At 65.4% G+C, this 60,948-nt stretch overlaps 1 protein-coding gene across 1 annotated transcript; it reads left to right on the forward strand.

The window, feature by feature from the left end:
* The first annotated feature begins 34,806 nt into the window (after positions 1–34,806).
* KCP (kielin cysteine rich BMP regulator) lies at positions 34,807–56,190 on the forward strand. Its single transcript, XM_067534975.1, is given in 35 exon segments — positions 34,807–34,900; positions 36,098–36,654; positions 36,952–37,024; positions 39,045–39,277; positions 41,127–41,310; positions 42,147–42,223; positions 42,682–42,781; positions 43,098–43,180; positions 43,873–43,972; positions 44,396–44,481; positions 44,732–44,830; positions 45,076–45,367; positions 45,894–45,976; positions 46,498–46,591; positions 47,010–47,132; positions 47,360–47,401; positions 47,480–47,668; positions 47,793–47,969; positions 48,520–48,602; positions 49,047–49,121; positions 49,123–49,138; positions 49,478–49,645; positions 50,585–50,667; positions 50,923–51,043; positions 51,163–51,245; positions 51,744–51,843; positions 52,400–52,488; positions 52,848–52,950; positions 53,268–53,410; positions 53,675–53,847; positions 54,408–54,519; positions 54,614–54,715; positions 54,888–55,052; positions 55,245–55,551; positions 55,854–56,190. Coding segments are annotated over 35 exon segments (4,827 nt in total). The 3' UTR covers positions 56,072–56,190.
* Positions 56,191–60,948: the final 4,758 nt, after the last annotated feature.

The raw sequence follows: 60,948 nt of genomic DNA on the forward strand, positions 1-60,948 counted from the left end.
GAGATGCTGTGATATGGCCCCGAGCGACGAACAAGCGGCAGAGGGTGATACCCTAACCACAGCCGGCGCTGATGGGCTGGGTCTGTCGGCAGCTCGATCCGGGCAGGAGTTTCGAACAGCGAAGTGGTTGGAGGGGACGCGACCCCCCACGCACGAAAATGACCAGATCAAGCCCCCTGGTGACTGAAGCCAGATGACCGAGGAATTGCGGAGATCACGGACTCCCTTATTCTGGATCAGCTGTTGCGGGGTCTCCCCGACATCACAAGATTGGGGTGCAGCGGCACCTGCCTGCTGCTTTGGAAGCCCCCGTGAAACTCACGGAGGGGAGCGTGCAGGCGGCTGAACCCAGGACGACAACGCGGCCACTCAGAGGCCACGGCCCAGGGAGGAAAGGCGGGGACCCGGCGATTATACAGTGGCAGGAGAGGAAGGAGCCCCTGCCCCCGGACTGTCCAATTGCTTGTGATCAGTGGGGACCGCCCCAGAGATGGACTGGGCTCTTGACAAAATCTGTGCGTGGGGCGGAAACCTTTGGGAAGCAATTTGAGCGAAAGCCCACAGTCGAGTTGGGAGGAGACAAAGGAGGCTCGCTGGACCTGTGGCAGGGGGCTCGCTGGTTAGGGGGCAGAGGGGATGGGGTGTAAATTGCAACAGAGCAGAGGCTTTTCCTTCTGAGGAAGGGGAGAAACACCTGGAGAACCAAACGGCGGGAGAGCGAAGGACTGGAGCCGGCGAGTTGTCCAGAAATCGGTCTAGAGGAGGGTGAAACGGGGCAGCCTGAACCCCACAGTCCCGGGGGAGAACCCCGCGGTAGAGAGGAATGAAACGGAGGCCAAAGTAGAACCAGAGGGGACAGAGAAAGAGGGCGAAAGTGAAGGGAAAAACGCTGCGGGCTGGAGAGCCCCGGAGACGGCGACGCTGTGTAGACAAGCCGTGCGTGCGTCTCTCTCACACTCACACCCTCGCCCCGTCCGTCTCCCTCGGACAGACACGATTAGGCGATTTTACCGCTTGTTCCGCTGCGCAGCCGGGGGAAGCGAAAGGCGTTCGAGGTGGCAAAGCCTGGCTTCATCTGTCCCCTGCCCGTTTCCCACCCGTCTTGCTCTCCGCCCTGCAGGTCACTCGCCCCGCTTGCACCCTGGAGATATTTGCAGAGGGCCCATCCGCGGAGAGCTGCCCAGAGAGGGACTCCCGCCCCGTAGGAGGGCCGTGCAAAGAGACTGGGCTTGTTACCTGACAGCAGACGGGACGGAGGGGCTCGCAAGGAACAGGGCAGAGCCGGGAGCCAGGGAGCTGCTACCCATCCTCTCATGGTAATACAAGAGCACGAGGCCGGGCAATCCCACGGACGGAGGCAAATTTACCAGCAGTGGAAGGAAATGCCTTTTCACGCTCACATAGGCACCCCTCCCTGTTGGCCTGTGGAACTCACCGCCACAAGAGGTCACTGAGGCCAAAGGCTGAGCAGGATCACCAGGGACCGGCTGGCTGGAGGGATCATCTGAGCACCCAGAGTGGGGACAGCGAGGAGTTAAAGAGCTGTGGACGGGCCACAAGCCTGAAGCAGCTTCTCGCTGCTGGGGGAGCGAAGGGGGCATCCCCAGCGGGCAGGTTGCCCCATCACCGTCACTGCAGGGTCCCTGCACCTTCCTCGGGACCAGCTGCTCCCAGCCAGGCCGAGCCAGGAGACTGGATTCGACAGGCCCCCAGTCGGACCCTGTCTAGCAATTCCGATGTTCCCAAACCACCAGCTCATCTCGTCCAGTATCCCCACCTCCCTGGCACCGCTGCTCAGCCGGAAGGCCCATTGCGCCTGGCGTCTGGGCTTCAGCTCTGCGGGAGGGAAAACTCCCACCGTACCTGCAGGCAGCCAGCCGCACCATGCCCTGGGGAGGGAGAGATGGCCGGGAATTCCTTGTGGAGCCCTCGCCACGCCGCTGGCGTCCTGAAGCAAGAGTGCTGATTGCCCTGGTTGAAGGTGCACATCTAGAATGCTTTGGACACGGGCTTCCCCGGCCCTTGGTACAATCCACTGCAGCAGGGAGTTCCACAGGTGTGCCCCACAGCACTAGCTACGGAGACGCCAGCGTGGCCTCCGCCTGGGGACCCGGACCCGTCCACCCCTCCACAGCAGGACGCGGTGGCCACGGCGCCCCCCCTTACCACGGCATGGACCACGAACTCCAAGTGGCGCTTGGTCTCGAAGTCCAGCGCTTTGGCCAGCACGATCTTGCCGCTGTTGGGCAGGTCGATCCGGAAGTATTTGCCGTCGGCCTGGGGGGCAAAGGAGCGATGATGCTGCGTGCCCAGCCGGAGGAACGCAGCCCCGGGGAGAAGGCCAGGCAGCCGCACGGCATCGTGCAGGGATCCCTGGTGCTGCCCTCCCCGTAACCCCCTCCCCCGCCCGGCGCCTCCTCCCGCCGCGTGACACGTGCAGCCCTGATCCCGGCCCGCCCACGCCCCCAGCCTGGCGTCCTTGCGCCGCTGGATAATCCACGCCCACGCCAGGGTCTGCTCAGACCGGCTCAGCCCGGCCACGGGGCGGGGGGCAGAGCCGCCGCGTGACCCGCAGGAAGGGAGCCTCCCGGTACCCCCTGGGTGCTCAGCCCAGGCGCTTGCGGCTGTGGGGGACCAGTGCAGCCCCCTCAAGGGGCCACTGCTGGCCAGGGGCGGGGCCCTGGCTTGGCTGATCTAGCCCCGGCAGGGGCCAAGTCCCTGCCCCATCTGGGGGGCAGCAGAGGGGCTGCTTGGGGCAGGAAAGCTGCCCCACTGCCCCGCCCGGCTCCCCCTAGTGTTGGGCACTGGGTACTGCGCACGCTCCGCTCGGGGTGGGTTTGGCTCCCGCAGGGGAGGCGGGACTTACCGAGGCGCTGTCAATCACATACATGAGGGTGTCCCCGTCCTCGTCCTCCGCCCGCGTGGCGAACACCACCGAGTGCACCGCCGCCAGCTGTGGGGGGAGGAGCGCTGGCTTAGGGGGGCCCAGAGCGCTGGCCCATTGGGGCCCTGCCCCTGAGCCAAGCCCTGATCAGCCCCACGCCTGCCCCACCCCCCCAGGCTGCTCTCCCGGGGGCAACTCCACACCAGCCCTCACCCCAGCGCTCAGGGACCAGCCCAGGAAGGAAGGCCCCGCGGCTGCACCCGCCATATCTCTGGGCTGGAAAGCCTAGCTCCGCCCCAGGCTGGGCCGGGGGGGACCCCTGCCCCCACCCCGCACCTCACTGATGTTCTGGGCCAGGACCGAGTCCTCCAGGAACCGGGGCTTGTTGTCATTCTGGTTCAGCACCTGGACAATGATCCTGTACTCGACCTGGGGAGAGACGGCCCGGGGGCCCCATGGGTCAGAGGCCAGAGATGGATGGATCTCAGAGGGCAAAGCCCCACAGTCAGAACCTGCTGGAGGCGCGAGGGGAACCCCAGCCTGGGCTCCTGCCCCTTTCCCCACTGTAACCCCCCACCTGTGCTCCTGTCCCCCTGAGAACAGCGTCCCCTGCTCGGAGAGGCCAGGCCTGGAGAAGCCAGGAGCTCCCCCATCAATGCTCCCCCCGCTTCTCTTGCTGGCAGCATGGCCGGCCGGCCGCTCTGACCCCATCCCCATAGCCCAGCAGCCGCACACACCCCTGGGAGACAAGGCTGGGCTGTTATCCCCGTGGGGCAGAGGGGAACTGAGGCCGGGTGACTTGCCCTGGGGTCACCCATGGCATCTGTGGCAGAGCAAGGACTCGAACCCGGGTCTCCCAAGTTCTGGGCTAGTGCCCTAACCACTGCGCTACCCTACCTCCCCCGCCAGAGGGGAGGGTCCGTACCGGAGAGAAGCCGTCCTCCGTGCAGGTGAGGGCCACCATCAAGACGGGGGACTCCAGGGCCTGCAAGACACGGGAGGCGCAGGGCCCTTACAAATGACATGACACGCCAGCTGCCCGTGGCCCGCTGCCACGTCCCTGCCCACCCCGGGGCGCGGCTGGTGCTGGGCTGTGAGCACCCACGAGTTCACAAGCCCGGCGCAGCTGTTCTCGGATCAGGAGGAGGGACACCCTGCTGGGGTTGTCGCCATCCCGGGCACAGGCGGTAGGACACCGGGTGGGGGTGGCGCCACTCACCCCTTCCCCATTTCCGAGGCTGAGCCGTTCCGCTCCCATTCCCGGGCACGCCCCGGGGCCCCCTCCCTGGCACGCTGAGTGTCCCCCTGGCGGGGCCGGCGTCTCAGTGCCCCCCATGCCACTGCATGGGCCCTTTGGGAAGAGCTTCCGGGATCCCGGGCACCACCCGGGCAGCCATCCTGCCTGGCAGGGCCCATGCCATACAGAGGTCTGGGGCCCCCTGGGAGGAGGATGAGCCTGAAGGCATCTTGCCAGGGCCATGGAGGCAGAGGCTCTGGGGCTCCCTGGGCTAGGAAGGGTGACCTCTTTGGCGTCGGGGGTGGGGGGCAGATGGTGCTGGGCCAGCTGGGCACAGCTCCCTCCTCCCGCTGCCGGTCCCCCCCCCCCCCCCGGGGGCGGTAGCACCATTGGAGGGGGGCGCTGGCGGAGAGATGTCCTGAGCGAGGGTGAGGGGCCATGCGGCCCCAGGACTCGGATGATCGCTGGCCTTCAACGGCGGGTGGCCCAACGTGGAGCCGCCACTGGGGATGGGCACCCCCCGCGGCACCAGAGCATCCTCGCCACCGTACCTCCCTGTCCAGCGAGGCGCCGGGCGAGACGTTCAGCCGCAGGGTCTTTGCCTCCAGGTAGAACCAGCTGGCGTCAGGGCCGCTGAGGCCCAGCTGGAGGCTGCTGCCCGGCTCCCCGAAGAGCGTCAGGTTGGCCACGAAGGCGCCGTGGGGGCTGTTCTCCTGAAGCTCCGTGAAGATGTTACTGCCCCCGCTGCACTGGTCGGCCACAGCTGGGCACAGAGGAGAGCGAGGTCAGAGCCTGGGGCGCCCAGCCCAGCGTTTGGGGGGTTAGCGTAGGGCAGGGAGTGGGGGGGCCACAGAGAAAGGGGAAGCCTGCTGGGGCAGTGGGGCGGACTCCTGGTTGCGAGGGCAAATTCCAGCGTGGTTTCCGAGGCTGAGCAGGGCTGGGGCCGGGCCAGACGTGCCCGGCCCCGGCGAGGGGTCTGCCGCCCACCTAACGTCTGCGGCGTGCAGCTCCCGGGGCTCCCGGCAAACAGCACTCAGCCCTCGGCTCGGCCCCCAGCCCCCAGGACGGCCACATGGTGCCAATCCACAGCACCGCAGCGCGGAAAGCAGCACAGGCCGGACTCGGTGGAAGGCAGAAGGGAGCTCACCAGCGCTGGGTGTGCCAACCTGGTCCGGCTAAATGCTGCCACACTCCGCCCCGGTTCTCTTTCTGGGGGCCAGTGCCCCTCCCTCCCGAGGGGACAGAGACTTCTCTCCACATTAGCTGCATCCCAGGCCGTGCCCCAGCAGGCACCCGAGAGGCAGCCAGGAGGTGGGAGTGTAAGCAGGGGCTGAATGAGCTCTCCCCTGCCGAGCTGGCTGGGGCAGGGGAACGGACGTCAAGGCCAGCCTGTATTCGCATGCGCCCACCCAGCCGGCTCAGGTGCGCAGCGTGGTGGGGCGGCTTTGCCCAGACGCTCCCTTGGGCTGGTGCCGGGTTACAAATCCCGCTGGTGTTAAATGCAGGGGGATGTTAAATGCATTTTGTTCCTCTTATTGCACGAGCAAAGGACAGCCGGACTGGGCTTCGCCAGGTCTGATTGACGGGTCACTGTCACCCGAACCCGACTGGCTACGCAAGGGGCTGGGACCGGCTAACAGTGCAGGGGGAGGGCGTTCTCGTGGGGGGGGGGGTGGGCAGAGGGTAGCGGAAGGCGATGGTGCGTGGCTGGCGGAGCAGCCCGTGACACAATGAGCGGCCGGCGGGGTGGGAGGCGGCCGGCGGGGCAGCTGGAACGTAGCGACCGGACGGCGCAGCGAGCGAGGTGCTTTCCTTCCCCCTTCTCCCAACCAGGCGAACTCTGCAGCTGCACCTCTAGACTCTGGGTCGGCCCTGACTAGGGGCAGCACCTGTGAGTGGGGGGCTGTGAAGGGCGGGGTGCATTAAAGGAACTTCTTGTTGCTGGATTTAAGAACCTGGAGCAGAAGAAAGCTGCCCCGCAAACTCGGGGGCGGCTGTTTTGTTCCTGGTTTTCTGTGTGTGAATCCCGCGTGCGGCGTTTTCCCAGGTTAGTGCCAGGAGACGTTCCCCTTTTAGTGAAAGTCTCTTTTCTACACGCAGTCTCTGTGCTGGCGGGAGGGGCGGTGGAGCCCCTAGAGGCACCCAGCGACTGGTGGGTCGTTGTCCCAGGCGGCTGGGTGGGGGCTCGCGCCGGTTTTGTGTTGTATTGTTGAAAGGAACCCCTAGATCAGTGGTCCCCACGTTTTTACGCTGCACCTCCCCCATCCGAGGAGTGGGGTCCGCGGCTGGGCCAGGGGCCGCCGTGTGGGGCCAGGCTCCCAGGCATCCGACCGTCTGGAGCCAAGAGCGGGCCAGGGGCTGTGGTGGGGGGGGCAGCGGCCCAGACCAGGCGCCACGGCCGCAGCTGGGAGCAAGACCACGGCCATGGCTGGGGGGCCAGGAACCGAGGCCCAGCTGGCTGCCGGGGCCACAGCTGAGGGGCAGGACCGCCCAGAGCAGAGCTTGGTGCAGAGCGGGGCTGGGCAGCATTCCCTCCCCACCCCCACCCCTCCATGGGGGCTGACCCTGGCCCCGCTGCACCCCCTGAAGGTTGGGGGACCTGTGTCCTAGATCCTGAACCCGGCCCCTGTTGCTGGCAGACGGGTTACCCGTGTGCTGGCGATGAGCGAGCGGACGCGAGGCGGGTGGGCGGTGTAGAAAGCGGTGGATTCCTTAGCAGAAAACTGGGGGAGGGACGGACCTTGGCACGACTCCCTGGTGCCCCAGGAGCAGCCTGGCCCGGGGCTCTCTCCGTGCCCGCCCGCCACCCAGGATTGCTGCCCGTTGAGCTTCCGTGCCCGGGCCGGGCACAGCGGAGCAGCGGACGGGCTGGCTGGCGGGCTATCCCCTCCGGGACGCTTTCCCCCATGCTGGGATCTCTGGGAAGGGCACTGGGAATAGAGCGTGGTGTAGCCTGGAGGGGATGGGGGGAGACCTGGGGGTGGGACCTTCTGGTATCTGAGCCCGGCCCAGAGCCCTGCCTACCTGTGATGAGCTGGAAGGACATGCTGACGGCCAGGAAGAGAACTTCACAGGCGGGTGTCGGCATAGCTCCCCGCCCCGGAGCCCAGGTGCGCTGTCCTGCCGGGGGTGGGGGACAGCAGCTGGGGGCCAATCCCCTGGAGGGATAAAAAAGCAGAGACCCCGTCATCCCCAGCCCCACGGGCCCAGGCCAGGCTGATGCTCCTGTGACCCTCCCCACCTCTCACCCTAGCGTCTGGCTGACACGCAGCCAGCCCTGTCTGCCCAGGGTACCCAGCTGCCCCCGGGTGCTAGCCGGCTGCTTTCCAGGCGGATTCGAACTCCTGGCCCCAGCGCCCGGCCCATCCGCCAGGGGCACACGCGCGGCACAGGGACGCCGCGGCAGGGAAGTGAAGGGAGATTTTGTGGTTCTCTCCAGCGTCCGCCTGTGCGGCCCAGCGTGGGGCAGCCCCGCGTACTGGCCGGGATTCAGCCAGTGTGCACACACTGCACTCTCCCTTCTCCTCCCTCCACCTAGAGACCCACATACACCTCCCCCCAGCACGGCCCCTGTTGTAGGCCAGGGACCCGAACCCCCAGGCACCACCCTGGCACATGCCAACACCCCTCCAGCGTCCAGCGTCAGCAGGCAGATTAACCTCCCCGCCCACCCCCCACATCGGGGCCGGCTCGTCCCCCCAGCCTGGCCACAGGCTGAATACGTCTACACAGGCACATCACACAGCCAGCTCAGCATAGGGCCGGAAGCCTGGGCTCTGTTCCTGTCTCTGCCACTGACTCGCCGGACAGCCTGGAGCAAGCCCCTCGCTGTGCATCGGTTTCCCCGTCTGCAGACACGGGGCTAGCGCTACTGACCCACCTGGCAGGAGTTTTGCGAGTCTGATCTCTCAGGGGTGGTGAGGCGTTTGGGGATCCTTCCAAGCAAGGAGCTAGAGAAATGCAGAGAAAGGCTCATCACCTCGGGATAACGTCAGCTCCCGCACCACCCCCAGGCAGCCACCTCTGGAGAGGGAGAGGCAGCTGCTTGGCCGGGGACAGCACCACTTCAATCTGTCTGTGACAGGAGCTGGCCCCAGTGGAAGCTGCCGGGATTTTATCTGGGCAGAGTTTAATTAGCCGGGCTGGCATCTGGCTGGGACACGGGGGCTCTTGCGAAAAAAAAATGCCCCAGATCTTTATGCCCAGGAGTGCACAGGGCTGGGGGATCTCCTGCAGCAGAGCACCCCCTGCCGCCGTGCCGGGGTAACGGGGCCAGCCGTGTCATGCCCGCCGTGTCATGAGAACAGCGCCCGCGGGAGCCTTCTTGCCCTTGGGGGCTACCCAGCCAAGAACCCGGGCCTGCCTCGCTGCAGGAGAATGGACGAGACCCCAGCATAATGTGGGCTGCAAGTCCTGGGCACCCCACCTGTACCCCCACCTCTCAGTGACCGGGGGTCCCAGACCCACGCACCCCGAGCCCTTCCCGCGGGCTGCTGGCTCCTGCAGACTGATGTGTGCGACCCGTCCGTGCCCAGGGTAGCCAACTGATAATGCCAAGGGCAGGGCAGGCTGCAAACGGAGAGCAGACTCTCCCAGCGCTGGTGGGTAGCACTGAGGCCAGGCGTCCCAACCAGCCACAAACTGCGCTTCTGAATCCCCACAGAAGCCAGTCCACAAGTACACACAGCCCCCTTTACTGCATTTCAGCTCCTGGATCCCAAATCAGCACCAGTAAAGAGTCCAGTAAAGAGACCAGTTACTTAAACTCTCTGCTCTTTGCTAAAAAGGTTCCCTCTGACCCCAAGGGGTCAGTCACAGCACCAGAGCAATATAAGTTTGGACCTTACCTAAAATACCATGCTGCCAGCCAATCCTTTAGTATCTAAACTAAAGGTTTATTGTACAAAGAAAGAAATAAACCATGAGAGAAATGTTAAAGGGTCAAAGCAAATCAGATACATACAAATGATTGAAAGTCCAGATACATCCGGTTTCTAGAATTGTGGAGTTGCAGCTGGTACAGTTCCTCTGGTTCACATCCAGTACCTGGATGGGTCTAAGTCCTTCGGTTCAGTTGCAAGATGAATAGATCCAGAAGTGGGTGTGTGTCTGCAGCTGGACAGGAACATAGACAAAATGGTTTCTCTGGTTTGCTCGTATAAACCCTCTGTCCTGGCCATGCGGCCTTGTGGAATGTTACCAGAACTAAAATGGAGTCCAGAGTCACATGAGCAGGTTCCGGTGACTCAGTGGTGATGCTGGCTTCTCCCCCTTAACCCCTTGCACCTGGGAATTGTCTTAATGGCCCATTATGCAGGCCATTATTCTGCAATCATCCTATCTGGGGTGTTGCCCAGGCAGCACAATTTGAAACACAGATATCTCCAATACATCTATAACTTCCATGTCACATATCACACATGAACACAAGTATTATTATCTTACTTAGCACATTACAACCTTCCGAACAGTACCTGACATGGCCTATCCCACATGGATTATTATGATTCTGTCAAGCTGATGTCACCCAATATACTAAATGCCCCCCCACTCAAGCCAGCCCGCATGACACCGCCAACGTGAGACTGGTGTAGAAAGGAGTAATCGGAGCTCCTGAATACACCTCAGGGGCCCCCCCTATCCAGACAGCATGACAATGTGGTCCAAGGGGCTCCCCAAGTCCCCCCAGCCCCCGTGGTTCTTTTCTCTGCCTGCCGTGGGGCTGGGGGGTGGGGGGGGACGGCTGGCCCTGGGCGTCTTCCAGTAGCAGGGAGAGAGTTGTGCTTGCTCCGCCAGCCCCTGGCAGACACAGCAGCCTCTGCGGGCACCGATGGGCCCCGAGGCCCTTCATCTGCCAGGCTGGGGTGGGTGTGTTTATTCCCTGCCCGCTCCCCGTTTTGATCCTTCAGGGGTTTCCCGTCACGGTCTCAGACTGGGCCACGCCTGGTCACCCTTCCAAGTGCCTGGCCCACAGCCCGTGCCCCTGCCAGCTACACCTGTGTGCGTGTCACAGCACTGTCATCAGCCATGCCCTACACCATCCGCCCCCCGCCCCAGAGCCCTGGTCGTTCTGACCCCCCGTCCCCACAGGCCAAGGAATGCCCAGCGCCTAGCACCTGAGCAGCCGCCCCGGCCTGCAGAACGCTGGCTCCCTTCATACCCAGGGCAACCCCGGGCGACAAGCAGGGACACTGAGTCACGCAGAGCTCCCTCTCCCTTCCCCCGCCATTCTGGTGCACGAGCCTTGTTTGTGTGCATGCGTTCACCAGGCCTGGCATTTCCTGCAAAGTTCCCGTGGGCCGGACTAGTTCTGCCAGGCTGGCACTAGGCCCCTTCTTGTGCCCCAGCGCCGACACCCCTGCATGGCGGGCGTGATTGGCACAGCTGGGGAAACCGAGGCAGAGCGGGGGGAAATGACTTGCTGGAGGTCAGCCCGCTTCCCTGCCCTGCTTTAGCTGCAGGCGAGGTCCCTTCCGGCACCAGCATGGCGATTTCCCAGCTGTGGGCCCTTGCACACGGCGCCCAGCCTGGCACCTGGGGGCGGGGAGGGAACGTGGGGCGGGGGGGAGGGCTGTCTGGAGTCGTTCAGCACGGAGCTGGACGGGGCAGACAATACACAATGCAGCCATGGTTGTCAGCTGTGACCATCATTTATTCATCCCTTAATTGGATTTAGTCCGGCTAGTGCGTGTGTCACACATCCAGTGTGTGTCTAGCACAATGCACACAGCTAGCGTGTGTCACACATCCAGCCCGTATCTAGCACAATGCACACAGCTAGCGTGGGTCACACATCCAGTGTGTGTCTAGCACAATGCACACAGCTAGCGCGTGTGTCACACATCCAGCCCGTGTCTAGCACAATGCACACAGCTAGCGTGTCACACATCCAGTGTGTGTCTAGCACAATGCACACAGCTAGCGTGTCACACATCCAGTATGTGTCTAGCACAATGCACACAGCTAGTGCGTGTGTCACACATCCAGTGTGTGTCTAGCACAATGCACACAGCTAGCGTGTCACACATCCAGTGTGTGTCTAGCACAATGCACACAGCTAGCGTGTCACACATCCAGTGTGTGTCTAGCACAATGCACACAGCTAGCGCGTGTGTCACACATCCAGTGTGTGTCTAGCACAATGCACACAGCTAGTGCGTGTGTCACACATCCAGCCCGTGTCTAGCACAATACACACAGCTAGCATGTGTCACACATCCAGTGTGTGTCTAGCACAATGCACACAGCTAGCACGTGTGTCACACATCCAGTGTGTGTCTAGCACAATGCACACAGCTAGCACGTGTGTCACACATCCAGTGTGTGTCTAGCACAATGCACACAGCTAGTGCGTGTGTCACACATCCAGTGTGTGTCTAGCACAATGCACACAGCTAGTGCGTGTGTCACACATCCAGTGTGTGTCTAGCACAATGCACACAGCTAGTGCGTGTGTCACACATCCAGCCCGTGTCTAGCACAATGCACACAGCTAGTGCGTGTGTCACACATCCAGCCCGTGTCTAGCACAATGCACACAGCTAGCATGTGTCACACATCCAGTGTGTGTCTAGCACAATGCACACAGCTAGCACGTGTGTCACACATCCAGTGTGTGTCTAGCACAATGCACACAGCTAGTGCGTGTGTCACACATCCAGTGTGTGTCTAGCACAATGCACACAGCTAGCGTGTCACACATCCAGTGTGTGTCTAGCACAATGCACACAGCTAGCGCGTGTGTCACACATCCAGTGTGTGTCTAGCACAATGCACACAGCTAGCGCGTGTGTCACACATCCAGTGTGTGTCTAGCACAATGCACACAGCTGTCATGCTGGGTAGATGGGGGCAGAGCATTTGTTATATTGTTTGACATCAGTATGTCAAAATCCTATCGGTTCATGTGAGATACGCCATGTCAGGTACTGGTAGAAGGGGTGTAATGTGCTGTCAGATGATAATGTTTCTGTCCATGTGTGAGGTGTGCAATGGAAGTTATGGATATATTCGATGTATCTGTATTTCCAAGGGTGCTGTCCGAGGGGCATCTCAGACCGGATGGCTGCAGGACAGTAGGCTGCTCAATGGCCCATTAAGACATTCCCAGGTGCACGGGGCCCAGGGGGAGAAGCCAGCATCACCACTGAGTCACCAGAACCTGCCCATGTGACTCTGGACTCCATTTTAGTTCTTGTAAAACTCCACAGACGGCATGGCCAGGACAGAGGGTAGATAAGGCAGAGGCCTTGGGAATCCATTTTGTCGTCAGTCACCAACCTTCTATCCTGAGCTTCAGCCACCTGCCTACCTCTGGATCAACTCATCTGCAGCTGAAGCTGTGAAACAAAGGACTGAGACCCAGCCAGGTGTTGGGTGTGAACCAGAGGAACTGTACCAGCTGCAACTCCACAATTCTAGAAACCGGATGTATCTGGACTTTCAATCATTTGTGTGTATCTGATTTGCTTTGACCCTTTAACATTTCTCTCATGGTTTCTTTCTTTCTTTTTGCAATAAACCTTTAGTTCAGTTACTGCAGGATTGGCTGCCAGCGTGGGATTTTAGGTAAGATCCAGACTTACATTGCTCTGGTGCTGTGGCTGACTCCTTGGGGTCAGAGGGAACCTCTTTAGTAAAGAGCAGAGAGTTTAAATGACTGGTCTCTTTACTGGACCTGGTGCTGATTTGGGAGCCAGAGGCTGACATGCAGTGAAGGGGGCTGTGTGCATTTGTGGACTGGCTTCTGTGGGGATTCAGAAGTGCAGTTTGTGGCTGGTTGGGAAGTCTGGCTTTAATGCCCCCCACCAGTGCTGGGAGAATCTGCTCTGCTTTTACAGCCTGCCCTGACCTTGGCATTTTCAGGGGGCTGTCCCGGGCAAGGACGGGTCACACTTGCATTTCCCCAGCCCCAAGCCCTGGCTGCTTTAGACCTTCTGCGTGCTCACTTTGGCCCCTGGCCAGTCCCTTGCCCGGCTCACACCCTTTCCGGCCCAGACCAGCCCATCTGCTCTAAGCACCTGCACACGGCAGGCCGCGGCCCCCTCCTCACTCCCGCAGCCTGCCTGGAACCTCTGGCTGAGCGACCGAAGCCCTCCCAGCTGGAGTCAGCGACATCACTGTGTACTCCGGCTCAGCAAGCGGAGAAAATGCTGCCTGGCTCCATGACGTTTAAATAGACAGGCTGACTCCCCCGGGTTCCACCAGCAGAGGGTCTGGCCCAGAGACAGGGACCTCAAGCCCAAGTCATTTTTGGGGCCCTGGGGTCGGCGTGACCTTGAGTTTATGCCTAATTAGGAAAAATCCTGACATCCTAGCGCCACATCTGGCTTCAGTGTCACCCACCAATGCAGGGAGAATCTGCTCTCCTTCTGCAGCCTGCCCTGACCTTGGCATTTTCAGGTGGCTGCCCTGGGCACGGACGGGTCACAGTGGTATAGTCTTGGCAGGATCCACAGAACCAGAGCATTTGGGTTTTGGATCAGAACCTTGCACTCTTCCAAATGTTGATATCTGATATTGAGAGTGTTAGAGATGAAAGCTAGTCAGCATGAGTGATTCCCGATCAGAGAGAGCGATCAAGCTGCAAGCCTGTAGAGAGAGACAGCGTCTGCAGCAGGGGAAATAAAGAGAGGCTGAGGAGAGCGCCCAGGAGCTCAGAGGGCTGAGACGAGAAGCTGAGGCGAGAATTTCTAAGCTCAAACTAGAAGCTGAGGCTGAAGAGAGAGCTGAAGAAAAAGCTCATCGGAAACGAACGAAGGTGTATCAAAAACAGATGGAAGCAGCCAAAATCCAACTCCAGATCCTGGAAAAGCAGAGACTGTCCCCTTCTGGAAGCCCAGCTTCTCTTAACAGCGATTGGGAAAAAATCTCTGCAGTTTATAGCGGTTTTGATGTGTTTAATACTGATGTGGTAAATGCAAACAACCAGGTTAATGTCAGCCAGTCCCAGAAGGAGTATAAATGTACGTCTCCTGTGTTACCGGTAATCAATGGGGACATTTGTGAAGTGGGGGTGCATGAATGCAGCAACTGTCTGTATGTGGCCAGGTGTGCTGTGACAAGGCGGAGAGTGTCTTTAGCCTTGGGATGGTGGAGAGTAGCAGCTTGTATGTTCAGAAAAGCAGTTCATCTGCTGAAAGAAAAACTGTCTCCCGAGTTTGTCTGTAAGCAGCCAGCGGGGCTGGGAGAAAGGGGCGGAAAGTTCAAAGCATTTGGCTGGTAAGAGTAGCAGTTTATCTGAGAGGGTGAAAGTAATCCCCAGTGTACTGACTGTGGAGCTGACAGGAAGTACTGTTCAGCTTACGCTGGTGGAGGATCGGTCAGTTGGTATACCAGAAGTGGTTCTGGATTCAACTGAGACCCAGGAGGGAAAGGTTCCTAAGCCTGTGTCTGTCGGGGGTAATGACTTGCCATGGGGGAAGCTACCCCAGTCCCCAAAAGTTTGTCTGGATACAGCCAGATGGGCTGGGACAAAGGGGAGGAAATCTCAAATTGTTTGAGTGTTAAGACGAGCAGTTTATCTCCAAACGTCTGTCTAACGAGCAGACAGAGGGTGCCTCTCTGCTTATGCCGATTGAGGATGTGCCAGTTGGACCAGAGGTGGTCCTGGATTTAACAGAAACCCAGAAAGAGTCTGTTGGGGCTCAGGGAAATATTTCTTTAAAGCAACCTCGAGCTGAAGAGAGAAAGGAAATTTCTGTGGAAAGTGGTTTGTTGCCTAAAGCTGCTCCTGAAGGAATAAAACCTCCGGATAGCCCCTGCAAGCAGTTTTCTGGAGCTGAAGGGTGGGAAAGCGAATTGATTAAGTTGACTGTGGAATGAACTCCCCCAGGAACCAGGGACTGCCACAGCTCACTACTTTCTGCTCCAAGCGTAAGATGCCTTCTTTGACCTGCCTTCTCTAATATAAACACACAGCAACAGGCATCTTTAACAACAACCCTACCAAAACAAGACCCTCCGCGCACTTCTCCCGCTGGGGAGCGGATGTGAGACCAACCAACCCGTGATGCCACCTTGCCAAATGCTCTGCTGGCGGGTGCTCAGGCGAGCGCGGTACGAAAACCAACCCGGAGCAGAACGAAGCTAGGAATTATCTCCATTTAGTGCCCCCCAGCCCCAAAGTCCCGCCTCCCCCTTCCCCGGCCCTGGGCATGAGGGAGAGCTTTGCGTGCTCTGGGAAGCGACGGCATTTAGGGGCGCGCCACGGCTGAGGGCGCCGGCTCTCTCGGAGGCGCTCTGTCGGCCCAGAGCCGCTCGCCATTGGAAGCTGCCTTGGCAGCTTCCCCAATCATTTCCTTCCAGGAGCCGGCCCGGCGGGGAAGTTTGAGTGGCTGGATTGCCGGAGGGGCCGACGCACAGATGCAGCAGAAAGCTGTTAAACGTGGAGCCCGTCGTTCTTGGCCTGCGCTGTCGTCTTGGGAGAGCACACGGGGACAGGCTGTTAGCCGGGAGGGCCAGGGATGCAACGCCGTGCTCGGGGCGACCCGAAACCTCAGGGTGGATCTCTCAAAATTGCCCTGTTCTGCACACACCCCTGAAACTCTGGACTGGCCCCTGGCAGCCTTACAAATATTTGAAGACCGGGGCGTGCACGCTAGGCCTCTGTTAATGCAACTCAAAATAGCATTTGCTTTTTTTTTTTTTTTGCAACAGCATTGCATGGCTGACTCACGTCCAGGCTGTGATCCACCCCAGCGCCCAGATCCTTCTCAGCCGTGCTGCTGCCAAGCAGATGCCCCCCACTCTGCATGTGGTTATTTTTTCCTATGGGTAGCATCTAACCTTTGTCTCTGTTGAATTTCGTTTTGTTGTCCAGAGCCCGGTTCTCCAATTTCACAAGATCCTTCTGACGTTGTGTCTACACGGATGCTAAATCGATTTAACAAATTCGAATTAGGCGCTACACCACTTGCAGAGGTAGTCTTATTAAGTCGATTTTACAGGCACCTTAATTCGAATTAACAGTGGTGCCAGTGTAGACGTGGGTGTAATTAAATCGAATTAAGGGAGTTTAAGTCGACCTAAGTCGCCAGTGTAGACAGGCCTATATCTTAGCCCTGTCCTTCGAAGTGTCACAGCGCCTCTGGCTTTGTGTCATCTGCGGGTTGGATCGGTCTGCGGTCCCGTCCTCCATCCAGGTCACTAATGAAGCGGTTCAACAATGCCAGACCCAGAACAGATCCCTGGGGAACCCCCTGGAGACCTCCCGCCGGTCGGACATCAGTCCAGGAATAGCAGCTTTGTTTAACCCTTTCTGCTGTGAGCCACCCCCAGGAGCCGTGCAAACAAATCAGACGTAGACTCCTTGTTGTATTGTGTGCGTGAGACAGGGGTCGCTGTGTTCCCTCCGCTGTTCTGAGACTGGCACAGCACTGTCAGTGGGGCGGGGGGGACTCCATCTTGTCAGTTTTTTGCAGTGAGCTCTGTCCGCAAACGTGTACTATTGAACCTAACCAAACCTGGATGAATTCTGTGTGTGAGTGAGGAATGTATGTGCAGGGCGTAAAAAGACACCAACCGAAACTGCTGTAACAACAGAAAGGGGAGTGAAGACACCGACTGCCATCCTGACCCTGAAGGCGGAAGATACCTATCAACGACCCTAACGTGCAAATCAACAACCCTGAAGGACAGAAGGATCCACCCTAGGAACAAACAAAGCACAGAAAGTAGAGAAGATTCAGGCTTGTAATTAGCTGGTGATTAACAACGACACTGAACCCAGAGGCAGCTTGACACAGCCAGGCCATAGACTGACATGGGAGCAGCAAGTGTCAAAGCTGGGTAAGGACATGGGAACTTTGGGTCTCGTTCTGCAATTGTCATCTTGGAGCATCGGATTCACGACCGACAGAGCCCTGGCTCCCTCCTCCTGCCCAGCCTAGTTGGCCACCAGACTGGCTCGAGCAATGCATAGAAGGACTGACTGGTCGTTACATCACAGCAGCTTGCAGAACGTCTTGGGTGTGAGTGTGGGTGCATGTGACGGCTTTTTGCTATTCTTCCATTCACGATAAAGGCGCCGTGTTGCCTTGTCCCCCTGGATAAGATCCTGCTCCCCTTTCCTTCACAAGTATAACAACTGCATCCACTTAATGGCAGTTCCACCGAGCCCGCTCGGGGACCCCATGTTCGATGCACCCCCTCCTTGGTGCTGGGGACACTTCATCTTGTCCCTCCAGCACCAACTTCCCAAAGAGGCAGGCGGGGAAGGGGCAGAGCAGGATGCTGCGCTAGGCAGCCACCTTCCAGGGAACCCTCTCCCCAGCCGGGGCAGGGGTGGGCCTGGCATCTCACCCCACACGCCCCGCCGGGGTGCAGAGCAATGGACGAGGCTGGGGGGGATCTGCCCGGGCCCAGAGCTGCGGAGGAGATCACCAGGCAGTTTGGAGGTTGGATGCCCTTGCCATGCACCAGAGGCAGGGCCCGATCCTGCGAGAGGCCTGAACAGGCCAGGCCCAGACGGTGCCGGGTACGTGCCATGGATGAACCGTCCCTCAGCCCGCACACCTCACTCCCTCCGCCCCCAGCGTCTGACCGGACCGCGAGGGGGAACCCTGCCCGGGGGACAGCCACTGAGACAGCAGCAGGGCCAAAAGCCAGTCAGGAGGGAGAAGGGAGGGTCCTTCCCGTTTCACCCCCCAGCTCCTCTCTGCCCCCCGTCCCCATGCAGAGCAGGACTGCAGCGTGGTGAAGAGGGGAACAACACGGCAGGAGCTGTCAAGGGGCTTTGAACCTGGGCCATTCAACACCGGCTGCCACCACAGGAGCCCCAGGAGGAGCTCTGGAAAGTAGCAGCAGCAGTAGACCATTATCCTCAACATGCACCAGCCGTGAGCAGGGGCCGCGGCACTCACTCCGGGAGCATGTGGGGGCGGGGCTCGCTGAGGGGAAAGCTGGCTGCGTGGAACGTGTCCCCCCCCCCCACCACTGCACGCATTCAGCACTGGCGAAGGGCTGGGCAAGTGGAAGGGTCAGTGGGGGGGAAGAGGATGGCAGCCGTTTCACGTGGCTTCTCCCCTTCCCAGTGCCCTGTGCCTGGCAGGGGGCTGAGGAGCTGCCGGAGGCTTGGCCCCAAGGTGGTGGGGGCCAGCGGGTGGAGTGGGGCAGGAAGGAAGCGGCTCCGGGTCAGCAGTTAAGGGTTCACTTGAAATCCCAGCCGACGCCCCCGAGCCGCAGGCCATCCACTGACCGACACGCAGAGACCCGGGACCATGCGCCAGCAGGCACGGACCATGGGCCTGGTGGGCCGGGAGCTGCCCTCCGACCCCGGGAAGAACGCTGGGGCCGCTCTCAGCATCGGCTCGTACCGTGCCCCGCGGGCATGAGGGGCTTCCCATCCGCCCAGCGAGGCCCCGTCCCTGCCAGGCCGGTCCCTCGGGAGCCCCCGGCTTTCGCATGGCAGCTGCCGGTGCCAGAGCCGGGTGCTGTGCCCAGGGCAGGGACTGGCATGATTCGGTGCCTTGGGATCCGAGTTCCCCAGCACAGAACCACCGACCTCAGCCCGGGGTCACCCTCCCGGGCACCTGTCCCAGCTTGCCCCCGTCTGCTCTGCCCCACTCCTGAGGTGGGGGCACAGCCCCCCACCTCTTCGCGTTCCTGACCCAGAGGCCAGCTCCAGGCGGCTGTTCTGCCCCATGCCCCCTCACCCAACCAGCCAGCGTCCAGAGCGCAGCCATATAACGCCCGCCCGGCTGCCCGGCTCACCCCGCTAAGGCCTGGGACCCTGTTGCAGCAGCTTTGGTGTCTGTGGTTGAGCTGCGGGGTAGGAAGATCCTTCTCTGCTCCTGAAGTGTGGGCCCCGGACAGAACGGAGGAGGCAACCTAGCGACAGAGGATGTGGAGAAAGCTGAGGTACTCCATGCTTTTTTTGCCTCTGTCTTCACAGACAAGGTCGGCTCCCAGATTACTGCACTGGGCGGCACAGAAAGGGGAGGAGGTGAACATCCCTCAGTGCTGAAGGAACAGGCTCAGGACTTTTCAGAAAAGCGGGACATGCAGAAGTCCATGGGGCCAGATGCAATGCACCCGAGGGTGCTGAGGGAGTTGGCTGATGTGATTGCAGAGCCATTGGCCATTTATCACTGAAAACTCCTGACGATTGGGAGAAGTCCCTGATGACTGGAAAAAGGCAAATCTAGTGCCCATCTTCAAACAAAGGGAAGCAGGAGGATCCGGGGAACTACAGACCAGTCAGCCTCACCTCAGTCCCCAGAAAAATCATGGAGCAGGTCCTCAAGGAATCCATTTTGAAGCACTTTGAGGAGAGGAAAGTGATGAGGAACAGTCAGCATGGATTCTCCCAGGGCAAGACTTGCCTAACCAACCTGATTGCCTTCTGTGATCAGATGACTGGCTCTGGGGATGTAGGGAAGGTGGTGGATGTGATATACCTTGACTTTAGCAAAGCTTTTGATACGGTCTCTCACAGTATTCTTGCCAGCAAGTTACAGAAGTATGGGTTGGATGAATGGACTGTAAAATGGATAGAGAGCTGGCTAGATCATCGGGCTCAATGGGTCATGATCAATGGCTCCATGTCTAGCTGGCAGCCGGTCACAAGCGGAGTGCCCCGAGGGTTGGTCCTGGGGTGGGTTTTATTCAATATCTTCTTCATCAATGATCTGGAGGATGGGGTGGATTGCACCCTCAGCAAGTCTGCAGATGACACTAAGCTGAGGGGAGTGGTAGATACTCTGGAGGTCAGGGACAGGAGACAGAGTGACCTAGACAAATTGAAGGATTGGGCCAAAAGAAATCTGCTGAGGTTCAACAAGGACAAGTGCAGAGTCCTGCACTTAGGACGGAAGAATCCCATGCACAGCTACGGACTGGGGACCGACTGGCTAAGCAGCAGTTCTGCAGAAAAGGACCTGGGGGTTACAGTGGACAAGAAGCTGGATATGAGTCAACAGTGTGCCCTGGTTGCCAAGAAGGCTAATAGCATATTGGACTGCATTAGTAGGAGCATTGCCAGCAGATCGAGGCAAGTGATTATTCCTCTCTATTCGGCACTGGTGAGGCTGCATTTAGAATATTGTGTCCAGTTTTGGGCCCCCCACTACAAAAAGGATGTGGACAAGTTGGAGAGAGTCCAGCGGAGGGCAACAACAATGATCAGGAGGCTGGAGCACAAGATGTATGAGGAGAGGCTGAGGGAACTGGGCTTGTTTAGTCTGCAAAAGAAAAGAGTGAGGGGGGATTTGATAGCAGCCTTTAACTACCTGAAGGGGGGTTCCAGGGAGGATGGGGCTAGGCTGTTCTCGGTGGTGACAGATGACAGAACAAGGAGCAATGGTCTCAAGTTGCAGGGCGGGAGGTCTAGGTTGGACATTAGGAAAATGTTTTTCCCTAGGCGGGTGGTGAAGCACTGGAATGGGTTACCTAGAGAGGTGGTGGAATCTCCATCCTTAGATGTTTTTAAGGCCCGGCTTGACAAAGCCCTGGCTGGGATGATTTAGTTGGGGCTGGTCCTGCTTTGAGCAGGGGTTGGACTAGATACCTCCTGGGGTCCCTTCCAACCCTCATCTGCTCTGATCCAATGATTACAGGCCTGACACAAGAGCTGCCCTGACCCAAACCCAGGTCAGAGGCTAGACGAGAAATCAGTTCAACTTCTACTGGCCACAGCCAGGGGAGCTGGGGATGCTCCCCTGAAATAGACTGTAAAAGCTGCAGGGCCTCATGTTTGAATAGCCCCCGGCACCGTTATTGTTCGTTGCATTGCAAAGATGTGTCAGTTCCCATTTCCCGGTAGACAGAAACCTGGGCTCACCCCATGAAATGAAGGTTTAATACAAACCAGAGGAAACACTTGGTCCCACTAGGTGCAGTTAACCTGCGGAACTCATCGCCAGGGGATGTTGTGATGGCTGGACGTATAACTGGGTTCAAGGCAGAATTAGAGATGAGACCAGGTCCTGCAATGGCTGTTAGCCAAGAGGGCCAGGGACGCAACACCCCCCTGTGCCATTTGCGTCGCAGCGTCATGGCGCAGGAGAACCGGGGTCCAGCGTGCACGATGGGACCCGATGCACCCGGCGCAGCCGTTCACACCAGCGCGGTGTCACCCTGCCGACCTGGGGGCGCGTCACGCTCCCTTTGCACGGGTGCAAATGCCAGCACCAGGGGGAAGGCACAGATGAGGGCCGGTCTTGGAAGTGACAGGGACAAAGGTCCAGCTAGCTGCGTCTTATCCCTATTTCATGTGTTTGGGCAGCGCCCGTCACGACGGGGTCCCAATCCCGGACACCACCGCAGCCCAGCTGGGCATGGATCGACGGGGAAACTGAGGCACAGAGCCGTTAAGGTCAAAATGTTCAAACCCAGCTGCCCAGGGCTAGAGATTTAAATCCACATCCCCCTGCGAGGGGGGGACCGCGCGGGCGGCCCCGGGCTATGGCAGCAGGTGATGGACGGCCCCAGGCAGAGGGCGATGGCCCCCTGATGCCAGCGCCCACATGGCAGCGCCCACAGGGCAGCATTCCCACCAGCGGGAGGGGACAGTCCCCTCCGGTTGTCCCTCCTGGATTTAAAGGACTGGCTACCACACGCGCGACCTGGGGATGGCTCCGTGACGTGGCAGATCCGAGCCGGGGAGCTCAGTGCCAGCCGGGCAACCAGGGAGCAAGGAGATCAGAGGGGAAACGGGCCTGACCCCTCACCTGCCTGTGGAGCTGGAGGAAAGACACCCTGGGCTCCCCACGCTGGTCCTACTGCACTAGGCGTCTGAACCAGGCCAGGCCCATCCTGCTGAGACCGGAAATCCCCGGGGCCCTTTCGGAGGCCAGCAGCTCTCTTGGCTGGGGTTATCCCCGCGGCAGCACGCTGGCTGTTGCATGGCCTAGGAGAGGCCATATGGCCACAGGCTGGGGGTCCCCTAGCCCGGGGGCCTGTCTCTGACAGTGGCCGATGCTAGATGCCTTCCCCTCCCCCTGGGCGTTGGGTTTAACCATGTTAATCATGGGGAGGGGGGATCTCTCCCCCACCCCATCTGGCGATGAGCTTAATGCTCACGGAGCAGGAGCCCTTGTCACTTTCCTCCCAGCCAGGCTCAGTGGAGATGACATTGGGAGTCGTATCAATGGCTCCCCCCATACACTGAATCCTACTCGCCGCCACCCCGTCCTGCAGCGCTGAGTTCCACGAGTTAACGGGGCTTCACATGAGGAAAGGCTGCCTTTCCCATGGGGAAATAGGACCCTGATAACAGACGGCCTGGAACAACAGCCAGGATGGGCAGATCCTGAAGCAAAACTCCCTTTGAGTACCATAGCGCCAGGATTTGGCTTGGAGGTAGGAGCCGTAAAAGGATAAGAACCTACTACTGGGGCCTGCTAAGGGAGTGGCTTCTTTAGCCCCAGCGGGCAGCAGTCTGTGCTTCTGTGCCAGGTTTGCGGTGGGAGGCAGACACACAGGCCAGTCGCCTCTGTGCCCTAGGCTGGAGGGGCCCCATAGCTAGGTGCTGCTTGTCTCCTAGCTGGGAGGGGCAAGGGACTGCAGCAGCTTTTCCCACTTGTGGGGAGCTGGGCCGGGATCTCTGCATGAGGCTGGCGCCAGCCTCCCCTGCAAAGGGCAGGGTTGGATCCCCCACCCCCCAGTGCCTCTCAGTGGGTGGAGCCGGTGGGGGGGGGGGCAGCTCCCCACCTGCTGCCCCAGGGAGACTGGCTGCAGCCGGGAGAGAAGGGCGGTGTTCCCACAGCGAGCGGGGCTGGCCCTGCCACCAGTGGGGGGAGGAAGGAGAAAAGCCCCAGAACACAACCCTCCCCCTCCTGGCCAGGTCATTGCGTGCCGGGGGCGGGGGGTGCTGAGCTGTGATCCCCCCTGCAGAGGTTGGCACCGGATGTCCACACCCCCGGGGGGGGGGGGGGAGGAGCACAGCAGGGTCAAGGAGGTGACCCCTCTGCCCCATCCCCCTCCAGCATGCTGGGGGCTGGGCACGGTGGGTGCTGTGGGGCAGCGCAAGGGGGAGCCAGCAGCACGGAGGGGTGGGGGGGACACAGGCCTCCGCTCACACAGGGAACCCCTAACAGAGCTGGGAAGTCCTGACTGCTAGGCGGCCCGCTCCCCGCTCTAACCACTAGACCCCACTCCCCTCCCAAAACTGGGGATAGAACCCAGGAGTCCTGGCTCCCCATCTCCCCCCCTGCTCTAACCACTAGACCCCGCTCCCCTCCCAAAACTGGGGATAGAGCCCAGGCATCCTGGCTCCCACCGCTGTACACAGCCCCACCCGCGCTGGCCACGAACCTGGGCTAGACTCTCCCTAGGTAAGAGGTGGGGATGGACCCTTCCCCCATCAGCTTCCCAGCCTGCCTCAGTGGGCGGCGAGACGCCCCCAACTCCTGCTAGGGGGGGCTCTGTCTTCAGGCCTCTCCCCCGAAGGGAGCAGGACTCTGGGACCCCAGCCCTTCGCCCCTGACCTCAATCACCGGCTGCTCAGAGCAGCCCCCCCAGTCCGTGTTCACCAGTGCCCCACCCCACCCGTCACACGTGCGATCCTCCCCTGACAGCACCACGCTGTGCCCCAGAACCACCAGCCTGGGCACCCCCCTGGCCCCCCGGGATGGACCCTCCCTAGAGAAGCAGCTGGTAGTTTTTCACGCCGGTCAACCAGGGCAGATCCACCGGAGACCAGAGTCCTTCCCCCCCCACCCAGCCCGAGCCCGTCTGCCCCCTGGGAGGGGGGGCTGCCAAACCGGTAGCAACACAGGTTTAAAGATGCACGGGTGGAATGGGGGTGGGGGGCAGGAATAGAACCCAGGAGTCCTGCCTCCCCGTCCCTGATCTAACCCCCTGACAGAAGCGTGGGGCGTGGGTGAGAGCTGCGTCCTCCCCGCCCCCCAGATGCCCATTCCAGGGTCCCGGTGCCGGTGATCCCCGGCCAGGGTGGGTTGCTAGGCGGAGGAGCCCCAGCTGCTGGCGGGGGGCAGTGGGGGGCTGCAGGGTGGTGGGGGGAGAGGGACCAGCCCCCCCCCCGGTGCCCCTCCCTGCAGGCTGCCACCCGGCCCCAGGCGCCTTACCTGAGGGTCCTGAGCACCGCCTGCCAGCCGCTCCCGCCAGCCGCTGGGCCTCATGGCCCCATGGCCTGCCCCACCATCACTCCAGGCTGCAGCTGCCCCACGGCACGGGCGGGCGCTGGGCAGGGACAGGATCACGGCAGGCGCCAGCTGCTCGGAGGCTCAGTGTTAACCCTGTGAGGCCTGGCCGGGTGGGCGGCTAAAGCCCTTCCCGCAGGCCCCGTAATTGGATTCGGCTTGGCCCGACGCTAATGGGTTGATCCCCCGCCATGTGCCGGCCCGGCCCCCCCCCTCCCCGCGGCACGGCTGCCCGCAGCTCCAGGCCTCTGTTGGGGGCGCGGGGCACGGCACCCAGCCGCCTGTCTGCAGGGCCGGGAGCTCGGTGGGACCAAGAGGCAGTGGGGGCTAGTGGTGAGATCCGGGATTCCTGAGTTCTACCCCGGCTCCGGGAGTGGGGGTCTCGTAGTTAGAGTGGGGGAGCTGGGAGCCAGGACTCCTGGGTTCTATTCCAGGCTTCGCCACAAACACAGACGGGCAAATCTTCCCTGCCCCCTCCCACCCAATCCCCCCGTGCCTCGGTCCCCCTCTGTAAAACGGGGGCTGCGGGCTTCCTTCAGGTTTGTGAAGCGCTTCGGGATCTTCCCCTGGAACAGAAGGGCCGAGGTTACCGGGGAGGCCCCAGATGTGACCTGGACCCTGCCTCTTAAATCCTGAAATTTCCACCCCGCCACTGAGAGAGACGCAGAAGGAAAGAACTGGCAATTGTTTGTGTAGGTCCTACCAAAACCCCACCCATGAGCGCTCCCACCCAGCTTCACAAGGGCACCGACATGGCAGAGCCGTCCCCTGAGCAACGGCCGCCCTGGCACCTGGGGCCATTCCACTTGGTGATGCTAGGCAGCGGGGACTGGGGGAGCCTGGGAGCTCGAGGGAGCCCCAGGGCCGGTCCGTGCCCAGCAGCCGCAAGAGATATTCCCGGGGAGCAGGGAGGCGGCTCTGGACTCACGCGGATGCTGTCACGTGGGCCCCAGCCGAGAGCTAATCTGCGCGGAGCTGATTTGGCCGGGTGCATCGGCAGGGGAGAGCCAAACCGTCTCCAAATTCCCCTGGCTTCCTTGGGTGTGAGATGCGGCTCTTGTGTCCCCCTGCAGCCGGGGGGGGGCCTGCTCCCCTTTCCTCCCCCCTCACCCCCCGGGTTGAAGAATCCCGAGTGGAGTGAGAAAAACAAGTGCCGCGCGTGTGGCCATCCCACGGCACAGCCACGCACTTCAACGGCGAGCGCAGCCCGGGCTGGGGCCGTGCCACAAGCTGCCCAGCGGGACGGAGCGCGGCGCTGGCCGGGAGACACCGGGGCGCACCAGGCTCCGGGGCACCGCACCCGTAGCAGTGGCTCCTGCAGGCCACCGGCTCCCTGGCGGGACCGTTCCCACGGTGCCCCAGCGCAGGGACCTTGCCCGGCCAGAAGTGGGGGGCCGTTGGCCGCACTCTGGTGGGAGTGCACCCCCAAAACCCCCACAGCCCCACACGGCAGCGTCGCACAGCGCCCCGCGTCCGGCTGGGGAAACGGAGACGCCCGTGGAGTGGCAGGAAGGATGAGTTTGGCCAGACGAACCCAGAGCTTCGGGAATTTGGGCCGGGGGTGGGGGAGTCGGGACCCGGCCGCTGGGCTGTGTCTGGGCTGGTGGTCTTGTGTACGCTGTGGGCCCGATTCAGGAATGCCCCCCCCGGAGCCAGGGAGATCACCCGGGGGGGGGGGGGTCAGCCCGGGACTGGCGCAGGTTTCTCTGCATGGTGGGGGCTCGGCACCTCCGTGGCACTCTGGGGGCGTGGCGCTGGGCTGGATTTGGCCCGCCAGGCCCAGACGGTTTTGGAGCGTCTCAGATCTGAATGTCCTACGTCCTTCCACGCGCCCAGAGCTGGGGCCCTGTACCAAAGCCGAGCTGTGTCCGGGGTTCCGGGTGCGAGTCCCGCCCCCCTCCCCGGCCCAGCTGACCACGGGGCCAGGCTCCACCGTCATCGTCTGGGCTCTTTCCTCAGAGGTGGTGCTGGGAGGGTGTAGCCTGCCAGAGGCCTGCCCCCCCACCCCCGATCCAGCTCCGTGGGTTAGGGGAAGGAGGGAAGGTGCCGACTCGCAACATCCCAGTGTAACCAGTACCCCTTCATTTCTCCCCCATCACCCACCCTCCTGGCCCGGCCCTTGGTGCTTCCCCCAGAGTCAGCCGCCCCTCGCCCCTCACGCTGGCCCAAGCCCTGGCGCCGCCTGTCCAATTCCTTCCTGCCCCCATCACCTGGTGTGGTGGAAATCCCCCCCCCCACACCCCTGGATTTCCCTGCTCTCTTGGCTGGGGGGCGGCCGGGGGCCGGGGCAGGGCCGCTGGCCGATTGTGCTTGTAACAGCGGTGTGTGTGTGGGGGGGGGGGCGCAGCCGGCTTGACCCCGGGCGGCGGGCGGGGGGGGGAGGGTGGTTTGTGCAGTGGGTGAGGTGCGCTGAGCATTAGCGGCTGTGTCCATTCTGCCTCGCCCTGATCTCTCCGGGATAATGAGCTTGGAGGACAAAGAGGATTAGCAGGCCCGGCAGCTGGGGGCCGGCGGGGTTGGACGCCTCCCCGGGATAAAGGGGGCCAGCGGGGGGTTAGTGGGCGAGCCCGGCAGGGAGGTGACCAGGTGATCCAGGTAAGCTGGGAACGGAGCCGGGGCATGGGTCCAGGGGACGTGGGGGGGGGCTCCCTCCACGGGCCAGCCGCCGCAGGCCAGGCAGCAGTGCCCCCGTCCACAGAGGGGTGCCCCCCCGGGGAGAGCTGATCCCAGCCAGCACTGCTCCGATGGGGCCTGCAGCCCTCCCCCCTCGCCATCTCCCATGCCCTTGGCTCGGCCACGCCCCTTCTCTTCTCTGGCCCCGCCCTTCCAAACCGTGGCGGGGCCTAGCGCCCGTCTTGCCCCCGCCCCTGCTACCCGGGGTGAGTGGGAGCCCACGCCCCCCGCCGGCATGGAGCTGGGCACAAGTCGGCTGGGTTCGCTGCCCATCGGTGACCGATCCGGGGGCGAGCCGAGCTCCAGTCCCTGGGCTCCCTCCCCCTCGAGCTGCAGGAGACTCGCCGTTAGCTGGAGGGGGCCTAGGACACGCGGCCAGGCAATTCTGTGTAGCTGACCAGCACCGGGTTGCCAGCGGCCCCAGGCGTTCCCGGCAGTGCCCTGAACGGACCCCGGCGGGATCCCACATGCCCCTGATCTCCGGGAGATGGGAACCCGCGCTGTGTAACTGCCGGGCACGTTGTATCTCTGCAGGGCGGGCGGCACCGGGCAGGGGCGACGGGCTCCTCTGCTGCTCAGCTGCCCCCTCCAACACCCCCAATCCTGAGCTCCCCTCCCTCCCTCTGCAGCCTGGGGACGCTGGGGGCAGCGGAGAGAGACCCTGGCACAGGGGAACGGGGAGGAGAGAAATGTCCGTGCTCAATGCCGAGATGTCCTGATCGCCACCTCTCTGACGGCCCCCTCGATACCAGGGCCAGGGGAGTGACCGAGGACAGGGAGCGGCTCCCAGCACAACCCTGCAAGGACGCCCCTGGTCCCACGCACGGCGATCCCGCCCCCCATGACGTCCCTGGTCCCCACAGAGCGATCCAGGCCCCGGGACGCCCCTGGTCCCCACACAGCGATCCAGGCCCCGGGATGCCCCTGGTCCCACACACGGTGATCCAGGCCCCGGGACGCCCCCGGTCCCACACACAGCGATCCTGCCCCCCACGACACTCCTGTACTTCCCAAGCCCTGGAGACCCCACTCGCAGCTGGCAGACAGAGGGGCGCCCTGGGCCATAGCCTGGCAGGGGCATAGCCGGAGCGTCTCACTGCACGTAGGTGCAGAGCTGTGTAGGGAACAAGGGAAGGGGCTTTCCACAGATGGGCCGGGGGACAGATCCCTGCAGGTTGCATGAGCTGTGCCAGAGGCACCCCCAGCCTGATCCCCCTAGCACACCCCTGGGCACCGAGCCCAGGACCCCCAAGTGCCAGGCTGGAAGCAGTGGCAGACTCGTACGCTCCCACGCTTCTTTGTCTGGCGTGTGCAAGCCGGTCAAGCCACGCCGCGGCGTTCTTACCAGCCGGTTTCCAGGCACGAAGACCTCCAGGAAGTGGAGACCTTTTGCTGTCCTCAGCAGTGTGTGTGTCATGGTTTGCGGCTGCCCACATCGACACCGGGGACTGGCTCTAAAACGCCACCGAAACTCCACGGCAGCACCAATTCCAAGCCCGCTACAAAACCGGTCCAGAAGGCTCCACTGCCTTCCCGGTGAACCAAACCCGGGGAGACGTGGTGCGGGGTCCGAGACGATGATTATTTGTCACTTTCTCTGCAGACCGTGAAGCTCGCCACGCATCCTCTGCCGTAAATCCCTCACCCTGGGTCGTTCCGGCCAGTTTGCCGAGCAGGTTGTTGCGTGTGTAACCCTTCTGCCGGGTGGAGTCAGCAGCAAGGGCCGGGTTCAATATCTAGGGGTTCCTGTCAATGACACAACACCAAACCGGCTCGAGCCCCCACCCGGTCACCTGGAAATCACACGCTATCCCTTGGGCGCTCCCAAAAGGCAACACTTCCCCTCCCGCAAGCACAGAGCCTGAGCGTAGAAAAGACCCTTTTCACAAAAGGAAGGCGGTAACTCAGCCCGGGTTTGGGAAAACAGCGCAGACAGAACTCACGAACTCAAAACCATGAGCAGAACCCGCCCTGCCCCACCCCGGAGTCTGCGGGGCCGCGTCCGTCTCGCTTCCCCTGCCCTGCCGACCGTGTAGCTGCACTGTTTGCCTCCGTGTTACTCACCGGGCTCCACCAGCCCCCTCTGCTGGCTGTTGGGCACGCCAGGTTCCCCAGTTCCTTTAGCGAGACCAGCTCCTGGGAAAACCCTCTGCTGACACAGGAGCGGTGTCCCCAGGATGCGTCCCATTAACTCTGTCTTTGAACAGTGGGAAGGGATGATCAATCCGTGCCTGAAGGCAGCGCTGGCAGCCAAATGCCTCCTTTGTCGAGCTCTGTTCGGAGGAGAGCGAATCTTTCATCAGAACAGGGCTGAGCCCAGTTCTGCTGCCGTGTGTCCATACAATGAAGGGGGCAAGACGTCATCCCCCCTGGGATTCACACTGATGTGATTTGTAACCCAGTCCCAGCCAGCCTGCCCGTTTCCCATCACGCTGAGCAACCCAGGGGTGCTTTATGCAGACACAGTGCAATCACCCCAAGCGCGTGGTTGTACTCATGCAAATACAGAGTCCAGGCAAATAGAACCCCACTCCGCCCCCGTGACACACCGTACCCCATGTACACCCGTACGGTGTGATTCGTGTATCAGGCATGTTCATCCTTACAGCGGCACTGTGCATTGTCTGGCGCAGAGCGTGCTATGGAAGGTGTTTCTGGCATGCTCAGAGCACACACTGAACATCGCAGTGGTGGTAGCGTGTTTCCTGCAATGTCGTACGTATGTACAGATACGAAGCTCCGCTGCGTCCTGTCCCCAGATGTGTGTCCCGCCTGGCTGGAACAGAGGAACACACAGCTGTGTTCCCACACCCCGCAGAGACATGCACACAGGAACAATGCACTGGCCTGAGCACCTGTGAGTACTTCAGTTCAAGCGGGGGAAATCATGCCCATTGCCGGACAGGGCCGATCACCTGACCCTGGGGGCTTGGGGGAAACTGGTTAAAAGCTGAGGGGGTCTTTGTCTCGGGGCTCTCCCCTGGAATTCGTCTTCTAAGCAACACCAAAGACTGAGAATCTACCCACGGGGGTCGGAATGGGGCCAGGTTGCAAGAGGCATCACCACCAGCCTGTGTGGAAAGCTGAACACAGACTGACACATCAGTTTTAGGGTAAGATGCGAGTTATCTTTTAGTTCATTGTGATTAACTCCTGGACTTATTAATAATCTGACTTAGATTCACTTAAAATCTTGCTGTTGTCAATAAACGTGTTTGTTTGTTTTATCTAAAGCCGTGCACGTGGATTGAGTGTGTGCAGAGACCTCACTCAGAGCGACGGAGCTGGTGCATATCAATTTCTTTGGTAAATTGACAGACAAGTGAACATGAGCGTGCAGGGTGCAGTGTGCAGCACCGAACCCTGCAAGACGGCAGTTCCCGGGGTTGCCTCTGGGACTGGGGGTGTTTGCTGAGGGGTCTATCCCATGAGTGGCTGGTTAGCGCGCTCCTTCACTAGGGGAGGGACCGATTACTCGCAGGAGGCTGGGTGTGGGCCGACCCAGGAGTGGGTGGTTCACACAGCAAAGTGGGGTAAGTCGAGGCCCAAAAGTGAAGAATTGGGGTGACACAGCTACACACCAGTGCAGATTGCAGGGAGGGGAACGTCACAGATCCCCTTCCAGCTGGCTGAGACTTTGCTTACATGTGTTTTGACCTTAGTGGCCGTCTCTGTGTCATGGTCACATTATGCCAAGGCTTGTATCCAGTGCGACGCCTCGATAGACCGGGTGTGAATCAGGCTTTCTCCCCTGACCACTGAGAACCGTTGGGGAACAATGGATCCGCGTTCACGACGCTTCTATATTGCGGCAGTTGTCACCGGAGGGGGGCCGAGAGCCAGGCTGCATCGGCACCACTTCCGCGCACTGGGAGGCGGGAGAAGGCCGGCCTGTGCCCCCTTCCGGCTCCTCCGCTGTGGCCCTGGCTGCCCCAGGTCTGTGCCAGGCGTAGCGGCCGGGATGGTACCGAATTACTGCCTGACCATGAATCACGGTGGTTGACGTGCGTCTGGTAAAGCTCGGTAAATCTGAATGTGCTTGAGGATCCTGGGCGAGAATGAGATGGAAAAGGACCAGGAGTGCTAAGCTGCACTTGGAAGCTGGCATCAGCTACGCCCCATGGACGTTTGATCAGGGGCCCTGTGTGTATCTGGGCTGATCTGGAAGACCTGTGGTCACGGCCCGCCAATGGCCAGTTTGTCCAGTGTACACACAGTAGACGCATAAATGGTGGACTTGGAACCAACTGACCTGGGTCAACTGACCGGGAGCGAGGGCACATGGCCTCCCTCCCAGATTGACAAGGAGGGACAGCCACCACACACCTCCCCCCGGTGGGCGGAGCCAGGAAGGCCATGCCCACCATGCTGGAAGCAGAGGGGCGGGGCAGCGGCGGGAAGTATAAAGGGTGGGCCTGACACAGCTCCGGTAGTTGGGGAAGAGCTGCTGGAGGGGGAGGATGTCTCATGCTCGCTGCTGGAGTGGGAACCCGGCTGCGCCGAGGACTTGCCCGGCCCACCTGAGCGGTTCGACAGCCCAGATGCCGAGGAGCTGCCGGCTACAGGCGCTGCCGTACCCCGAGGAGGCTGACGAGAACCCTTGGAGGCAGATACGCTGTCCAGGGGTGGAGGAAGCAGCCCAGGGTAGCCGTTCACAGTCCAGCTGTGCAACCCAGGCTGGGGTGGTGCTCACCCCCCGCCTTGGGGCTCCTGGACTGCTGACTTGCCTCGCCCTGCCAGAGGGCTGGGCCCACGGACTGCTTGTGACCCACCCCCAGGAGCTGTGCAAACGAATCAGACGTCGACTCCTTGTTGTATTGTGTGCGTGAGATAGGGGGTCGCTGTGTTCCCTTCGCTGTTCTGAGATTGGCACAGCACTGTCAGTGGGGCGGGGGGGACTCCTTCTTGTCAGTGTATTGCAGTGAGCTCTGTCCTGAAACGTGTACTATTGAACCTAACCATCCCTGGATGAACTCTGTTTGTGTGAGTGAGGAATGTACGTGCAGGGCGTAAAAAGACACCAACGAAACTGCTCTAACAACAGAAAGGGGAGTGAAGACACCAACTGCCATCCTGACCTGAAGGTGGAAGATACCTATCAACGACCCTAACGTGCAAATCAACCAGCCTAAAGGACAGAAGGATCCACCCTGGCAACAAACAAAGCACAGAAAGTAGAGAAGAGTCAGGTGTGTAATTAGCTGGTGATTAACAACGACACTGAACCCAGAGGCAGCTTGACACAGCCAGGCCATAGACTGACATGGGAGCAGCAAGTGTCAAAGCTGGGTAAAGACACGGGAACTTTGGGTCTCATTCTGCAATTGTCATCTTGGAGCATCGGATTCGTGACCGACAGAGGCCCGGCTCCCTCCTCCTGCCCAGCCTAGTTGGCCACCAGGCTGGCTCGAGCAATGCATAGAAGGACTGGTCATTACATCACAGCAGCTTGCACAACTTCTTGGGTGTGGATGTGGGTGCGTGTGTGTGTGATGGCTTTTTGCTATTCTTCCATTCACAATAAACGCAGCATGTTGCCGTGTGCCCCTGGATAAGATCCTGCTCGTCTTTCCTTTTACAAGTATAACATGCTGTCGGGGGCCGGGGCCCTAGCGATCGCTACCTCCCTGCCGAAAGCTTGCCCACAGGGCAGCAGCAAGGGGACCTGGCCTCCCTCTGAGACAAACAAGGAGGGACAGCCACGCACGCCTACACAACTGTCAGGAACCCCAGTAAATAACTGATGAGACAGCAAGCGTCAGCCGGCCCTCCATCTAGCCTGTCGTCCCTCGCAAAAGTAATTAGGATACAAGTGGTGAAAGGCTAATGGGGCATATTTTGGGGATGTGTGACTCCTTTTTAAAAAGGGTAAAAGTACTGGGGACTATCGAATGTCACCCCCCCCCCCCAACTAACGTCTGAAGACTAAGAGGTGGGTGATGCTGTAAGAGGAAAAGCCGCAGGGCAGCCACCTCCCGGCCCCGAGGGACCATTGAACGGAGCAAGGGCTGGAGGAGAAGAAAAACTGCCTCCATCTAGAGGTGGGAGCTGTGCCTGCCATGTTTGCTAACCAGGATATTGCATGGGGCCAGCAGTTCCTGGGGGTTTATGCCTGGGAACTGAGGCTTATTAAGAAGAGGCATGGGAATTGTAGCGCTTTCCCCTGCCCCAAGCTGTGCACTGAAGAAAGCTGGATCCGAGTTTTCACTGGCATGAACCCTCTACGGTTTGCTCAGCTGCGGGCATATGAAAAGGTCCGGCTCTTCAATAGCGCCCCCCTGCTAGGGCAGAGTTAAGGGTACATCTGCCCCCTCCTGGCTGCAGAGTGAGGGAAGGGGGTATTAGCCACAGAGAACTGACCAGGGGTACAATGGTTACGCCCCCCCCCCGCCATCTATATCTATGCTGTTGCTCAGCTCCATACCAATGCTGAGGCTGGTGCAGATCTCCAGGAAGGGCGTGCCTGGCCGGGGGAGCTATTCCCCAGCAGTTAGTCCTTCCCGCCTCTTTTCTATGCAGGCAGTGCAGGTCTCCAGGGCCCCCCGCCCTATCCCCACCCCTCAGTCCCTTGCCGATGAGCAGGTGCCAGGGAGTCGCTCAGGCTGGGTTCGCGCCAGGCAGTCAGGGACAGACGGGGACCAGGCCTTGGCTCTGTTTTTGTTGACTTACAAGAGGAAAATGGGAGGGAAGGGAGGGGAGGGGTGGGGTGGGGGAGGGAAGTGTCTAAAGTCGGTGACTGACCGTTCTTGGGTCCCAGCCCAACGCGGGGGGAGAGGGGCTCCGGACAGAGCCGGGCTCTCAGAGATTGAGCTATTGGTGTCTGCTACCCCCACCTTGGGGGGCCCAGGTGAGATCAGGGCCCCATTGTGCCAGGTGCTGCAGAGACACACAGGTGAGAGATGACCCGAGCGCGCACAGTCTCAGCAGACAAGAGCGGAGGAGTTTCCTTCCCCCTCTCATCCCCCGCCCCGTGAAGGAGTGGGAACCTTCCCTAATGCTTGTATGAATAGTGCGTGTGCCTCAGTTTCCCCTATGCGCTGCATGGTGGCGGGAAAAGGTTGTTACGGGTGTGCTCTGGGCTGCTGGAAGGAAGGAAGAGGAGAGACGCTCCTGGACTGGGACGAAAGAGGGGCCAGGGCTTGGGTTGGGACTGACCCAGACAGACCGGGCTGTAACTTTCTAACCAAGGACTTTCTGGGGCCAGACGGGCTCCGAGCAAGGGGCCGCCCAGCCCAGCGTCCTCTCTGCCCCAGTGACTGGTGCCGGGGGCTTCAGAGGGAATGAGCAGGCCAGGCAACCATGTCCGGTCGCCCAGTCCCAGCATCATCCGGACATCACCTGGGCACCTCCTAGACCCTCTGCTTGTGCCAGGCTGGCTGAGAGCCCCGGGGGGGGCCGGATGCCGGGGGGGAGGGGCACCCTGCTCCCTTTGGGGGTACAAGTCACCCCTCCCCGTGCCAGCTCAGGCGGGGGCCGGGATGAAGCGGGGGCAGCGGGGAGATTCCCAGGTGGGGTCCCAGGAGGGGTGAAGCGGGGGGGGGGGGGGTTGTGACCCTGCGGGCTGTGACTGCCGGGCCGGGCCGGACCGCTCGGTTCTGGACCCTGCCTGTGCCGGGCTGAGCGGGCCCCCCCCTCCCCGCTGCCTCTCGCCCGGCTCCGCTCCGGGTTTTCGCTCCGGCCCGGCCCCAGAGGAGGGTCCCGGCCCCGGCGCCGCCCTCCCCTCCGCCCCCCGGGGGGTCCCGCCGCGGTGCCGAGCGAAGGGCGCCCGGGGTCCGGTCCGGTCCGGTCCGCAGCGCTCAGAGTCGGCCCGCAGCGGCTCAGGTCCCGCCCCGGGCCAAGGCAGAGCGAAGCTGCGCAGGACGGGACCCCCGGCCCGGCCCGGCCCGGTTCGGTTCGGTTCGGCCCAGCCCATGGCGCTGGCCCTTTGGGTCGGGCTGGCGGCGCTCGCCCTGCGGGCCGTGGCGCGGGGCGAGCCGGGCTCCGAGCAGCCCCGGCAGGACTACGGTGAGTGCGCCCCGCTCCGCCCAGGGGACCCACCTGCCCCCCCGGAATGGCCCCCCCGGGCTGCCCCAGCTGCTGGGACCCGCTGGGGGGGGGGGGCGCGGAGCCCCCTGCCTCATGGGACCCCTGGGCGCTCAGGGTGCCCCCGGGCCAGGCACTGCCTGGGTGGGGGGAGGGGTCACCTGGGGGGCTCGGGGCTGGGGTCCCGTTGGGGGCCATGGGGCTGGGCCGGGGTTGGCGCTGGCCAGGAAGGGGATGAGCTGCCCTGGGGCCCAGCGTGTTTCCCAGGGCGCCAGGCGGCCCATTGGGCCCGGTCCTGTTCCCTCTTCGCCTTGAGGTCCGGCTGCCCCGGCCCCCCCGTTCCCACCCGCTCCCACTGGGAGGTTTGGAGCAGCGGTAACATTCAGCAGCCAGGCTGAGACCTGCCGGACTCATTCCACAGGTGACCTAGGGCAGGGTTTGTCCCAGGGCCGCCAGAGGAGGGCGCAATGCCTGTGTGCCAGCGGGTGAACTCCTCTGCCCCGTATAGCACGCCTCTTCCGCCCTGGGCCCAGCCTCCTGGCCTGGAGAAGGGGGGATGAGCCTGCCCCACAGCTGCTGTTATGTGTCCCCTGCAGTGGGGCTGGGAGAAGCCGCCAGCCGGCCCGAGGGGTACAGACCTCGCTGGGCTTGGGCGGCTGAGCAAATCCCAGTGAACCCAGCAGCTGCAGACACCAGGTCACTGGTTCTCAGGCCTCTCCCCGTCTCCTCCCAGTGACCCCCAGGAAGCTCCCCTGCCCCCCATTTCCTCTGCCCCCTCCACCTCCCTGGGCAGGCTCTTGCAGGCTGCCTGTGAGTGTGACCCCTGGCCGGTCGGGGCCCTGGGGAATGTTTGGGGGGGCTCTTCCCTGGGGCCGGCTGGGGGCAGGTTCACAAGGGTTCCAGGTTCCCCTTTGCTCAGGGTCTGGGCTGGGCCCCTTGCCCCACTGATCCTTTGGGGTCCAGCGTCGGGGGGGCTGGGGGAGGGTCCCTACAGAGACCCCCAACCCACCGCCTGGGCGGCCGGCTCTGCAGAGGGAGGGGAAGTGGGGGCTGGGGAGGAATGGGGGGTGAGATCCCCATGGCTGTCACTCTCCCCCCACGGTGCTATGGGTCCGTGTGGCTGGGGGGGGGAGATCCCAGTTGCTAACCCCCCATTCCCTCCCCGGGCTTGCTTTGCAGTCATTGACCTGCTGGACGCGCTGAACGTCACCTGCTCCGTCCGGGGCGTGACCAGGGCTGTGGGTCCCGTGCCGGACGCGCCGGCCTGGGAATTCCACCCGCGGGTGCCCCGCCTGACGCTGGCCCGGGACAACGCCGTCTCCCTGCTGGCCGGCGCGCAGGACGCCCTGGGCTTCCACTTCGTGGCCAGGCAGCGCCGGGGCTCCGGGGGCACCCTCGTCGCCCTGGTGTCGCCGGCCGCCACCGCGCGGGACGGGCGCGCGCTGCTGCAGCTGGTGTCCAGCGCCCACGCCAACCAGCTGCGCCTGGACTACCGCGCCGGGCCCGCCATGCAGCCGGCCTCGCTGCTCTTCCCCGGGGGCAGCCCCTTCGCCCACGGCCGCTGGGCCCGGCTGGCCCTCGACCTGCGGCCCCGACGCCTGGTGCTCTTCGTGGACTGCCGCCGGGCCGTGCTGCTGGAGAGGGGCGGCCTGGGGGTCGCCCTCAACCTGCAGCTGCCCCGCGACCTGCAGATCACCTTCGCCAGCCTGCCCGGGGACCTGGCCAGCAAGTTCCTGGTGAGCCCCGCGCCGGCCGGGAGCCGCCCCGGCCCTGGCACCCGGCCTCCCTCCTTCCCGAGTAAGGGCCCAGCATCACGGCCCGTCAGTGGGAGGGTCCCGTCTCCCCCTCAGCTGTGCCCCTCACTCCCGGCCTGCAGCCCCCTGCCACCCCAGCCCTGGGTTCCCCACCCAGCCGTCCAGACCCCCGCTTGGTTTCCTGGGCGTGGTGACGTCTGGCGCGGGGCAGTGCCTGCTCTCTCTTGCCCCTGGCACTGGTGGTTGACCCGGGGCCTGATGGGCGGCATCTCGCTGCAGGGCTACTGGCAGACCGCCGAGATCTCCCCCCACGGATTCCCGCGCCGGCCGTGGCACTGTGAGAACCTGGCAGGTAGGAGCTGGCAGAGATGGCTGGGCTGGGGTGGGGGGATGCCTGTGGACGCTGAGAATGGGGGGCAATCGGAGCAAGGAAGGGGAGTTGCCCCTAGGGCTGGCACTGAACCAGGCAGCCCGGGCCATCCTCCCTGTAGGGGGGCTGGGGTTGGGCCGGGGCTGCGGCCAGGGACCCACAGCCCTTCCCCTGGGGGGCCTGGCCTGTGGGGGGAGGATCTAAGCTGCCTGGGAGATGCCCCTTCTGCTTCCATCCAGGTGCTCACCCAGGGGGCTGCTTGAGAGACACATGGGGGGGAGCTGGGGGGCGGGCCCCCCGGGATGGGTTGAGCTGCTGTTCAGAGCCATTGCCTCTAGGGCCTCGGGGTCCAGGGGAGACCTGCTTTGCTCAGGGTCGGGTGGGGCCTGGCTTTTCTCGGGTGGGGGTGGAGTTGAGCAGTTGGCCTGTGGAACTCCCTGCCACTTGATGTCTGAGGCCAAGAGCTGAGCGGGATCAGACCTCTGTATGGAGAGTGGCACGGCCCAGAATTACCCAAATCCTCCTTGGGGCAGGAGCCGACCTCCAGCTGAGACACCTCCACCCTGACAGGGTGCCCTGCAGCTGGGGGTTCCTGCCCCCTCCCCAGCTGCTGAGCCCTGGCAGTAATCAGCTGCCATGGGCCTGGCCCAGCGGCCTGTGAGGAATGTGGCGCGGCCAGGCAGTGAGCGTGTCGAGGACTGCACTGGGCTGGGAGGCGGTAGAGCTGCACACGCTGGTTTATTATTGTAGGGTCTACATGCACACTGAGCTGTGTATGTGTTGGTGGACGGCAGAGCTGCGCATGCTGGTTTGTTATTGTAGGGTCTCCTTCTGCCCCGCAGGGCGTTCATTAGTAGAGGAAAATGCATTGAAGGTTTTGTCTGCAAACCCCACCGGGAGCTGGTGTCCCTGCGGCCGGCCAGGCGCCGCACGCTCCGACTCTGCCGGGGCGGGTGCTCCAGGATTTGCCAGGCGCCCTGCGGGATCTCCCCGGCCCGGCCCAGCCAGCTGCCTTTCCTGAGGGGGATGGGCAGGCACCAAAACGCTCCTGGGGCTTGTCTGGGGAACGTCCGGTTACATCCCCCAGGCTGGGCTGGCCTGGCCGGGCGCTGCAGCAACGGGGATTGAGTTGTGGGGTACCCCGGCCCTGCGCTCCTGGGGGGCCCTTGCACTTTAACCAAATTGGGTCCTAGACTATTGCTCTAACCACTAGACCCCACTCCCCTCCCAGAGCCGGGATGGAACCCAGGAGTCCTGGCTTCGAGCCCTGTATTCTCAGCGGATCAGTTCTGCTCCCCTGTCACTCCTCCCCCGGCATCTCTCCCCAGGACTGGCCTCAATTCAGGCCCTGGCAGCTGGAACAACAGCCACCCCCGTGGCCGCCCCCACGGTCCTTCCTCCGCTAACGAGCTGGGCCAGTGCCAGGGCTAATTGCTGGAGCCAGCTTGGCTCTGCCGCCCCCTTCCCCTCTGCCAAGCCGCTCTCCCGCCTGCAGTCAGTCTGCGATGGGAGCTGGGCCTGGCTATGGATGGAGGCCGGTCGACCCCCGGGACAGAGGATAAAGGGGGGGCCGGGGGCAGATGTGGGGAGGCTGGGGGGTGGAGCGCAGAGTTCCCCTCCTGGCAGGATGCAGGGGAGATGGGCAGGGCTTGGCTCTCAGCGCTGCCCGTATGCTCCAGTCCCTGTGCCCAGCATCCATGCCCTGCTCCAGCTGCCGCTCTGCACCAGAGCCAGGCGCCAGGGAATCCTGGACACCCCCCCGTCCTCCCCTGGAGTTGTTGGGTCCCAGAGCAGGTGCCCTGCACCCAGCTCCCCCTGGGTGGGCGGGGAGTGTGGGGCCAGGCCGTCTGTGGAGCCGGCGGAAATTGGTGCCAGCGCAGGACCCCCGTTTCCACGGGGATGGGCGGAACCAGGCCGGGCGGACGTTGGGCATGTGCCAGCCCTGGTGGGATTAGAACCGGCCCCCTGGTGCCATGGCTCCATCTCCCACCGTGTGTTGCAGACCCCTTCCCCCTGCCGCAGAGCCTGGCGGAGGAGAGGTACCTGGACGAGCTCCCCTTGGCCACGGAGCCGCCGGCCCTCGCCGACATTCACAACTACCAGCACCAGCCCAGCGAGCCGGAGTTCGCCCCGGGGGGGGCGCAGCCCGACCCGCCCGCCCTGGAGGAGCGGATGCGGCAGGTGGAGGAGCGGGTGGCTGGCTTGGGTGCCGGGCTGGACACGGTCAAAGCACAGGTAGGACCTGGAGCCCTGGCCTCGCCCCGGGGACACGGCACGGCGCTCTTGCTGTGGGAAGAAAACCATGGCGGGGGGGGAAGGAAGGTGGCGGAGGGGCCGTTTCTCAAAGAGACCCTAGCAAAGGCGACTGCAAACTCTCCCGGTGCGAAGGAGCCGCGGTGAGAGCTGAGACGCCGACGCGGCTCCAAGAAGGCGAAGGCGTCCGACGCCAATTGTGCTTCGCTCTTCACCAAACCAGTCAGCTGTGACCGGGGGGATTCCTGCAACTGGGGGCGGGAACACGGGCCAAAACGGCAAGAGCGGGGTAAAGGAGATAAGGGACGTGAGATTCACCCCAAGCTGCTCAAGGAAAGTAGCTGACGCGATCTCAGAGCCGGGAGCCATTCTCGTAGAGAGCAGGACGGGTGAGGTCCCAGGGGACTGGAGAAGGGCAAACACAGGACCTGTCTAGACGGGAACAACGCGCCCCGGGGGACATATGGACCAGTCACTGAGCTTTGGGACCGGGAAACTAGGAAACAAGCCCGGTGTGAGCACCTCGAGGATAATCGGATTGCAAGGACAGATTCGCCTGGAACAAATCATGCCAGACCAAGCTCACTGCCGCCTGGCCAGGGTCGCTGGTCTAGCGGGCAGCGGGGAGCTGTAGCCATGGCTGGCTTGATTTGTAGTCAGGCTGTTGCCACAGTCCTCAGGGACGTTCGCGGAAGGAAGCTGAGCTGTGCTGTAGGTGAAAATACTTGCCGGGGGGTGTGAAACTCATGGCAAGGCCATCCTTGGCGAGTGGTTCTCAGTGGTTTGCTGTTGACCTAGGAGGGCGCAGCTAGTGGGGTCCCGCGGGGGTCCGTCCCGAGTCAGTGTTTTCATTAATGACTTGGATAATGGAGGGGGGAGTGCGCTTATAAAATCTGCAGACGCCCGTGTGACCCCCAGGGATCCCCGGGGTGCAACCGGGGTGGTGGGACCGCCAAGCCCTGGGTGCCTCTGCCCCTGGGATGTTGATATCAAGCTGCAAACCTCTGGCAGGCCCTGCACTGACTCAGCCATCCACAGGCAGGGGACGGCGTGACGGAGTCACACGAACGATTTCCCAGCCGCTCGTGAGCCATCAGCAGAGAGGCTCCAGCCAGTGTCTGCTGGGCGCTGCACATCAGGAAAGAGTCCCGGGAGGGGGGCGACAAAACTGATGAAAAGCTGCCCTGGAGGAGAGGTTAAAAAGCCGGGGCCTGTCTAGCCTAGAGCTAAGCAGACCGAGGGGGGACCTGGGAGCAGTCTCCCCTGTGCTAAGGGCTGTTATCAAGGATGGGGATCGATTGCTCTCCGTGTGCACTGAAGCTGGGATGAGCAGGGCAGGGGCAGGTTAGATTTTGGGACGATGGTTCCCGCTCTCCGGCCGTTCAGCGTTGGAACGGGAGGTGGTTTGTGGGATCCCCCTCGTCAGAGGCTTGGTCCGGGCTGGTCCAGGTCTAGCCGTGCCTACGTCAGCCCAAGCGGGCTGGAGTTCTTACCAAGCCCCGTGTTGCTCTGATTCAGTGAGACTTACCTCCCCTGGTCAGGAAGGCCGGAGCCTTATGGGCACTAATGCGTCTGCTTCTCAACTCTCTCTGTCCCATGCCCATCATACTGATTAGGGAAACTGAGGCTCAGAGAGTCAGTGACTTGCCCAAGGTCACCCAGTGAGTCATTGGCAGAGCCACGAATAGAACCCAGGAGTCTTGGCCCCCAGCCTCCCTGCCCTAACCACTAGACTCCCCTCCCCTCCCGGAGCTGGGCTAGAACCCAGGAGTCCTGGCTGTCCACCCACTCCCCCAGCCCGTGCTCACGGCTCCCTCGCTGCCTCGTGCAGAGCTCGGAGCTGCTGGCCCGCGTGAAGTCGCTGGAGGGCTGCGAGTGCCGCAGGCCGGGCTGCACGTGGGACGGGACACACCGCGAAGAGGGAGCCGCCTGGGACAAGGACGACTGCACCGCCTGCGTCTGCCTGCAGGGAGAAGTGCGGTGCTCGGCGCGTGGGGACCGGCCCCGGTGCCTCGGTGAGCGGGACGGGGTGGGGGGTAGGTGCGCACCACGCAGGGAGCCTGGGGGGCGAGGCCTGGGGGACATACCGGCGGGGGGGACGAGGGGATAAAGGCAAAGCCAACTCGGCGCCGCCCTCGCTGGCTGCAGGGGGGCCGGGCTGGTGTCCCGTCTGGGATCTGAACCGGGACCCTCCCCACATCTGGCTGGTCACATAAACCAGAGCCGGTGGGAGGTGCTGGGGCAGGGCAGGCTGGGGTGGCAGACCCCTACCCCAGCTGGTCTCCGCCGGGACTGGCCATGTGCCATAGCACCGAGCCCCCCCAGTCCTGCTAGCCGCAGCGCGGCTCTTCCAGCCCCGGTGCCAGCGGCTGCGTGTGCCATCCTGCCTCCCCTGGGGACATTGGCACAGGCTGTCCCGGAGACAGACGGACCGTCCCGCCCCGCCCGGCGCTCTGCTGCCTTTCCCGGGCCCGGGGCTGTTAGCATCTCTGGCTCCGAGGGTGCCGGTTCGCCCCCCATGTGTAGTGACAGACCTGCACCCCGGGGCGTTTCTCAAGGTCGCTGAGCTGGGTGCAGCCAGGGCTGGCCCGGGGGGGCCCAAGGCAGGGGTACCACGCTGGCCAGGCCCACGGTTCTGCTCCAGTGCGGGGAAGCGGGCTGTCCGAGCCCCGCGTATGGACCACCCGTGTATGCGGGGGGCTGGGTCTCTCCTGGGGCTGCAGTCCGGCACCTGCCCCGCTCGCTCCCCTGGGGCCTGGCTGGCCGTGGGGCCCCCGGAGGGCTCTGGGCTCTGGGGAGGGGGGGCCACCCGCCGGCTTCCTGCACTAATGCTCAGCCCCGGCCTTCCCAGGGTGCAGCTACGGGGGGCAGCTCTACGGCAACGGGGAGACCTTCGCCGGGGACGCCTGCACCTCCTGCCGCTGCTGGGTGAGTGCCACCGCCGCCCTGCTGGGCACACGGGCACCGGGGGGGCCGGGCTGGACACACGGACGCAGGCACTGGGGGGGCCGGGCTGGACGTATGGTCGTGGGGTGTGGGCACACGGACGCCAGCACTGGGCTCTGAGCCCCCCGGTGGGTTAGAGGGAACTGGGGCGCCAGGGGCTGGCTGGACCCCAGCTCGGGTCCAGGATGTTGATGCCACGGGGGCCCGGTACCCTGGGCACCAGCTGGGCAGCGACGCGCCCCCTACGACTGGCGCCCCTGGGGCCAACTGGGCCCTGCTGCGCGGGCGCCCAGGGAGTTTTAGTGTGTCACACCAAAATGGCGGCTGTGGCCGCAGGGAGGGGGTCAGGGACCACCCAAGCCTGGAGCAATCTCCTCCCCCACCCCCACCCCGAAGCGCCCCCAGCCCCTCACCTGTACTCGGGGCACCTTGCCTTGCAGGACGGGGAGGTCTCGTGCGTGCAGACGGCGTGTCCGGCCCTGTCCTGCGCCCAGCCCATGCCCGGGGCGCCCGGCCAGTGCTGCCCGCACTGCCAGGCAGGTCAGTGGGGCACCTGGGGTCCCGTCAGTGGGGTGGGGACCAGGCGTCGCCATGGGGAGAGGCTAGGGCATGCGGGCCCTGCCCCACGGGGGCTGAGAAGCCAGGGAGGAGGTGGGAAAAGGGGCCTCTCAGCCCACCCCCAACTCATCACCCGGGGCAGCGGCCCCTTTGGAAATGCAGCCAGCTCTGGGGGGCGACGGTGGGAACGGGACAGGAGCTGCGGCTCAGGGGCGTTGACGGGGGAGAGCGACTCCGTGCGGCACGGCGGGGGGGTAGGGGGGGTGCCCACGTGAGCTGGCCGCTCTCCTGTGCCCAGGCTGTGAGTTCGAGGGGCAGCGCTACCAGGGCGGAGACGTCTTCCTGGCCACGTCCAACCCTTGCCTGAACTGCTCCTGCCTGGTGAGTGCCTGCGCCCGGGGCGGCCCACCCAGGGCAGAGCGGGGAAAGGCAGGGGGCTGCGGGTTGGGAGTGAGGGGCACCGGCAGATTGGGGGGGGGAGAGCCCAGGGCTGGGCTAGCGGGGACCCCATCCATGGGCCCTGCCCCAGGTGACCCCCCAGCGGGGACTGGCCCTTCCAGCCACCCCCAGTCCTTGTCTCCTTTCCAGGCAGGGCGGCCACCCCCCCCCCCTTCGTTCCACCTGCCACAGCCTGTCCCGGGTGGGTGACTCCAGGCAGGGGGTCCCGGCCGGGTCTGCAGATGTGGGGCTGGGGGGCCCTCTGCTCTCTCGTGGCCTCCGCCATGATCGCATGCCTGGCTCCTATCACCGACATGCAGGAGTAGCTTAGGGGGAAACTACCGTGCACACCGCACCGTGCACACCGCACTCAGAGAAAGCATGAAGAAGACCTCCCCTTCACCCCAGCCCCACGGGGAGCCCTCTCCACGGGCCAACTCCCGAGCCCCCCAGGCCACACAGCCCCTGCCTGAGGCAGCCCAGCACCCCGGGCACCTCTGTGCCCACCCCCCCCACCCCGGGACCCGGCCCCTGCTCCCCGAGACCACCCGAGGGCTGGGCGGGGGGGCTGTGCCAGCGGGCGGGAACGGGGGCGTCCCACCCACGCCCGGCTCTGCTCTGGCTCGTGCCCACAGGCCGGGGAGGTGTCGTGCGAGCGCCTGGAGCAGAGCTGCCCGCCCGCGCCCTGCAGCCACCCCGGCACCCCCCGGGGCCAGTGCTGCCCGGCCTGTCACGGTGAGTCGCCGGCGGGCGCCCGCAGAGAGACCCTGGCAGCGGGGCACGGGGGGGAGGCAGAGGGGGCCCCTGTTACCCCCGGCACCGACAGGACCTGGCAGAGCCAGCATCTCCCACCCCTCCTGGGGCAGGGATGGGCCCCCCGGGGGACGGGCGGGGGTCGAGGGAGCACCCACGTGGGGGCCATGCCTGGCGAGTGGAGCTGGGTGCCCCTCGGCGTGGGGCCCGGGCGGCCCAGCCCCTGCCCTCTGGGCGGCTCCCCTGCGTGGCCACGGCCAGCCAGTACTGTGCCGTCCTGCCATGGCTCTGAGCCGGGCGGGGCAGGGGGGGGTGTCTGAGGGGCTGGGGTCTCTGTGGCGATGGGGGTGGGACTGGCCCCCACCCCCCACGCGGGGTCGTTCACCCATCTCTCTCCGCCGGCAGCATGTGAATACGAGGGGCGCCCGTACCGGCACGGGGAGACCTTTGCACCCCCCGGCAGCGGGCCCTGCGTGCGGTGCACCTGCTCGGTGAGTGACCCCGGGGGCCTGTGGGGGCGGGCGGGGGACTCAGCCCTTCCCCACGCCAGGGGATGCCCAGCTACCCGGGCACCAGGAGCAGGGGACCTGGGTCCCAGATCCAGCGGCCCCAGCCCCTGGCACCACGCTGGGCGAGGACAATGGGGCCTGGGGGGTGCTGGGACTAAGGGGGCTGGAGGGGGGCAGGCACGTGCCCGGGCACCTGCCCTCCCGCTGCTGACCTCGGCTCTCTCTCGCTCAGGCTGGGCACGTGCGGTGCCAGGAAGAGCTCTGCCCCCCCGCGCCCTGCGCCCAGCCCGTCCGGGACCCCCAGCACTGCTGCCCCATCTGCAAAGGTCGAGTAACCCCCTGGGCTGCTCTGGGCCATCCCTGCCCCCTGCCCGGGCAGGACCCGGGTGCATGGCCGAGGTGGGGGCTGGGTGGGGGGCACGGGGACCCCGAGGACTCAGGCCTATGGGCCCCAAGTCAAAGCCCCCCTCGCCCTCCGTGGGGCTGGGGGGAATGGGCACGGGGCTGGCGGGGCTCCCCGTTCCTGGGGGCCAGCATTCTGGGAGGAAGGGGTTAAAGATCCCCTGGGGGGTGCAGGGCATGTGCCCGGGGGGTGCCAACGGGGCGGGCTGGGGTGAGGGAGCCACCCCAGGGGTAGAATGGAGGGGGCCCAGGCAGGGCCGGGGGTCGCTGGTCACTGACGTCTGCCCCCCAGGCTGCAGCGTGGAGGGGGCCGCGGTGGCGGCGGGCGAGCGGTTCCTCAGCCCGCGGGACCCCTGCCAGCTCTGCGTGTGCGCCGACGGGGACGTCCGCTGCTCCGCCCGGCCCTGCCCCGCTGCTCCGTGCGCCCACCCCCTGCCCGGCTCCTGCTGCCCCAGCAACTGCAATGGTGAGAGGTCGGGACGCCAGCCGCAACCCCCCGCCCCACCCCCTGCCCCTGCCGCTTCCCCCAGCTCCAGCGGCTCTGCCTGGGCTGGGAGGGGGCTGATTGTTTCCTGGGGCACCCCCAGGCCGTGCGGGGAGCTGCCAAGAGGGAGTGTCTGTCGCCCGCCGGGCCGTCGGCCTGTGGAACTTCCTGCCACCGGGTGCGGGGCTGAGCTGGTCCCAAAGGGGAGGGGCTGATTCTCCAGTTAGCCAGCCCGTCGGTGGGATCCGGGGCACCGATGGCCATGGGGGGCGCTGGCAGGCAGGATGTTCTGGGGTGACCCCCCTTGGGGGGGGGACGGTGCCCCTCTGGCGCGGTCGGCACTGGGCACAGACCCACTGGACGGCGCCTGGCCTGAGGGCCCTGGCACCTCTGCCAACGCTGCCCACATCCAGCCCATCTTCCCAACATGCTTTGCAGCGGCGGGGAGCCCCCGAAGGGGGCGGGGAGCCCCTGTTGACCCCCCCTGCTAGCCCCCTCTTTGCCCTAGGCTGCAGCTATGCGGGGAAGGAGTACCCCAACGGTGCCGAGTTCCCGCACCCCACGGACCCCTGCAAGCTGTGCCGCTGCCTGGTACGTGCCCGGGGCTGGCGGGGGGAGCTGGGGCCCCGAGGCCGGCTCAGCGCGGCCCCTCGGACGCCTGGGTCCCAGCCCGAGCTCTGCCGCTGCCTCGCTGGGGGAAGCTGGGCTGGTCGCGTCCCGTTAGCCTGCGGCATGGGGACGGATCGACCGTCTGAGGGCAGCCAGCCCCCGCCGGCCCTGCCCGCTCCCCACGTTACAGGTGGGGAAACTGAGGCACACAGCAGGCGAGCCTGGCAAAGCTGAGACTAGAACCGGGGCGTCCCGGGCCCCTGTCCAATGGCTGAGCCGCTGCCCCTGAAAGAGGGGCCCATTTAACCCTGTGCCACGCTGGGCCGGGGTGTCGCTGCTGACGGTGGCGGGGGGGGGAGGTGCAGGGGACGGGCTGGGGCTGGCAGCAGGAGGGCACGGAGGGGGGGGCACAGCACGGTGCTGGGGTTCTCTCCTTGGCTCCGGGAGGGGAGTGGGGGCTAGTGGGTAGAGCCGGGGGGCTGAGCCGCGTCTCTCCCTTGCAGAGTGGCAATGTGCCGTGTCTCCCGCGGCGCTGCCCCCCCCTGCTCTGCGCTGAGCCCGTCCTGCTGCCCGGCGGGTGCTGCCCCCAGTGCCCAGGTAGGCTGGAGCCCCATGGCGGCGGGTCCCTCCTCTCTGGGGGGATGGGCCGTGTCTGGGGGGGGTGGGGCCAGGTGTGGGGGAAACCGGGGGGGGGGTGGGGGCTGGACAGGCAGGGCTGAGCTGAGCCTGGCCCATCTGGACTCCCCAGGTGGGGCCCCCCCAGCACTGACCCCCCCCCGGCTAAACCCTCTGCTGCCTTGAAACCCTGCCCTCCCCCCGGCTGAGGGCAGGGACAGCCCATCCCCATGGTGTCCCGCCTGCCCAGCTCCGCGCTCTGCCGGTGCCCCTCACTCCCGCCCCGCAGCCCCGGCTGTCCCAGCCCCGGGCCATTGATCAGACACAGGCTCCTGCCCTGGGCTGCGCCCTGGGGGTGTCGGGGGCTGTTGTCCCCCCAACCGCCCCCTTCTCTTCCCAGAGCCCCCGGCCGGCTGCCTCTACGCAGGCGTCTCCTACCAGCACACGCAGCGATTCTACGACCCCGCGGACGCCTGCCGCCACTGCCTCTGCGCCAACGGGACCGTCACCTGCCAGCGCGCCTGTGATGGTACCCCCTCCCTCGGGCCCCCCCCAGTGCCCCACTGGGCCCCCCCCCCGGGACCCCTGACCCCTCCTAGCACCTCCCAGTGCCCCGCTGGCCCCCCTGTCCCTCTGGGACCCCCTGACTCTCCCTGTCTCCCCAGTGCCCCACAGTGCCCCGGGACCCCCTGCTGGGTCCCCTGGAGTCCCCTGACCCCCTGAACCTCCCCGAACCTCCTGCTGGGCCAGCCCCGCGACCCCCCTTGCTCTGCTCTCCCCTGCGGCAGGAGGGTGGCCTCCTGTGCCAGGAACAAGCCCCCCACGGGCCCTGCCTCCCAGCTCCGCTCCCACCCTCGTGCCCGGGGTCAGCGCCTGCTGTGCCCGCAGGCTGCCTGTACGAGGCGCAGGAGCTGCCCGACGGGGAGCAGTTCCCGGACCCCCCGGAGCCGTGCCGCGTCTGCACCTGCTGGGAGGGCAGCGTCTCCTGCCGGCCCACGGCCTGCCCCCCGCTCCAGTGCCCCCTTCCCCGCCCAGGGCCGTGCTGCCAGGCCTGCCAAGGTGGGGTGGGCGTGGGGGGCGGGCGGCGGCTGGGCCGGGGTAGCCCAGGGGAGATTCCAGGCTGGGGGGACAGGTCAGCCCCTGTCTCGGGCCCTCGCCCCCCAGCGATGTCTGGCCCCCGCAGGCTGTGAGTACCTGGGCCAGAGATACCTCGACGGCCAGGAGTTCCCGAACCCCCTGGACACCTGCGGCCGCTGCGCCTGCCTCCGGGGCTTTGTCACCTGCGCCAAGATGCCCTGCGACCCGCCGGGCTGCCGCCACCCTGCCCGCCCCCCCGGCCAGTGCTGCCCCCTGTGCCAGGGTGCGTGGAGCTGGGGGGGGCACCGTGTGGGGAACCTTAGTCCCTGTTAAAGTGAAGGGGCCCCTCACTCCTGACCCACAGCCCCCTGCCAGCCCAGCCCTGCCCTGCCCCCCACAGCCCCACTGGGGCCCCTCACTCCCGACCCGCAGCCCCCTGCCAGCCCAGCCCCAGTGGTCAGGGCACTCCCCTGGGGCAGGGGCGACGGGTTCGACTCCCTCCCAGCTGCCGACGCCTGCGAGCCCCGGGGCAGGTTCTGGGCTCGGACCCGCCCGGCCCACGCGATGCCAGGTCGGCGGGAGGAGGGGCCGGCTGGCGCTGGCCGCGTGGCGGGCCCCACGGCAGGAAGGGGCTGGGCCCGGTGGGTGCAGGTCAGGGCAGAGACCCAGGCTGGCATTTACCCTCCAGGGCTTTTCTCCCGAGTGCCGGGGGGGGGACGCTCAGGATCAGTGGGTGACGGGCGGGTCCCATGGGGGGAGACTTGGGAGCAAGGGGGGCCTGGCGAGGGGGGATGGTTCTCCCCCACCCTCAATGTCTCTCCCCCCGGTGCCAGGCTGCCACTTCCACGGGCGGGCGTGCGGTGACGGAGAGACCTTCCCCGACCCCCGCGAGCCCTGCCGCCTCTGCACCTGCCTGGTGAGTGCCCGGGCGCCGCTGGGGGGATGGACCGGGTCGGCAGGCAGCCCCACGGGCTGCCCGGGCGGTGTTGTCCCCCGAAATGCAGCTGGCTCTGGGGCGGGGCGCAGCTGCGCACAGTGCCACACCATGCTGGGGACGGGGGTCACAGTCCCGGCCCCAGATGCACCCGTGGGCGGGGCCTTCCCCCGGGGTTGGAAGCTGGTAGCCTGTGGGCTGCGTAGCTCCGCCAAGGCTCCTGGGCCAACGTCCCACCATGCCCATGGGCACCAGCCAGGCCCTCGCTCTGGGGAGAGCCCCCCACGGCCCCCTGGCTTTCCCCCAGGGGGGGTCGGACACGGATGTAACAGGTGCTGGGCCTGTCTCTGTGCTCCGGGGGCTGGGGAGCATTTCCCAGGCTGGGGGCTACCCCCCCAACTAACTGCTTTGCCATTCTCCCCCCAGGGCGGGGACGTGCTCTGCGTGACGGCCCCGTGCCCCCCTGACCTGCCCCCACCAGCTGACGGAGCCCGGGAACTGCTGCCCCCGCTGCAGAGGTACCACACACGCCGGCCGTGCCCACCCCAACCCCCCACTATGCCCGGGGGGCAGCGCGCCTGCCCCTTTAAGGGAGAAGGGCCATCCACGTAACTCCGCACCCAAACAAAGCGCCCCGGTCCGTACTGGCTAATAGTGACCAGTTAACGGGTGTTGGGCCATATTGGGCTGAGATCCCCCCCTGCGCGGGGCCGCAGGGGCCCACGGGGCCGTATCAGCCTGACGATCCATTACAGCCCTGGCCGTGCTGGCCCTGTGCGATGGAGGCCACGCCGCGGGCGCGGGCACAGGCGTGCCACGGACGTGAGGCTGACCCGTGGCGCTTCCGGTGCCCACAGGCTGCGTGCACGAGGGGCGGGAGCACGCCGACGGCGCCCGCTGGTTCTCCTCCCCCTGCGTCTCCTGCCTGTGCGCTGACAGCGTCGCCACCTGCGCCCGGCTCCGCTGCCTCGCTTCCTGCCTCAGCCCCGTCCGGGTGCCCGGCGAGTGCTGCCCGCTGTGTGCCGGTAGGGGGGCGGGCGGGCTCTGCGTGGGGAGGGGAGCGGGCACAGGGGGGCTCAGAGGCGGGCATGGGGGCTGATGCCCTTGCCCGGTACAGGCCTGCCATCCCCCCAGCGAGCCCAGAGACGACTCCCAGACCGGCCCCCGGCTGGGCGGGCAGCGCTTGGAGATGGGGACTCGGGGCAGCTTGTGCCCGGATCCGTCGCCCGCCCTGGCCAGCCCGTGGCTCTGATGGGAGCGTCCGGCCGGCGCGGCTCTTCATGCTACTGCTTTGCCCCAGGGCTGCCCTCATGCCAGGGACCTGGCTGCCCCCGGAGTGTCCGACGGGGTGACCCAATCGAGCGCTTCAGCCTCTGGCCGGCGGGCGTGTGTCTGGGGCCTTCTCCGCCCCCGCGGAGGTTTGCAGCGTCCCTTTGCCAGCCCGCCCTGGAACCGGGCACAGCTTTGCCGCGTCGGGCTCGCCGACGTCCGGTCCGGAGAGGAGGGGGGAAGGCCCCTCCCTGCGCCCGCCGCCCTGCCCAGTGCGCGCCCGCCCGTCAGCGCCGGTTTGCGCCGCAGCCTGGCCCGGGGCGTGACCCGCTGCGTATCGACTGCGACCCCTGGGTCCTGCTCAGCAGCTCCGCGTGCGGGTCGGGCCCCCGCTCCGTATGGCCAGTGCCCCTTGTCCCTTCCCGGGGACTTTGCCTGTGTCTGCCCTGACCCCCGTTGGTGTGAAGGGGCCGGCGTGCCAGGCGAGGCAGAGGGCACCGTGTGACGGCCCCTTCCTCAGGGTTATTTCCCCCCCACAGGCGTTAGCAGCGGTGATTTTCTAGTCGTTGTGTCTGTGACTAGCCGCTGGTCCGGGAGCCAGGACTCCTGGGTTCTCTCCCCAGCTCCGGGTGGGGAGTGGGGACTTCACCCCCCCTCCCCCGCACACCAGGACCCTGAGCAGGTTTTCTCCCCAGGCTGCGAGTTCGAGGGCCGCTCGTACAGCCCCGGGGAGAGCTTCCAGCCGGCACTAGACCCCTGCGAGGTCTGCACCTGTGAGGTAAGGGGGGCTGGGGGCAAACACCTCCCACCCCCTCCCTCTGCCCCAGCCCCCACACTGCGCCCTCTCCCTGGGGGCGCTGCCTCTTTGGGGGCTGCTCTGCCACCTGGGGTGTTTTGGGGGACTAAGCAGGGCAGGGTGGAGGGGGTCGGACCCCGGTGCTGGCTCTGTGCTCTGGGGAGCAGACAGGGACCCCGCCGGGGGCGGGGAGGGGGGGTCAGGACAGTCACGGCCTGGCCTCTGCTCTTGTTCCAGCTGCTGGGGGCCGGGGGCCCACACGTGCGCTGCCACCGCAGAGGGTGCCCCAGCCTCGTGGGCTGTGCCCGGAGCCACATCCAGCCGCCCGGGCCGCACCGCTGCTGCCCCACCTGTACCCGTGAGTACCGCACGGGCTGGCACCGGGGCCGTCCTGCACCTGCCCCGCTCCCCACGCCGCCTCCACCCAGGCCAGGCCAGGGTCCGCAGCCCCTCACCCGCTGCCTTTGTGTCTTGCAGAGTCCTTGAGTCCCTGCACGGCCGAGCTGGCCGGGACCGAGCTCCGGACCCCCAGCGACCCATGTGACACCTGCCGGTGCCAGGTACGTGCCCCGGGGCCAGGCCTGCCGGGCAGCAGCTGCTTTGGCGCTGAGCCTGGCCCCGGGTGCGACTGAACCCCCAGGGGGGCGCGGACGCCTCCTTCCTCCAGCCCTTCGCGTCCCACGACTGCTCGCCCAGGTCCTGCCCCGGAGCCACCTCTGGGGCAGTGTGTGGACCCACGCGGCCATGGAGGGGCCGGAGAGTCTGCGACGCACCCGGCAGTTCCCTGGGTTCTCCTTGGAGGTCTCCCATCCAAAGACTGGCCCCATTTGACACTCCAGCCCTCCACGACCGCCCCACAGCTCCCCTGCCGGACCCTCCCCGGGTCCCCTCACCCCGTCAGCAGCAGGCCTGGCTGGAAGAGAATCGTGGGGGGTGGAGAGGACCACCATAAGCCCAGCCTCCCCGGCCAGGGCCCCGGCCCGCGTGCATGTCTGTGTCGCCGTGTGCCCGGCCCGGGTTGGCCCATGTGCCGTGGCTGCATCCCCGTCTCGTTGCAGGATCTCACCTGGGTGTGCGTGCGCCAGGCCTGCCCGCAGCTCCGCTGCCCCCCCGCCGAGCAGTTCACCCCCCCGGGCGCCTGCTGCCCCGCCTGCAATGGTGACGTATGGCCGGCGCCCACTGGTGCCCAGACACCGGGCCGATGGGCGCCTCGGAGCACGCTGTGTAGTGTGTGGGGGGAGGGGATCCGTGTGGTGTTGAGAAGGGGGAGTGAATCTGGGGGTGCTTGTGTTCCAGGCTGCACCTCCCCCCACATCCAGGCATGGAGCCCTGTGGCCAGGGTGCTTGGAGCTGGCCGTGCCTAGATGCCGCAGGGCAGCCACCCCTTCTGGGGCAGCAGAGGCCAGGCGGGGGGGCTCTAGGGCAGTGACGTTGGGATTGCCGAGGGGAGCTGGGCTGAATGCCCAGGTCTGTCTGTCCAGGCACGTGTCCCTGCAGACAGACAGCGCCGCCCTGGCTCCGAGCCCAGCCCAGGGGCTGATCACTCTGAAGCCTAGTGATGGCGAGGGAGCAGTCAGGCGGGGCTGACTGTGCGTGAACCCCGGGAACCTTCCTGCTCCGTCACGGACACTGCAGCTCCCGGGGTGTCTGCCCACGCAGCTCCCGGGGTCTGGGGGCAGCAGCTGACACCCCCCCCCCCCCCCGCCCCTTGCAGAGTGTGAGATAGAGGCCGGTGGACGCCGGGTGTCAGACGGCGAGAGCTGGACGGACACTGCGGACGAGTGCGTCAGCTGCACCTGTAATGTAAGCCGCCGTGTGGCCTGACGAGGCAGCCCCCCCCTCCACCCCCCAGCCTGGCGTGTCTGTGTCCTGGGGCCTCCCCGGCTCAAGGGGGGACCCTGCGCCTCCCTCTCCAAGCAGTGCAGCCCCAGGCGCCAGGCGGGGTGGGGCCCGGCTCCCCCCCTACCGGCTGGTGGGGCATATGGGGGGCGGAGGGCAGGGCTCTCACGCCGGGAACTGGGAGCTGGGGCTGTGTGGGAAGGAGGGAGCAGCCCCCCCCCCCATGGCAGGGGTGCCCTCTGCGGCGGCCTGGCGGGGGGGGGGGGGAAGAAGAGGGGCAGGGGGCTGCCGGGTGCCCACTCCTCGGGTGTCTCTGCCGCCAGCTGGGCCACGTGCAGTGCCGCGTTGTGGAGTGCCAGCCCGCCGAGTGCCAGGGCGGCCTGCGGAGGGTGCGGATGCCCGGCTCCTGCTGCTACGAATGCCAAGGTAGGAGATGTCCCTCCCGGCTCGCCGGGTGCAGGGCCCAGGCCCCAGGAGAGGAGGGGTGGGGGCGGGGCAGTGACGGTCTCTGGGTAGCCGGCGGTGGGTCCCTTCCCCTACTCTGTGCCTCAGTTTCCCCAGGAGTCCCTGGCTCCCAGGATCCTCCCGGCTCGAATCGCCAGCCACGAATCCAACAGGCAGCCCCTGGCTGGGCGGGACCCCCGGGCCAGCAGCGTGCCAGCCCTGCCGCCTTGCCGGGACCCAGCGCCTGACCCATGGGCCTGGGGGATCCCCACGTCACTGGCTCCATCCTCTGCCCCCAGACGCGGACGGCGCCTGCTCCGCCCAGGGCCAGCGGTACCAGGCCGGCGAGCGCTGGCAGGTGGACGCCTGCACGACCTGCACCTGCGTCTCCGGGGAGGTGAACTGCCGGAGCCAGCGCTGCCCCCCGGCCGCCTGCTCCGCGGTGAGTGGGGCGCCCGTCTCCGGCTGGGGGAGCTCCGTGGCCCTCCAGCCCTGGGGGCACCAGAGTCCTGCTCAGCAGGGCAGCCCCGGGGGGAAGCCACGGCCGAGGGTCCAGGCTGGGAACAGTGTCACAGGCCCCCACCCCCCAGTCCCAGGTTTAATTGTACCCACCCAGATACCCTGGGAGGTGTCCTGGGCTCTACGGGGATGGGGGGGGGGGCAGAGGCTGGCACACGCGTTCCCGTAACGGCCTCTGTGCACCCAGGACGAGGCGCCCGCGCTGACGCCAGGCATGTGCTGCCCTCGCTGCCTGCCCCGCCCTGCCACCTGCCTGGCCTTCGGCGACCCGCACTACCGCACCTTCGACGGGCGGCTGCTGCACTTCCAGGGCGCCTGCACCTACGTCCTGGCCCAGGACTGCGAGGGGGGGGACTTCAGGTGAGTGGGGGTCCTGGCAGATACGGGGACAACCCCAGGGGCGGGAGCCTGGGGGGGGAAGGGCAAGGCTGCCTAGTGGTTAGAGTCCCACCGGCCCGTGGCTCTGGAACCACGTGGGGTGCGCCGTTTTCTCAGGCCAGGAGGTCCCCTGACCCCGCGCCCCCCGCAACGCCTTGCGGGGAGGGGCTCCCCTGTCTGTGCAGGTAACTAAAGGCAGCCGCACCTGCCTTCACCGCACACCCGCTTCCCCCGCCACTGAAATGCCTGAATAATAAATGGGGGAAACTGAGGCACACACCGTCATCATTAAGTGTGTTCCCACTTCATCACACCAGGACTCCTGGGTTCTCTCCCCAGCTCTGGGAGGGGAGCAGGGTCTAGGGGTGAGAGCGGAGGGGGCCTGTGGGCCAGGACTCCTGGGCTGTATCCCAGCTTGGAGGGGGAGGGGGATCTGCTGGGTGGAGGTTTGGAGCCAGGACTCCTGGGTTCCATTCCCAGCTCTGTCCCTAGCCCAAGGAACACCTCACACACACACACACACACCCATTTCCTGCCCGCAGCATCCACGTGACCAACGAGGACCGGGGGCGCCCGGGCGTGTCCTGGACCCAGGAGGTGACGGTGCGGCTCGGGGAGCTGGTGGTGCAGCTGCTGCAGGACTCGCTGGTCAGGGTGAGACGGGAGCCGGGCGGGGTCCTGGTGCGGGGACGGGGGCTCACCTGTCCCCCTGCCCGCTGGTCGCTGAGCCCGCGCCCTTCCCTCGCAGGTGGCTGGCCAGGCGGTGACGCTGCCCTTCCTCCGGGAGCCCCAGCTCTCCGTCCAGCGCCAGGCCAGCGGGGTGCTGCTCAGCACCCACATCGGGGTGAAGGTAACGGCCGGGCTGTGGGACACCCCCTCCTCCCCTGCTGCTGGCCCCAGTCCAGAGCCAGCCCTGGGCCCGGCCGGCGGAGCTGCCAGAGGCCGGGGTGATGGGCACCTCAGGGGTGCTGCAGAGATGCTGACGAGCCCGTGGGGGGGGTGTCCTGCCCGTCTCCCCACAGGTGCTGTGGAGCGGCCGCTCGCAGCTGGAGGTCAGCGTGCCCGGCTCCTACAGGGCCCGCACCTGCGGCCTCTGCGGCGACTTCAACGGCCACTGGCAGGACGACGCCCGCCTGCGCTCGGGCCGGCTCGCCCGCTCCGAGGCCGCCTTCGGCAACAGCTGGAAGGTGAGCGGGGCGGTGGGGGGGGCAGAGAGCCAGGCAGCCCGGCTTCCTTCACCCCCCCATCGCTGCCCCCCCCCGTCCCAGCTCCCTTCCCCTGCATCGCCCCTGCCCCCCTTCACCCCCCGCCCCATTGCCACCTCCCCCCGGCTGGCAGGGGAATCTCTCTGCAGTGCTGACGGCCTCTCCATGGGGCAGGTGCAGAGCGACGATGCCACGGGCGGGCCGTGCGCCGACGGACGGGACCTGGACCCCTGCAAGGAGGCCGGCTACCGGGCCCGCAAGGAGGCCAACGCCCGCTGCCAGGTGCTGACGTCGGGGGCCTTCCGGCCCTGCCACCCCCTGGTGCCCCCCCAGCCCTTCTTCGCCGCCTGCGCCTACGACCTGTGCGCCTGCGGGGCCGGCGCCGACGCCGACGCCTGTCTGTGCGAGGTGCTGGAGGCCTACGCCACCCTGTGCCGGCGGGCCGGGCTGGCGCTGCGCTGGCGCTCGCCCACGCTCTGCGGTGAGGTCCGGTCTGCCCCACGCTGCTGCCCGCACCCTCGCAGCCGGGGAGGGGGCGGGGGATTTGCAGTGAGCCCCACAGATCGGAGACAGGATCAGGGCTGGCTAGATGGGGTGGAGAGCAGCCCCTGGGGGGGGGGGGGGCAGCAAGGGGCAGGTCGTGGGCACAGCCCTGGGGAAACTGAGGCAGGACCAAGGGCCACGGGGCTGAGCCTGTGGCAATGGTGGGGTGGGTCCCAGCGCTGCCTCTTCCCTCCCCCCAGGTCCTGGCACTGACTTTGCCACCCCCCCATCTCCCCCCAGCTGTCGGCTGCCCCCAGGACCGGGGCTACGTGTTCGACGACTGCGGCCCCCCCTGCCCCAAGACGTGTTTCAACAAGGACGCGCCGCTGGGGGACATCGAGTCGCGCTGCTTCAAGGCCTGCGTGCCCGGGTGCCAGTGCCCCGCCGGGCTGGTGGAGCACGAGAGCCGCTGCATCCCCCCCGAGGCCTGCCCCAGGGTCGTCTACAGCGACCCCTGAGCCCCAGACCCCCGCTGCCCCCCGCCGCAACGGAGCCCCCACCCAGCAACCCCGGGACCTCCGCGCCCGTTGCCATGGTGCTGGGATTGGCCGCACCCCCACCCGGCAACCCCAGAGCCCTAGCACCTGTCGCTATGGCGCTGGGACCGGCCACACCCTCGCCCGGCAACCCCAGGACCATAGCATCTGTCGCCATGGTGCTAGGGCCGGCCACACCCCACCCAACAACACCAGAAGTCCCACGTCCGTTGCCATGGCGCTGGGGCCGGCCACACCTCGCGTGGGAGCCCCCTCCCAGCACCCTGTGGTTGACTCTGTGCAGGGGGCTCTGCGGGTGCCCGTGGGTGCTGTGTCCCGGCACAGCGGGGCTGGCCTCGGGGCAAGGAGCCAGGTGCTGCCGGCACTCGCCCCGTGCCCCCTCTGGCAATAAACATGGTAACCGTGGGCAAACGTCTGGTCCTTGGGCCGCGGCCCATGGGGGGCTGGGGCCCGTCACCTGGGCAGGGAGTCTGGGCTGCCTAGACGTGCCCGTGGCCATGCCACGCCCCTCCTGCGCCTGCCTGGGCCCGGCTCACCCCCTGGACCCGGCCACACGTGTGGGGGCTGTTGCGGAGTCCCATGGGGGATGGTGCCCTCGGGTGCAGCCGGGCAGGACTCGCACTCGGCGTCTGACCCCGGGTCTGCCCACCCCAGCACCGCAGCCTCCTGCCCCCGGCCCCGCAGCGTCCAGCGCCCCTTCTCCGCCTGGACTCCCCCCGCGGCAGCCCCCGGATGGGTCCTGGGGAGTCCCCCTCCCCCCCGTCAGCAGCGATTCCCAGCCAGCCGGGGGCCGGGGGCTGTTAGTTCTCGGGGTCACAAAGCACACAGATTTTGCTAGCAGCGTAACTAGGAGTTACAGCAGCAACTGCCCACAGAGCCCCATTCTTGGGTCCCTCCCCGCCGGCCCCCAGGGGGGACTGGCCTCTTCCCCCAGCCACCCCCAGCCCCGTCCCCCAGCCCCTCCCAGGCCTTTGTCTCCTTCCCAGGCTAGGCGGCCGCTCCTCTTGGTCACAGCCTGTTCAGCTGCTGGGGCCGGGGCAGGGGGTCCCGGCCAGGTCTGCGGACGTGGGGCCGGGGAAGGCCCCTCCCCCAACTAGTGGGCTCCCATCACTGACATACAGGAGTAACCTGTGGGGAAACTGAGGCACACGCACAGCACGCAGAGAAAGCCCCAAGAATATCTCCTCTTCGTTGCACCCACCCATGCCCCATGGCCCTGCCCCACCACGGGTGCCTGCTGTGGTGACAGGGCTAGTGGTGCCCACAGGCCACATGTTGATTGATGCCACCCAGCAGCCCCTGGGTCATGGCTGGGGTCATAATCCTCCCCCCCCCCACCATCCTTTCCCCTCCTCCAGTTCCATTAATGTCCCAGGGAGGGAGGCTGGCACAGAGCCCACCGCAGGCACCAAGCCCCTGTGGCTATGCTGCTGGCATCTCAGCGCCCCTCGCCAGGGAGCCAGGGCTGGCTGTCGGGCAAAGGAGATTCCAGCCTGAAGGGAGATCAGCACAGGGCGGGGGAAGCTTGTACTCCTCTGAGTCTGGGTGCATTGGGAACCAGGACTCCTGGGTTCTCCCCCCAGCTCAGGGGGGTCTAGTGGTTAGAGCAGGGGGGGCTAGGAGCCAGGACGTCCTGACCCGGGGTCTCACGCCTTGGCCCTGTGCCCCAGCGCCGGGCGCTCCATCACCACCGCAGGCTGTCTCCCCTGTGGGCCACCCCCTATGCCAGGGCAGGCGCGGTCCGATTCCCCTGGGGAGCCGTGGGCCTGGCAGAGCCGCCGCGCTAGGGGCAGGGGAGGGAGCCAGGCCCAAGCGCGTCCCCTTCGCCCGGGGCCCCTGCCCAGCCCCCCCGCAGCGGCTCAGGTGTCTCCAACCCGACACCTGCCGCCCATGCATAATTGAGGAGCTGCCGGGCGCTTTGTCACACAGCCACCGGCTCCTACGATCCCCCCGGGCACCAGCTGGCCCCGGGCACGGCCCAGAGGCCGGGGTGATGGGCGCGGGGCAGCGTGCCAGGCAGCTGTGTCTGCTGGGGGCTGGTTCCTAGCCGAGACCACCCCTTGCGGGCGTCGCGGCCGGGCTGGGGACACAGGCGCTGCCCACGCGGGGCCCTCCCAGGTCACTCCTGCCTCCCCCAGCCCCTCCAGTCTGTGGGCCCGGTGCGGGCTGCCCACCCCCTCCAGGGGCCGAGCCCCGAGGGACACGGTGACAGGGAGCCCCCCAGCAGTGGGCTGAAACGGATGCGGGGGGCACCACGGGAACTGGCCAGCCACGTCCCTGGCCGAGATGGACCCAGCGCCCGGGGGACACCCCGAGCCTGCGTGGCCCCCAGGCCAGGAGGAACCGGGCTTCGTGCGCCAGGTAAGCGCGGCCCCGTGTGGCCCCTTTGGCTCCCAGCGCCCCTCACCACCGCGTCTGGGCAGCCCCAGCCCTGCATGGGGGCAACTCCAGGGGACAACCTTGGGGTGCTGGGGGGGAGGGCGAGCCAGGCGGGGGCTGGGCTTGGCCAGTCGGCGGCTCCTGAGGGGGCTGGGCAGGTGCTGTGGGGTGGTTGGAACATGGGGGGTGCTATGAATGCCAAGGAGACAGAGTGACCTGCGCCCCCTGCCCTCCAGCTGTGCCGGTGCCTCTCAATCCTGACCCACAGCCCCCTGCCCCCCAGCTCTGCCGGTGCCCCTCAATCCCGACCCACAGCCCCCTGCAGTCCCAACTCTGCCGGTGCCCCTCAATCCCGACCCACAGCCCCCTGCCCCCCAGCTCTGCCGGTGCCCCTCAATCCCGACCCACAGCCCCCTGCCCCCCAGCTCTGCCGGTGCCCCTCAATCCCGACCCACAGCCCCCTGCAGTTCCAGCCCTGGGCTCCCCACTCAGTTCCCGTGGGGCTGGCCCTGCCTCCCCACGCCCAGGTGGCATGTCTCTGTGATGACCCGCTCCGCCCAGGGTCCCGTGGCCCCAGCTGTGCCCTGCTCTGGCGGCTGCTGGGGGGCAGATGGGGGCCGCTGGCGCTGCGGGAAGGCTGGCACCGCTCACCCCCTCTGAGCCCTTCTCCCCCCAGGGCCGTGGGGCCAGGCCCCAGGGCAGCTGCTGCGCCGAGATGCTGCTGGCGAGGCGGCGGGAGGCCACACGGCGGAGTCGCCTGCGGGCACAGGTGAGCTGGGCTGGGGAGCCCGCATCACAACCTGCCAGTGGGGCAGGGCCCCGGCCTGTGGGGCAGCTGACCCCCAGGGAAGGGGGCAGCCCCCTGTGGTGGGTTCAGGAGCTTCAAAAGCTGGGCTAGGCTGGCAGCGACGTCACCGCAAGGCCTGTCCAGGTCCTAGCCAGCGCCTGCCCCACAAGTGACTCAGGGGCAGAGGGGCCTAGCCCTGGGCTCCTGGGGGTCCGTGCCCAGGCCCAGCTGCGTTTGCCCCCTCGCTCACTTGGTAGCTCCGGGGGCTGAGCATCGGCATCTCCTCCCCCTTCTGCATCCTGCCCCCCAGCTCTGCCCCCCGCCCCGGCTCTGCAGACTCTCTGTGGGCCTATATGGGGCAGCCTCGGTCTGGACTGGCAGCTGGCACGAGCCCCAGGGTCTCAGTTCCCCAGGGCCTCACATCTTGCCAGGAACTGGGGGGGGGGGCTGAGGAGAGCTAGAGTCGATGTGATTGCTCACCACGCTGGGATAACAACCCACTACTGCTGCCAGCTGGCAGCGCCGCTCCCAGTGAGCCAGGGGAGGGAGAAGGATGCCTGGGACCTCAGCCTCGTTCCCCCCCCCCCCCACTCCTCCCCCAGCTTTACTGGGACTTCCAGCTGCTGGACGGCGACGGTGACGGCCGCCTGCCCGCCTGCGACGCCGAGCTGCTGCTGCGCGAGGTGCCCGGGGCGGGCGCCCGGGGCCAGGCCTGGCGTGACTTCCTGCGGGCGCACGGGCATGGCCTGGCCTGGCCAGACCTAGAGGTACCCGAGCAAGCCAGGGCTGTGGGGAAGGGGGGAGGGGGGCCAGGACTCCTGGGTTCTGTCCCCAGCATGGGGAGGGGGGCTGGGAGGAGGGGTTACAGTTGGCCCTGCCGGGGGGAGAGATGACAGGTGGGGGGCAGTGAACCCTGGGCTAGGTGGGGGCCTGGCACTGCCTGAATGGGCTTGGGGGGGGGGCCGGGGGCTGACCTGGCGCTGAGACACCCCCGTGTGCTTTTCTCCTCCAGGCCTGGCTCTCCGCAGCCCCCCAGCCGTGCCCAGAGCCGGCCCGGGCCCCAGGGTGGGCACGCCGAGCGGAGCCGGGGACAGGCTGCCCCGGCAGGACGGTAAGGAGCGGGCACTGCCAGGGGGCCGAGGGATCTGTGCCAGGAGACAGTGCCCCCCTCGCCCCTCTGGGGGGGTTGTGCCCCCTGTCCCCTGAACTGATGTTTGGTCTTTGGCTGGGTCATGTGTCCTCCCCCCATCGCCCCTTCCTGGGCCTTGGGACCCCTCAGGGGGACCTGGGGTCCGGGCTGAGACCGCCCGAACTCACTGCATCCTTGCTCTGCCCGAGAGCCGGGACCCAGACTGGCTCGGCGCCGATGGGACCCTCCGTGCCCGTCCCTGGCGTGTCCTGCCCGTGGGTCCGGCCACAGAGCCAGGCATGAGCCTCATCCCCGGAGAACACCCTGGCCCTGGCTCTGCCCCATCTGGTCTTCCTCCCGGCAGGCTGCGGGCACCGGGAACACCGGCCTTCTGTGCCCCGGGACACGGAGCCGACACTGGCAGCTCCTTGACAGGTACGTCTGTCTGTCCCCGCCACCCCCCCCGCTCCTCACGGCCCTAGGGCCTGGGCCATGCACAGCAAAGGGAGCAGCCAACACTGAGCCAGGAGCATCGGGGCCGGG

Source organism: Emydura macquarii, unplaced genomic scaffold (assembly GCF_026122565.2).
Source record: "Emydura macquarii macquarii isolate MOO-44397 ecotype Brisbane River unplaced genomic scaffold, CSIRO-AGI_Emac_v2 contig_3470, whole genome shotgun sequence".
Classification (NCBI taxonomy): Eukaryota; Metazoa; Chordata; order Testudines; family Chelidae; genus Emydura; species Emydura macquarii.